Here is a 72,089-nt window from a genome sequence, read left to right as displayed (position 1 = left end):
TCTGCTGGTCACTACACCCACTGCTAGCCAAGCACCACTCCATGCAATCTGTCAGCTGGTGTGGTTGCTGTGTCAGGAATGTGGGCGTGTGAAAGGAATGGGCCCTTGAATGGCGCTTTCTGCTGGTGTGAGTGTTGTAATGTGATGGAGTCGAGGCTGGCACTGTGAATGGTCTTGTATGTGTCACATGTATGAAAGGTGTATGAACGGCCTGTAAAGAGGTTGGTGCCTTGTCGTGGCTTTACAGCTCACGAGCTGTGAGTCAATAGTTCCAATTCTCGTCCTTTCAATTATTAACAGTGCATTTAAATTTTGTGAAGTCTCTTGTTAATACAATTGTATACTGAACCATCACTCACCCTCGTGCCAAATCCAACCGGTATATATGTGGGCTTGAGGAATAGGTTGTTGTGCAGAAATATTTTTATTTTCTGTCTTTCTCAAGCAGGGTGTACCTTGTCCCTTTTTATGAATGTTGTAATGTGTTGGTTTTGTGCCAGGTGGTGTGACTGGCCTTGTGTGTATCACGTATGAAAGGTTAGTGAATGGCCTGAAAAGAGGTTGGGTCCTTCACGCAGTTTTACATCTCACGAGTTGTGAGTCACTTGTTCAGTTTTTTGTCCTTTCCATTATTGACAGTGCATTTAATTTTTGTGAAATCTCTTGTTAATAACATTTTATATACTGAACCATCACTCACCCTCGTGCCAAATCCAAACACTATGGGGCCGATTAGGATGGCGTTTTTTCCGCATCCTCCGGGCCAGCGGAAGTGTGCGCCAGCCAGGAGGATGCGGAAAAACTGCAGCGGAGCCTTCAAAGACCCCGCGCCAGATTAGGATGGCTGGGGGGTCAGGAAGACCGCCCACAGCTTTTCCGCCGCGGTCACCTTCCGACCGCGGCGGAAAAGCTCTAACATGGCTGGCGGTGTCTATCAGACACCGCCAGGCATATTAGGATGTAGGTAAAAACATGCTTTTCCCCGGCGGCTTTTCCGCCGTGGAAAAGCATACGGACTTTCACTTCGGGGGCCCGTTGCGGGCCCCCTGGGTGAAGGGGGGGGTGGGGGGTGCACATGGGAGTACCTATGGTACCCCCCTGCATTTGCGTGCAGACAGCAGCAGGCACTGCGCGGTGCCTGCCGCTTTGTGCATGCAGATGCGATGCATGCATTTTTAACCTTGCAATGTCAAAGATAGAGGCTGTGACCGCCACCCTGGCGGTCACATCCTAATCTGCTCGGGGGGAACGCCGCAGCCCCTGCGGACGTTCCCTCCTCCTCAGGGGTTGCGGACCGTCTCAAGTTCGTCCGCGATCCTAATCGGCCCTTATGTGTAGGTGCTTGAGGAATAGATGGCTGTGCAGTAATATTTGTCTTTTTTGTCTCTCTGACAAGGTGTACATTTCATCTAAGAAAAACCTACCAACAGTAGATATTGTCGTAAACTAAACACCCATGGGAGTACATGGTATGTTTTTCTCTTGTGGATCCCAACAAATTATCTTACCCACAATGTCCTGCAAACCTTAAAATGTGACTGGCACATTTTCCTTGCATTATTGTGCCAAAATGTTCACGCTCCAGAAAGAAACAACAAATATCCTACCACCCAGCATTTCTCCATGTAGCCCAATAGAAATGGAACCTCACTTGTGTGGATGGGCCAAGTAACCGTGGCAGGGAAGGGCCCAAAGCGAATTGTGGAGACATCAAAATTACCTATTTTGAAAGGACCTGGTTTTGCAAGGGGGAGTCACCTGAGTTTTTGGCCCCATGCTCTGCCGCCACCTTGGTAAACCAACCAAACCCACACATTTCTAAAAACTAGAGACCCTAGGAGACCAATGAGGTATGGCATGTATGGATCCCCCAACATTTCCCTACCCAGAACCCACAGCAAACTTCAAATTATGCTGGAAAAAATCAATTTTTTCCACATTTCTGTGTGGGAAAGTTGTAGGATCACTGGGCTGACACAAATTTCCTCCACCCCAGCGTTTCCCCAGGTCTCTTGATAAAAATGGTACCTCACGTGCGTGGGTGGGTCAAGTCCCCCCAACAGGCAAGGGCCCACATCCCATTGAGGCAAGGTGAGAGCCAGTCAAGTCACCTCATACTGGAATCCTCTTGGTGTCTAGTTTTCGAAAATGATGATGTCGCCTCAATAGGTTTTGGACCCTTACCTGCTGTGGTTACTTGACCCACACACGTGAGTACCACCTAGCGTTCCCCCAGGGAGACCTGGGGGAACGCTAGGTGGTAGGACATTTGTGGGTCCACGCAGATTACAGAACTTTACCACAAAGAAATTTGAGAAAAAAGTGATTATTCCAGCTAACTTTGAGGTTTGCAGGGGATTCTGGGTGGGAATATGTTGAGGGACCCACGCAAGCCATACCTTGCTGGGCTCCCCCGGGTGTCTAGTTTTTAGAAATGTGTGGGTTAGGTTGTTTGCCCTTCATGGTTGCCGAGCCTGGGGCCAAAAACTCATGGGACCCCCTTACAAAACCAGGTTGTTTTGTGATAGGTAATTTTGATGTTGCCTCAATAGGTCTGGGCCCTTGTCTGTCGAGGGCACTTGACCCACCCACATGAGTGAGGTACCATTTTTCTCGGAGGACTTTGGGGAATGTGTGGTGAGTGGAATTTTGTGGATCCAAACAGATGCAAGAACTTTTCACCACAGAAATGTCATGAAAATGTGTTTTTTGGGCCAATTTTGAGGTTTCCAAGGGATTTTGGGTAACAGAACCTGGTGAGTGCCAGACAAGTCACCCCATCCTGGATTCCTCTAGGTGTATAGTTTCAAAAAATGTACAGGTTTGCTAGGTTTACCTGGATGATGGCAGCGCTAGGGTTCAAAATCTACAGCTAGGCGCTTTGCAAAAAAAGGGTCCGTTTTCACTGCGAAAAAGTGGTATATTCGCGTTGCGTTTTGGGCCGTTTCCTGTCATGGGCACTAGGCTTACTGACACAAGTGAGGTGCCATTTTTCTCGGAAGACTTGGAAGAATGCGGGGTGTGTGGAATTTTGTGGATTCACACAGATTCCAGAACTTTCCACCACAGAAATGTGAGGAAAACGTGTTTTTTTCTAAATTTCTTAGGTCTGCAAGGGATTCTGGGTAACAGAACCTGGTGAGAGCCAGTCAAGTCACCTCATCCTTAATTTCCCTGGGTATCTAGTTTTCAAAAATGAATAGGTTTGCTAGGTTTCCCTAGGTGACGGCAGAGTTAGGGTTCAAAATCTACAGCTAGGCACTTTGCTATAAAAGGGTCTGTTTTCACAGTGAAAATGTGGTGTGTTCACGTTGCGTTTTGGGCCCTTTCCTGTTGCGGGCACTAAGCCTACCCCCACAAGTGAGGAACCATTTTTCTTGTAAGAATTTGGGGAATGCGGGTGGGAGGAATTTTGTGGATACACACCAATTCCAGAACTTTCCACCCCAGAAATGTGAGGAAAATATGTTTTTTTTACACATTTTTAGGTTTGCAAGGATTCTTGGTTACAAGCTGGTGAGAGCCAGTTAAGTCACCCCATCCTGGATTTCCCTGCATGTCTAGTTTATAAAAATATATAGGTTTGCTAGTTTTCCCGAGGTGCCGGCAGAGCTAGGGTTCAAAACCTACAGCTAGGCACTTTGCTTAAAAAGGTTCCGTTGTCACTGTGAAAATGTGGTATGACCATGTTGAATTTTGGGCCATGTCCTATCCTGGGCACTAGCCTTGCCCACACAAGTGAGGTACTATTTTTCTCAGAAGACCTGGGGGAACACTGGGTGGTAGGAAATTCGTGGATCCACGCAGATTCCACGACTTTTCCACACAGAAATTTGAGAAAAAAGTGATTTTTTTCGGCTAAATTTGAGGTTTGCAGGGGATTCTGGGTAGGAAAATGTTGGTGGAGCCACACAAGCCATACCTCGCTACACTCCCCCTAGTGTCTAGTTTCCAGAAATGTGTAGGGTTGGTAGGTTTCCCTAGATGGCCGCCGTGCCTGGGGGCAAAAACTCATGGGACCCCCTTGCAAAACCAGGTTGTTTTGTGATAGGTAATTTTGATGTCGCCTCAATGGGTTTTGGGAGTTTCCTGTCACAAGTACTTGACCCACCCACACAAGTGAGGTACCATTTTTCTCAGATGACTTTGGGGGATGTGGGGTGGGTGGAATTTTGTTGATCCACGCAGATTCCAGAACTTTTCACTACAGCAATGTGAGGAAAATGTACTTTTGTGGACAAATTTTGAGGTTTGCAAGAGATAATGGGAAACAGAACCTGGTGCAAGCCAGTCAAGTCACCCCATCCTGGATTCCCTTGCGTGTCTAGTTAAAAAAAATCTATAGGTTTGCTAGGTTTCCCTAGGTGCCAGCAGAGCTAGGGTTCAAAATCTTCAGCTAGGCACTTTTGCTAAAAAGGTTCAGTTTTCACTCTGAAATGTGGTGTGTCCATGTTGCTTTTTTGGCCGTTTCCTTCCACGGGCACTAAGCCTACCCACACAAGTGAGGTACAATTTTTCTCTGAAAATGTTGGGGAATGCGTGGTGGGTGGAGTTTTGTGGATCCACGCAAATTCCAGAAATTAGCACCACAGAAATGTGAGGGAAATATGGTTTTATTTTTAAAAATGTTGAGGTTTGCAAGGGATTCTGGATAACAGAACCTGGTGAGAGTCCAGTCAAGTCACCCCATCCGGGATTTCCTTTGGTGTCTAGTTAAAAAAAATATATAGGTTTGCTAGGTTTCCCTAGGTACCGGCAGAGCTAGGGTTCAAAATCTACAGCTAGGTACTTTGCTAAAAAATGGTATGTTTTCATTGTGAAAATCTGGTGTGTCCACGTTGCGTTGTGGGCCTTTTCCTGTCGCAGGCACTAGGCCTACCCCACAAGTGAGGTACCAGTCTTAGAAGACTTTGGGGAATGCCAGGTGGGTGGAATTTTGTGGATCCACGTGGGATCCAGAACTTTCCACCACATAAATGTAAGGAAAATATGTTATTTTTTTACAAATTTTGAGGTTTGCCAGGGATTCTCGGTAACAGACGCTAGTGAGGGCCAGATAAGTCACCCCATCCTAGATTTCCCTGGGTATCTAGTTTTTAAAAATATATAGGCTTGCTATGTTTCCCAAAGTGCAGGCAGAGCTAGGGTTCAAAATCTACAGCTAGGCACTTGGAAAAAAGGGGTCCGTTTTCAGTGTGAAAAAGGGGTGTGTCCACGTTGCGTTATGGGCTGTTTCCTGTTGCGGGCACTAGGCCTACCCACACAAGTGAGGTATAATTTTTCTCTGAAGACTTTGGGGAAAGCGGTGTTGGTAGAATTTTGTGGATTCACTCAGATTCCAGAACTTTCCACCACAGAAATGTGAGGAAAATGTGCTTTTTGACAACGTTTGAGGTTTGCAAGGGAATTAGGTTAACAGAACCTGGTGAGAGCCAGACAAGTCCCCCCATCCTGGATTCCCCGGGGTGTCTAGTTTTAAAAAATGTATAGGTTTGCTAGGTTTCCCTAGGTGCCGGCAGAGCTAGGGTTAAAAATCTACAGCTAGGCACTTTGCAAAAAATGGGTCAGTTTTCAATGAAAAATAAAGTGTGTCCACGTTGCCCTTTGAGCCGTTTCTAGTCGCGGGACCTAGGCCTACCCATGTAAGTGAGGTACCATTGTTATTGGGAGACTTAGGGTAACACAGAATTGTAGAGCAACTGTTATTACCTATTGTCTTTCCATGCATTTCTGTCTTCCAAATGAAAGACAATGTGTTAAAAAGAAGTCACTTTGATAAATGACCTATAATTCTCATGATATTATGGCTATTTACAATTTCGGAAATGTGCAAATATCTACTGTTTCTAAACTCTATATTTTGTTCCTATTTCGGAAATACATAGGTGTCTTTCATATCGATTTTTCCATGTATATATTTCCCAAATGAATTGCTATATACCCGGTACATAATAAAAAGCCATTGCAAGATGATGCTCAGTTATTGGCTCTGGGTTCACCAGGTTCATGTTGAACCTACAAGTCCTACATATCCTCACAACCAGAAATTTCCGGCAGATGTAAATTTATATTGTTTTCAAACAGTTGTCACAATTAGAAGAAGTTACAGGTAAAAACGTTGGCACAAATGGCTGTTTTTTTCAACTAATTTTCAATTTTTCCTATATTCAACTGTTATTTATATAAAGAAAACTTGAAGGATTTACACAGATGACCCCCTGCGGAATTAGGAGTTTTCTCTATATTTCCAAAATCTATAGCTTTTCAGGATCCAATATTGCTTTCATACCCATTTCTACCATTAACTGGAAGATGGTTGAAAGCACAAAAAATAGCAAAAAAAGGCTATGTCCCAGTAAAATGCCAAAACTGAGTGCCAGGACGGCATAGCATTTCAGCAGGATAGGTGACAGAGCACCGGCGAGGTGGACACTTTTTCTTGCCTTCCACCGATCGGATGCCGATGGAGCCCTGTCATCTTAACTAAGGGGTTGGGGATGTGCACCTAGATTATAGGTAGCGATCAGCGCGAAGACGCTCAACACCTTGAGGAATATCACAGGATATCACAGGATATCACAGGTTCACGGACACTAGGCCTGGCACCTGTTACTTTTCTAACATTTGTTTCACACACTGTTATTCACGATTATTTTTGGTCCTGACAAAACGCCTATGGATCCGTTAGGGATTAAAAGAGAGTGTGCAACATGTTGACCTAATTTATTTTACACCTCTTTCACTATAGCACCCGTCCTGTGAGCAGCGGCTAGTTATACAACCTCCCCTTTTATTTGCTTTGACAGGGACTCTCCAGGACGTGCACCCTTTTAATTGATCATTTGGACCCTTGATTAAAAACAAGTTCTGGGCACCGTTTGGTCATTTTAAATTCACCCAACTTCCCTAGGCCCTCACTCCCACAAGCACAACTGCGGCACCTCCTAAAAAAGATCTACGGTAAAGAACCCCCTGCGGGGCCCGTGAGGGACAGCAGCGCTGCCCACACGAGGAGCAACGCCCCATGATGATACATAACACTTGCAAGGGTGTCTGAGGGCACTTTAGATAAAAGGAGGATTTCCCTCTCTGCACCTGACACCAACCAACCATGAGAGCGACATACAAGCACTGTTTCTATCTCTAGAACTTCTTTATCTTTGTGACCAAATCTGGTTGATCCTTCTTTCTATTCCAGAGACTTTTTGTTTTTCAACCCTTCTCTCTTTTCTACTTTGTCTCTGTATAGGAAGAATGACAAGCTGCAGCATCTCTGGAGGTATACCCCAGGCAGCATCAAACCACTCCTCTGTTGGTTCCTCTTCTTCTTTAGAGTCCCTGTATCTTTCTCCTTCTTCTTCCTCTCCAGGAATCTATGCGTCAATGTTACTTTTGCTCCCTCTCTTCCCCTTTGCATTTTAGACTCAGTGTTTTTCTCTCCTCCCCCTTCCTGCTTTGTTGACGTCCTGTTTCTCCTCCTCTGGTCCAATCGGCCAGTCTTGTGAGTGTAAGGCTATCCACCCCAGCCCTCAGTCCCTGCTGGGATAATTTGTTGTTAGTTTCACTGTGTCATTGGTTTTGGCCCTCCCCTCTTGTACTAATGGTCCTTCTTTCTATTCTAGGTCTTGCTGCCTTCTCCACCGGCCATGATGAGAAGATAAAAGTCAAGTCCACAAAGTGGAGATGGGTTGTGTGGGGGTTCCGTCACAAATATATAGTCCAATGATGATTTATTTTTAGTTTGTTACCCATAACGCTTTTTTAGTTGGCCGAGCCCAACTCAAATTCACTAATGCAAGCTTTTACTATTTTGCGGGAATGATCCCTGAAACATTTTCCTTCCTGGTTGACACATATCTTTTCTTTGAAAATCACCGACCACTATGCACTCATGTCCTGGATGATGATAGAAAAGAGTTTTTATCAGGTCGGTGATGTTCCTGGCATTCGCAATATTCCCGTCCCTGTGTGGATTAACGTACAGGTTAACCACCATATTGGGAGTGGATATACCATCAATTACCAGGCCCTTGGTTTTGAGGGCCTGCATGTGGCAGGAGGAGTTGATCCATTCCTTTACTTTCACCTGCAAATCCAATTTCACTTAGACGAAGAATCCACCCATTGGTTTCCCAACCATCATTTTCTTTTGAGCTATTGTGTGGATTGGTTGGTACCCTGGATTGGAGATAGGCATGGTCAATCACACTTCTCGCAGGCATAAGATGTCATCAGTGTGCGAATATTCCATGGCATTTTATTACTCGCCACTCATGTGAGACACTGCTTTTAAACTAAGCTTTACCATTGTTTAATATATGTTTAACTTGGTGACTCTGCACCGATTTACTTTATTTTTAATTCTTGGGGCCTCATTTATGAAAAGTGATGCATCGCTGCGTGAAAACAGCGATGCGTCACTTTTCATTGCGCACTCCTTACGACACCAATGATGCGTCATATTTAAAGTATGACGCATCATGTCGCAAGGAGTTACAGATGCATCAGTATTTCTGACGTATCTATAGGCGCAAAAGTGACGCATTGCTGGAGTGTATCACAAAAGTGACGCAACTCCAGCAATGTGTCCTTTCACATGGGGCAAGCCCCATTTGAAAGGCCCTGCGTCAGTCTTACGCCTGATGTGAGGCAAGCGTAAGATTTTGACGCATTTGAGTCCTAGAAGTGGTGCAGTGAAATCTTATAGATTTCACTGCGTCACTTTCATGACCCTTTCTTGTGTCAAAACGCCCCCCTTGCATACATTATAACTGGCGCAGGTATAATGTGGCGCAGGGGTTTACAAAGTGACGCATCTACCTAGATGCGTCATTTTGTAAATATGGCGCAACAAGGCACATTTTTTACGCCACTGGTGCGTCACAAAAAGTAACGCACCGGCGGCGTAAAAGTGACGCACGGCCTCATAAATGAGGCCCCCTGTCTTTTACAGCTGTAAAGCATTTTTAAGCATTTTAAAGCATGCTTTATTTTCATAACTTGCTTGTTTACACTCTCTGGTTCGCCGCGGTGCTCCGTTGAAGTGGAGAGAGCGTTTCATTTTGCCTTGAGGGTCAGCTGGTGACTGTCGCCATCTTGGTGGTTGGCAGTCCAGCCTTGATCGTTACTTACGGGTGGGGGGGGAGTATAAATGTCATATGGAAAATCGGGGCTCAGCGGACGCCACTCTTGTGAGAAGTTGCTTTAAGTTAAGTTTTACTTTTGTTTAATATATGTTTAACTTGGTGACTCTGCACTGTTATTGTACTAGAATCTATGCTGCTAGAATCCGATTTACTTTATTTTTTAATTCTTGTCCTTTTACTGTTTTCAAGCATTTTAAACATTTCAAAGCATCTTTTGTTTTCATACCTTGCTTGATTACATTCTCCGGTCCGCCGCAGTTCTCTGTTTGAGCGGAGAGAGTGTTTCATTTTGACTCGAGGATCAGCTGGTGACAGTCGCCATCTTGGTGATGGTGGTTGGCGGTCCAGCTTTGATCACTACTTCCGGGTGGGGGAGTATAAACACCATATGGGAAACTGTGCGCACACGGGCGTGCCTAAGGAAAGCCTGTCTGCGCCAAGACCGCGCCAGGCACAAGGGATGCTGCTGAGTACGCCGGGGGAACTTTATCTTTGTACCCAACCTGCAATCTGTACTTATAAATGCCCTCTCTGTGGCTTCATGCTCCAGCCTAATTCAGTGCTAGAGGTATCACTCGCCTACATTTTATGGCAAGACCGGAGGCTCCTATTATGCTTGCTTATCTTGCGTTATTTCAACAGCAGCCAAGATAAGTCCAAAACTACAGTTCCCAGGGGCCCAGGTAGACAAACTGGCCAATGGGAACAAAGAAAAAAAGACATTAGATAACCCATCACAGTAACATAGTATAAAACGTCATATCTGACTGTACAGCTTCCTCTTTTCTTGCTGCTCGCAGTCAGATAAGTGTCTTATCCTTTGCTCCCATCTTGTTCTAATTGCTATTTTTTACTTATATGATGCATGTTTATTTGATATTTGAGCTTTGTATTGCTTTGCTATACTCTGCGCGCTCCTTTTAGCTGCTTTTCCCTGCGTTGTGCGAGCTCAATCAGTCTCGCTGTTGTCCGCGTCTATTTTATTTATTTATTGATAATTAAATTTATACAGCGCAACAGCTACCCGAAGGTTTCCCGGCGCTAAGAACGCAAAAAATGAGAAGACAGATGGATCAGTCTGGAAGATGAGTCTACTGATTAAAAAGTTTTTTAATTTTTGCGAAATTTGTGATAATGTGGTTCCGTGCGTAGATGATAAGGCAGAGAGTTCCAGAGTGCTGGAGCCAAGTGGGAAAAGGAACGTCCACCCATTCTGACTCGTTTAATCCTTGGAATTTGGAATTTATGCTGATTAGAGGATCGGAGAAGGCGATCAGGGCAGTATTGATGTACTAAGGCCTTTAGATAATGGGGTGCTACCCCAGAATTGATCCTATGCATGTAACACAGAGCTTTAAATTTGACACGGTTCTCAATCCTGAGCCAGTGAAGATCACGTAATGAGGCTGAGATGGATGTTCTATTTGGAAGATTGCAGAGCAGTCTTGCGGCAGAGTTTTGTACCACCTGTAACCTGTGCAACACTTCTTTACCTACTCCCAAGTACAGTACATTTCCATAATCCAGTCTAGATGTAACGAGAGCTTGGATTACAGTTCTTTGGGTAGGTGGCGGAAGCATCCACAGGATTTTTTTCAGCCACTTCAAAATGACAAAACAGGTAGAAGCTACCTTACCAGCTTCTTGCCTCATGGTTAGTTGGTCATCGACCATGAAGCCAAGATTCAGGGCGGATTGCACAGGAGACGGAGGAGGTCCCATCTGTGTAGGCCAATGTTGAGGGCCCCAGAGGGTTTTGTTTTTACCGAAGAGAAGAAGCTCGGGTTTTTCCACCGTTGAGTTTTAATTTGTTGGTGTGCATCCAATCTGCGATGTTTGTCAATCCGGATCTGAGCAGAGAAGTGTTATTATTGGATTTAGTGGAAAGTGAAAAGATAAGCTGGGTGTCATCGACATAAGAGTTATTATTGGATTTAGTGGAAAGTGAAAAGATAAGCTGGGTGTCATCGACATAAGAGTATACCGTGAGCCCGGCTTGTTCGGCAATAGCAGCTAAAGGGCTAACATAAATATTAAAGAGCAGAGGGCTCAATATGGAACCCTGAGAAACTCCATATTGAGACAGATGAACTTCAGATTTTTAAGTGGAAGAAAAGACCTGAAAGTTCCTGTTCATCAGAAAGCTGGATAGCCACTCAAGTGCCGAACCCGTGATACCACATGATTGAAGGGTGTTCAAGAGAATAGTGTGAGAGACAGTATCGAACGCGGCACTTAAATCAAGAAGAATAAGTGCCACGGTTTCACCTTTATCCACTTGAAGGCGGATGTTATCAGTGATGGCCAGTAATGTGGGCTCCGTAGAGAAGCTTGCTCGAAAGCCAGACTGGGAAGTGTGAAGAAGATTATGTGTCTCAATGAAGTTAGCAAGCTGGACATTTATATGCTTCTCCAAGATTTTCGAACAAATTGGGAGAAGGGAGATGGGAAGGAAATTGGATGGTATTTCCGGGTCCGAATTTGCTTTCTTCAAGAGGGGCACAATCATGGCATGTTTCCAAGCTGCAAGAACTTTAGCTTCCACTAGGGAGGTATTTAATAATTCCATGATTAAATTGAGTGTGGAAAAATTCAAGGTTTGGAGGACTGAGGGAGGAAACGGATCATTGGGGTAACCAGATTTGATACTACTCAGGATATTACGGAAAGAGGTAATATCCAATTGAGCCATTTATCTAGAGCAATACCATTGTTAGGAAAAATAGTTTCCCTGAGGGAGGATTGATTCGAGAGAAAGGGGACTGCCGATGGCTGTTTCTCGAAGTCAGCATAGATGGTAGTGATTTTTGTGACAAAGAAATCAGCTAAATCATTGCATTGTTTGGAATCAAGGCAGGGGGGCTTAGGCTGACAGGAAGCCCCTGAGAGCTCTTTAACAAAGTGTTTTGGGACTATTTTGTGCTTCTAGAATCGTATGATTAGCGTGCTCTGCCCGCGCATTGTGACATAAAATGATAGTTACTGAGAGCTGACTTATACAATAGTTTGATTTTAGGATCATAGTATTTACGCCACTGTCTCTCCAAATTTTTACATTTCGTTTTTTCCTGTTTTAGGGCCTCAGAGTACCGTGGGGCGGGAGGGTAGTGGTTATTATATTTATTTTTTGAAAGGGGAAGGTAGGAATCAATGGATGAGCTGAGCCAGTGATGGATGACCGTTTCTTCCTCCAAGGTGGTGATTGAGGCTACCGGTCTGGTGTTCTCAAGAAGAAGATTGAATTGGTTAGCATCCAGGTTTTTCCACTTTCTGCCTTACTGTCGTACTCCGTGCTCCCCCCCCGCGAGTGAGGATTCATTGGTTTCTCCCGCTGTTCTCGGCTCGCACTGCTGAGTTCTCGCACCGCGTTTGTCTGTGGAGTCTTTTGGTGGCGCGAGTATTTCCCTGCCTTTTTCCTTGCTCCCCCAGGCCCTGTCTAGACTCCGGCTCTGACAGCTTACCGAGACACGCTCCAGGAAGCTTTTTTGTTCCGCGTCTTCTGACCATAAGCTCCGTCTGTTCTCCAGAGCATTCTTTTGCTGCGACACGCCCCTGGGAGTGGTTTTGGCCTCCAGGTTCCTCCCTCACAGTTTTGTTTACCCCCGGTTACCTTATTATTCTCCAGTGTGCAGCAATATGGAATTGGACAGTTCCCCTGAATCGGTGCACGCTAATGAAGAAGGTGAAACCTTCAAGAACGATTTAAATACATTTATAAATTCCTCTGTGGAAAATGCTGTCGAAATATCCATGAGATGCATGTCCAAGAGCATGGAGAATTCAATGTTAAGCCTAATGTCCAAGGCTCTGGCCCAGTCTGCGGGGGAAAGCAGAAAAAGAAAGGTGGTTTCCTCTGCTTCAGTACGTGCTTCAAAAACTGCGTCTTTATTGACTAGCTAGGTTGCCTCGCATTTGATTGAGGACCAAGTGCCTCCCAGGCCTCCTGTGTTGGATGGGTAAAACGCAAACGCAAACAAAAAGTGAAGCATGCAGAGTTGCTAAAGAAGAAATTGGTTATTTCCACCATCTTGGACACGGATGATGATATGGCTGACGCAGATGATCTATTTAATGTGTTTGATATTTCTGACCCCCTTACAAAAAAGCCAAATCAGATTCTTTCACATTTGAACCTGTCTTCGATTCTGAAGGGCTCCCTATGTTTGACCATTCCTCTATTCGCCATCCTAACTCCACAGAATGGCTGCCTGCATCCCATGTAGGAGAGTACATATCGGCCAGGCTTGGGCTTCCGCTTGAGACTGTGGTTAGGTCAAGATTGAAGTCTGAGTGCCCCAAACCTTCACTTCCTGACAAAATGACTCTAGTCCCTTCTATTGATCAACTTCTACTCACCTTCTTTTCTAAGTTCGGCAAGGACCCTCGCAGAGGGGTGGACAAAGCCTGGTCTACGTGCCAGGATAAGTTGCTCGATGTGGTGGGGACGCTAGCGCGCATCTTTAACATGGCAGAGTCAGTCTGACTGGATGGTTCAGAGCTCTCAGCTGAGGATGTCTCTATGTGGGCCCCATGTGCCTTTTGTCTATTAGGGAACGCCAACGCTGCTATTACGCACGAATGGCGTAAGGGCGTTCTCATCAAGCTGGATCCCAAACTAGCCAATCTGGCTCCTTTGGACCCAGGCTCCAAGGCTAATGGCCTCCTTTTTGGAGACAACCTAGTCCGTGATCTCAGCAGATTCGTCTCCACGTTCGTGTCATTAGACAAGGCGCAACAATCCATTAAAAAAGTTTTTGCTCCACAGGTTTTTGGACGGGCCGACATAGGCAGGAGTCGCTCTTCCGGCCGTCCCTACAACAATCAAGCCTCCAGAGGCTCCTACAACAGCTCTCAAGACTACACACCCCAATACTACCCTCAGCGGGGTAGAGGCTTCCGGGGTAGAGGACAGAAGAATTATCGTGGCAACAACTCCAACCAACAAGGTAGGTCTATCTCCTCCTCCTCCTGTAGGGGGACGGTTAAAACTGTTTCTTTCAAAATGGCAAACCATCAGCTCAGATCCATGGGTTCTAAACACAGTCCAAGGCTATCTTATAGAGCTCTATTCGCCGCCTTTCCAGACTACGTTTCCCCCTCCTCTAGTTTTTTCGTCAGACATGGCCCTTCTAATAACAAACGACATCCAGTCCCTTCTCCTAAAACAAGCCATTCAGTTTTCCCCCTTCGACTCCTCCGGTTTTCTAAGCTCCATTTTTCTGGTCAAGAAAAGAACAAAAAGCTTTGCCCTGTAATAAACTTGAAATGGTTCAATCAATTCGTGGTGTATCGACACTTCAAAATGGAGACTATTCTCCACCTAAGAGACACTCTGCATCCAAACGATTGGATGGTCCGTCTGGACTTGAAAGATGTTTACCTTACTGTACCCATTCATCCCTCCCACTCCAAGTTCCTACAATTCCAATGGTCGGGAGTGACATACAGATTCACCTCGCTTCCTTTCGGTCTTTGTGCTTTACAAAACTCCTGAAGCCTGTTGTTGCCTTTCTTCGTTCTCTCGGAATTGGACTCATCATCTATTTGGACGACATTCTAATTATGAACTCAGACAAACAGGTTCTCCTGTCCGAGCTTCACACCACCCAGACTCTTCTGTTAGACCTGGGGTTTCTCATCAATTTAGAGAAGTCGACTCTAATTCCGTCCCAGAACACGGAATTCTTGGGTTTTCTTGTAGATTCCGTAGGTGCCTCTCTCCGCCTTCCTCAAGCGAAGGTTTCCACGATCAAAGCAGAGATTGCGACAGTACTTCGAACTTCTCTTCTATCCCTGCGATCATCAGCAAGAATAGTCGGCCTTCTTTCTTCTTCAATTTAGGCCATCTTTCCTGGTCCTCTACATTATCCGGCTCTGCAAAGTTTAAAGATCAGGCATCTGCGCCAAGGCCTGGCTTACGCCAATCTTATCGCTTTGGATCAAGAGTAACGCAACAGACTTATATGGTGGACAGACCATTTAGATGCGTGGAACGGCCACACTATCTTCGCTGCGGCCCCCGATCTTGTGTTAGAATCAGATGCCAGCCTGTCGGGTTGGGGCGCCCGTTGTGGTACAATATCGACTGGAGGTACATGGTCTCACGAGGAGTCCAAATTACACATCAATTGTTTAGAGATGCTTGCAGGTTCCTTTGCAATCCAAAGCCTCTCAAAGAACATGGTCCGTTGTTCCATACTGCTTCGCATGGACAATGTTTCTGCGGTCCGCTACATCCACCACCTCAGCGGTACCAAATCCAAGCCTCTGGCAGAGCTGGCGAAAAGTCTTTTGGAATTTTGCCTGTCGAACCAACTTTTCTTGACAGCAGAATACCTTCCAGGAGATCTCAACTCAGTGGCGGATTGGCATTCTCGGTATCTCTGAGATTCCAGTGATTGAAAGTTGCTTCCGTCCGTCTTCCTTTCTCTTTCTCAAAAATTGGGTCCTTTTTCCATAGATCTCTTTGCATCCCGTCTCAACTCTCAATTGCCCCTTTTCTTCAGCTGGCGGCCGGATGCTTCCGCCTTAGCAACGGACGCTTTCCTTCAGGACTGGTCGGTCCACCTCAACTATGCCTTTCCTCCCTTTCTCATGATCAGCAGAGTGCTTTCCCAGGTTCGTCGACAGTCAACTTCCTTGGTTCTAGTAGCCCCCTTTTGGCAACCCCAGATTTGCTTTCCTTCTCTGTTGGAAATGGTCGTAGATTTTCCAGTCCTTCTTCCGTCATGCGATGATCTACTCCTGAGTTCCCAGGGCTTTCGACACAACCTCATTCTGGACAACTCCCTGATTCTTTCGGCCTGGAAAATTTCCGGCCTATCCCTCCTGACGTCCTCATTTCACAAGAGGCTGCTCTCTTTATCAGTAAAGCCTGGGCTCCTGGGACTTCCAAAGCTTACAAATCTGCCTGGTCTCTAGGGGCAAGCTGGTGTCTGGAACGGAATATCGATCCCCTTTCAGCCCCTCTAAACTTTGTGGTCAACTTTTTGGCATCTGAGGCCAGCGCAGGTAAGTCGTACAGAACAATCAACCTTTACCGTTCCGCAATTTCTCTCAACCATGCTCCCATTGATGGCAAACCAGCAGGCACCCATCCCTTGATCTGTCGCCTGCTTAAAGGAGTTTGTTGTTCCAAACCGCTGTTGGCTAAGTATTCTTCTCTATGGGATGTTTCTGTTGTTCTAAAGTTGTTTTCTGATTGGCCAGATAATGCTGCACTTTCATTGAAAATGTTATCTGCTAAACTCACAATGCTGTTATGCTTGGTTTCCATTAAACGTGTATCTGATGTTAGAGCTCTAGATATTTATTCTCGTCAGTTTTCCCCTACAGGTGTGTTGTTCCAGATTCACAGAGGAACTAAAACTCATTTAGATTCTGTGTTCTATCCTTATTTTCCTTCGCACCCCAAATTATGTGTTGTTCAATGTTTAAAAGTGTATGAACAAAATACTTCTGATCTCAGAGCACCCTCACATTCTCAACTCCTTATCTCCTTCCGTAAACCCCATCTTCCTGTTTCCTCTCCTACCCTTGCTCATTGGGTTTGGTGGGTTATGTCTCTTGCAGGCATTGATGTCTCCGTTTTCGGAGCCTATTCCACCAGAGGAGCCATGGCCTCTAAGGCCTTTTGGGCAGGCTCCCGTCTTGAGGACATTCTGAGATCAGCAGACTGGACTAATGACAGTGTTTTTCATATGTTCTATAGCAAACCAATTAATACTGTGGCTTCTGTGGTAGTTGATATGCTTTAAACAAGCATAATAGGAGCCTCCGGTCTTGCCATGAAATGTAGATTTTCCTAGTTGTTATGACGGAAAGTCTTAATTTTATTAAAGACACGGACGCGAGAATTATCCCACCGCTACACTTCTAACTTGTGTTCTCCCTCCCTCTTCACCTCAACGGATCGTCCCTTCTACCCACCTGGATCTACCTCCTAGGAATCCCGTTGGTCGTTTCTCCTGGATCCCCCTGGTTCAAGAGGTTTACTCATAGACTTTGGCCTTCTCTATTGTTTTTGCGATTGTTCCTTTATTTAATGACTTTATCTAATCTGCTCGTCCGCGAAAAGAGGAAGCTTTGCAGTCAGATAGGACGTTTTATACTATGTTACTGTGATTGGTTATCTGATGTCGTTTTTTCTTTGTTCCCATTGGCCAGTTTGTCTACCTGGGCCCCTGGGAACTGTAGTTTTGCACTTATCTTGGTTGCTGTTGAAATAAAGCAAGATATGTAAGCATAATACTCGCCTCTGTGTCTTTAATAAAATTAAGACTTTCCGTCATAACAACTAGGAAAATCTACATTGCTCTGGTAACATCAAATGACTTCGGCACTACTCGCTGTGCTTTAGTCAACGTCCGGTCCTTGCCAAAGCATGGGTTAGAGATTGCTGATTTGATAGAGGCTGGACAGCTTGACATACATTTCATCACTGAAACCTGGGGTAACAAAACAGCAGGACCACTTTTCTGCTTTGCGGTCCCGCTAGGCTTCACGATATTTAGGTTAGACAGAACTGTGAAAAAAGGAAGAGGATTGTAATAATCTATCGGGACAATTTAAGAGCTAGTTGCGAGCCTATACCTAGTCCTGATTGCAAAGCTTGCTCCTTCAATGTGAAAATTGACAACCGTTTCACTTTTAAAGGGATATTACTCTACCGACCCCCAGGAAGTAAAGTAAGCTTTCTTAGCACAGTCAAACCACTGCTTGAGGCGTGTATGGTTGAGAAATCGACACATATTTAGGTGATTTTAACTTTCATTTGGAAGGTAGCTTAGATTCCAATACTGAACCTTTAACTGAGCTTATGACAGTGATAGGTCTCAGACAAATAGTCTTCGGCCCCACACACCAAGCAGGGCACACGCTTGATGGTATTTTTACCAATAATTACTATATTTCACTCAAGGAGATGCTGCCTTTGATCTGGACAGATCACCCAGCTATCATTTTTGATATCCACAACCCCCCTACCCATGAACGAAATCGTTCGAAACAGCTAACCCCAACCTACTATAACTGGAAACAGGTTGATGGCAATACGCTTAGTGGCTAATTATCTAAAAACCAACTTGAGCTTTCAGACGAGGCAGAAACTGCCTCTTCACTATTTATTAACTGGCTCTTACATGTGGCAGACAAGTTAGCCCCTCAGAAAAAATCGAATAACTGAAGAAAATCATCTACTACCCCTTGGTTCTCAGAATCTCTTAGGGCAAAAAACCAAGAATGTAGGCGACAGGAAAGGCGCTGGCGAAAGGATTACAATGCCCGGGATATGGCCCTTTATAAAACAATTTTGACTGAATATAAAAACCTAATTGATTCAGAAAAATGTGCTTGTTTTACCAAACAAATTAATTCGGCAAAGAACACCTCTAAAGAACTTTTTCAAGTGGTTTCAAAACTATCAGGTCCTTTTGAAACAAATGCTATTGAACCATCACAAACATTCTGTGACTCTCTAGAACAACACTTTTTAGAGAAAGTAAAGCAAATGTATGACTTATTTGGTACCAACACTTGCCTAGACAGTCCCACTCTCACTAGTGTTGGCTCGTGTAATGCAGTCAGATTTTCAAATTTTGAATTAGTCACAAATGAAAATATTATTACGCTTATTCAACAGGCCAAATCAGGCTGCCCCCATGACCTCCTTCCGACCAATATTTTTAAGCAAGCTCCCGAGGTGTTGGCTCCATGCCTTACCATCATTTTTAATGTCATGTTCTCATATGGGGTATTCCCCACTTTTTGGAAAAAGGCATCAATGGTGCCTTTATTAAAAAAACAACCTTGACCCTACACACCTGTTATGTTAAAAAGCTTATGTTATGTTAAAAAGCTTATACCGCGCACGTACACCGAAACGGTTTCTTGGCGCTCATAACAGACATAGCAAACTTGGGCAGAGGGAATTACTTAAAGGCAGCTTTAAAGAGATGAGTTTTTAATGTTTTACGGAATAGTTCATATGAAGGGCAGTGACGGAAAGAAGAGGGGAGAGAGTTCCAAAAGGAAGGCCCCAAAAAAGAGAGGCGCAGGCCGCCATGTTTCTTACGGCGGTTAGTTGGAATGCACAGAAGGTTGTCAGCAGAGGAGCGAAGGTTGCGGGTAGGGAGATACCGCTTCAATTTAGAGGAGATAAACACCGGTGCACAATTGTGAAGAGATTTGAAAATGGTACACCCAAGTTTGAAGGAGCACCGTTTAACCACTGGTAGCCAGTGGAGGCTCTTTAGGAGAGGAGAAACATGCTGGTGTTTTGGTTGGTGGAACACCAAGCGGGCGGCCTGGTTCTGGATGAGCTGAAGTCTTTGGAGCTGGTAGGCGGGAATTCCCACATATAGGATATTTGCAAAGTCAACCCTGGAGATGACCAAAGCCAGGATGACTAGTATGAGTGCCTCTCTAGTGAGAAATCGACAGATCTTACGGATCCTGCGCAGTTGGAAAAAGCAGGAAGATGTTACAGCCGAGATTTGCGATTTCATAGATAGGTCCTCATAAATGACCACTCCAAGACTTTTCACCGAGCTAGCCGGACGAGGGGGAGTGCCAAGAGAGGGGGGCCAGTAATTGTTATCCCAGGGGTTGGTCAGGCCGCCCACCAGAACAAGTTCCGTCTTAGATGGATTCAACTTGAGCTGGCTGTGAGCCATCCAATCAGAGATGTATAACAATGTGGTTTGGAAATTAGTGCGGGAGGAAGGTGAAGAATCCAAAGGGAAAATTAATTGCAGGTCGTCCGCATAATTAAAAATGGTGGCCGGGGAGTGACGGAGAGAAACCATGAGTGGTTTCATGTATAAATTAAAAAGAAGAGGAGATAACGCCGAACCCTGGGGGACACCACAGGAAAGGGGGGAGAGAGGGGCAGAGAAAGTGGAGAGGTGAACTGCCTGAGAACGACCTTGGAGAAAAGATCGGACCCAATCAAGGGCAACGCCCCGGATACCGGCGTTGGTGACACGGTCGATCAGGATGACATGATCGACCGTGTCAAAAGCCGCCGACAGGTCAAGCATAACAAGGGCTTGAGGAGTGTTATTGTCAGCCCCCGTTCTTAGAGTATCCATGACGGCAGCTATCACCGCCTCAGTGGAATGGAGGGGGCGAAAGCCGGCCTGTTGCGGGTCCAAGAAAGATGAAGTCTCCACGAAAGTGCTCAGACACCGCGTTACATAGGTCTCTAAGATCTTACCTAAGAAAGGGAGAAGGGAAATGGGTCTATAATTGCTCAACACTAATGCATCTGCATTGGGCTTTTTCAAAATGGGTAAGACCACAGCCTGCTTGAAGAAGTCTGGAACAATTCCTGTAGCTAAAGAGGTTTTGAGAAGAGCCAACGCAGGGTCAGGGCAGGTCAGGAACATTTCTTTAAGAATATGAGGGGGGCAGCAGTCTGCAGGGGAGCCAGAACTAACTTTATGAAGAAGGCTGTGAAAATCGGTGATTGAAATGGGAGGGAAAATGTTAAATTGCTGGGGGTTTTCGGAGGGAAGGGAAAATGATTGAAGAGGGGAGGGAGGGGTGATATTGTTTTTAATTGTGGAGATTTTGTCCTGAAAAAAGGAATTGAGCTCGTCACATAGGGCCTGGGTGGGCATAGGGGGGAGAGTAATACGGTCAGGAAGGGAGAGCTCGTTGACAATCAAAAAGATGTCTTTGGCTTTGGAGGCTGACTCCAAGATTTTACGGGAGAAGTAAGATGTTTTTGCATCTAAAATGGAAGATTTGTATGTGTTCAGTAAGGTCGTGAATTTTATTTTAAGTAAGGGATCATACTTATGGCGCCAACGGCGTTCGGCTTGGCGGAGGGCCAGTTTGTCGAGTTTAAGCTGATCGGTAAACCAACGCTGGGCGTCGTGGGGACGCGAGGCTTTTAATGTTTTTAGAGGGGCTACAGCGTCGGCAGCTACCATCAGCCAGTGCTCCAGAGTGGCAGCTTGGTCGGAGGCTGGCCCAAGAGTTAGGGGAACTGAGACTGCCAGGAGGGAATGCAGTTCAGACATATTGACATTCTTCCAGTTACGAGCTGTGGTATGAGTAGGGGGCGGAGGGCGATGGGAGCTAGATAGGTCAACTGAAAAGGAGATGAAATAGTGGTCAGACCATGAGCAGGGGGTGATCAGAGGAGGCGAAGTGTCTAAATTAGCCGTCCAGACCTGATCAAGTATGTGGCCCTTACAGTGGGTAGGCGTAAAGATCAATTGCTGGCAGTTCATGCTAGTAAGAGTTTCTGAGAACTGCTCAGACAATCGGCTTTCTTGGGGGTCAGTAGGCCAGTAGTTGAAGTCACCCAAGATGATGACTTTGGCGTGATTAATGAGAAGCTGGGAGACAAAGTCCCCAACTAATTGCGAAAAGGAGGGCATATAAATGGGAGGTCTATACATAAGAACACCTAATAATTTTAATCCAATTTCCCGTCTTCCTCTACCCGCCAAGTTCATGAAAAAAGTCATGAACTAACACCTGACAGACTATTTGCTAAAATATCATTTTTTTAGACGAAACACACTTCGGTTTTAGAGCAGAACACAGCACAGAATCAGCACTAATTAAAGCTAATGATGAGATTAAAGAAATTCTGGATAGAGGGGGAGGAGCTGCCCTGATCTTGCTCTACTTGTTGGCAGCATTTAATACTGTTGACCATGATCTCCTGCTAAGTCGTCTAAGTTACATTGATGTTGCAGACAACACACTTGCATTGTTTTCATCTTTTTTGTAAGGCAGAACACAATCAGTAGCCTTGGGAAGCTACAAGTCCCCACCTTTAAACCTTCCATGTGGAGGTTCTCAGGGATCATCCTTGAGTCCTACATTATTTAATATTTATGTATCAGGACTGCATGCACTCATAAGATCCTTCGGTCTAGTGTTAACATCCTACGCAGAAGAGACACAAATTGTATTATCTCTATCAAGAAATTCCACATCATCTATGCAAAATTCCAAGGACTGTATGTTGGCAGTCAGTTCCTGGATGAATTCCCATTGTCTGAGACTAAACTCAGACAAAACAGAGGTAATTACCTTTGGTAATTTCTACCCAACTAGTCTCAGAGTTGGTGGCTGGACAAACTGGGATCTGCACCCATTCCAGTCACCAAGGCTAAGAACCTTGAGAGATCTTCTAACAGGCACACGGTAGATGTGAAAAGGTGTATGCTAGTGCAGGAGTCTGCTACTGGTGAGTGTTGATGTTACCTATACGTGTAACAGAGGGACGGGGAACCTCTCGGTGCGTGGTCAGAGAAGCACAGTTTATATTACATACTCTGCTTATCTCTGTTGCTTTCCAGATGGTATCCGAAACACATGAATTACAGAACCACCGTGGCTCAGTAGCAGACTCCTGCACTAGCATACACCTTTTCACATCTACCGTGTGCCTGTTAGAAGATCTCTTAACAGTACATAAATGTAAGTGGACGGCTAGATACCATTGATATGTCAATGGTTTAATTGAAACGAGGTGAACCCAATATTTATTGGCCATTATATGGCCCTTTTTTTATTCTTTGTTTTTAGTTGAATTGCATATTTACTTCGGTGCCCAGCAGTTGTATCGCCGAGACTGATCTGGCTCACCCCATCATATGGTGTCATCTAGTATTCAGCAAGGTGGGTTTGCTACTTGATACATCTTGTGCAGTAGTGTAGTTTTGTGCAGAAGTGTAGTTTTTAACTTGACTTTGGCAGATGAGCATACACACTCTGATTCTGATGTCTCTATATAGATTGCAGTTCCTGAGAAGTTTTTTAACTCGCTGGACGAGAGATGGTTTTTTAGCATAAGAGGTACCTACCCTATGCGGTTACGCTTTGATAGAAACCTCTGAGGTATGTGAGCATGTATTCTTTCACAATATAGTGTCATTTTCATGATGGTTTTTGTTGCTCCCCTCACTGATTCCCTTTCCAGGATGTACATGATCAATTGCTATGCTCTCTGGGGAGTTGGGGGAATACTGATACCTGTCCAACATATAAGCAATGATATTAGCGGAAATGGCACTTTATTCATTTTTTTCCTGCTTAGTAACACTTATTGCAAAGAAAGTGTGGTTTGGAGTTTGGAACAAATTATCCTATAGCCCTCATTGAAAACTATATCTAGATAGGTTTATTGGAAATTATATCCGAATGGTTTAGTGTCACGGAATGCATGTTAAATGTAACCATTGTTGATGTTGTGTTTTTGTAATTATGTCTCTAAGATGTTTTCTAATTATGTCGTTGTAATAATGTTGCTGTAATTATGTCTTTAGATGTTTTGTAATCATGTCACTGTAATACTGTTAAATACGAATTGAGGCAATGTAATAGGGTCATTATGAGATGGTCTGTACAATATATTTTTATTGATAAAAGAATGATGTTATTTTGAAAGGTTCGAAGTACATGAATGCTTGTTTTTAAAGGTAATTTTTTCTTAATTTCAGAATTGTTGGGAAGACATTTCATGTAACCCTGATGAAGGTGGTTTAATCCTATGATCCACCGAAACGCGTCGCATTAACAAAAAGGAGGATTGTGTTTCAAATATTGAGAAAACAATTCTGACACTTTTGTTGAATTTAATTTTCTGTATCTACCTCCTTTTTTACTAATAGGAATGTATTGTTTCCTTACTTTTAATGTCATTCCTACCTTTTAATTATTGTTGAATTATTGTTTTGTGTTTTAAACATTGCATTGTGTAATACATTGTCCAGATCTATTTATAGAGCAGATAGAAAAATAAAACGGGGAGGAGGTTTAGCTATTTTAGCGAAGGAGGGATTACAGATTAAAAGCTCAGACAAAGGAAGTAACCCAGATTGTGAAACATTATCCTTTCAAATAAAAATTACTAATAACTACACCTTTAGTGGTCTACTAATCTACAGACCGCCAAATGCTAAAACACCTCTAATAGAACTAATAAGCCCATTTCTAGAATCTAGCTTGACGTACAGTGACTATACAATTCTAGGAGATTTCAATATACACCTAGAAAAAACATCAGACCCTAAGGTGAAGTCATTTAAAGATGAAATGGCAAATTTTGACCTAGAGCAGAAAGTATATACAGATACGCATTGCGCCGGCCACACTCTGGATGGTATTTTTACTTCATGTCAGAAGTTAGCTATAACTGACACACTCTCGATCCCGTGGTCAGACCATAAGATGGTCTCTTTTCAAATAGAAAATACGCAAGAGATGGGAAGACCGGTCCAAACCAAAAAAAACACATATCGTGAATGGTCCAAAATCCAGCCCCAAAGACTCATAGATACTTTATGCTCCTCATATCCAACTTTGGATGCAGACAGCAATAAAGCCTGTAAACAAATTAATACATGGCTAGAGAACGCAATACAACTAACTGCTCCAATGAAGCAAACTACTATTAAAAGAAAAACTCCTTCACAGCCACGGTTCTCAGAAGCTTTGAAGGAAAAAAAACAAGAATGTAGAAGAGCAGAAAAGAAATGGAGAGCTAACTATGAGGTACAGAAAAGACTAGAATACAAAACAGTCCTTGTAAACTACAAAAAATTAATAACATCTGAGAAAAGTAGGTATTTTGTCCAAAAAATTCATGAATCAAAAAATTCCAGCAAAACGCTTTTTTCCACTGTCAAAAAACTTTCAAAAATAGAAAATAACATACCAGAAGAAATATCACCTGATTTTTGTAATATCCTGGGTAATTTCTTTGTAAGTAAAGTCTCATCAATTTACGACTATTTCAAAAAATACAAACCAAATAACATCAATCAAACGGATAAAGCTATGACTCAAATAATAAATGTAGAGGAACAATCAGTCCAACCTACAAGGTTCAAATTCACTATTCCAACAAAAGACCAAATTCAGAAGGAATTACTTAACATTAATTCAGGCAGCCCAACAGACCCATGTCTGCCCAAAATAATGCACATTTGTTCAGAACAATTGAGCATTGCACTAGCAAGACTATTTGGCCAAATAATCAATACTAACACCTTTCCAGACGACTGGAAAAAGATTTCCATTAGACCACTACTAAAAAAGCCCAATCTGGACAGAGACGAACCAAGCAGCTACAGACCTATAGCCAGAATTCCTTTTGCTGCCAAAATACTGGAAAAACTCCTGAATAAACAACTATCCCGCTATCTGATAGATGGCAACTGGCTGGATGACTCTCAGTATGGATTCCGTGAAGCACACGGAACAGAAACTGCTCTAATTACAGGAGTAGAAGAACTCCGAAAAGTGATGGACAATGGAGCGAAGGCCGCCTTGATATTACTCGATCTATCGGCGGCCTTCGACACGGTCAGTCATGAAACTCTTTTACAACGATAAAAAACAGCAGAAATACATGACTCAACGTGTACTCTCATTGAATCCTATCTTGCTAATAGAACGTTTATAGTAGAAGTAGAAAGATCAAAATCTAAAGCCTTCTCCTTACCATGCGGAGTTCCGCAGGGTTCATCATTGAGTCCTACCCTTTTTAACCTTTATGTTGCCCCACTTGCAGAGATAATAAGAAACTGTGGTTTTACCCCAGTATCATACGCCGATGACACTCAAATTGTAGTGACCATCAACAAAGATACAGAAGAAACAGCAGAAAAATTTCAACATTGTATGATGTAGGTTAGCCAATGGATGGAAATGAATTGCCTAAAGCTCAATGGAGACAAAAGTGAAGTGATGATAATAGGGGGTGAAACAAACATCTGGTCCTCTGCCTGGTGGCCCAAGGACATGGGCAGATGTCCTGGGTCATCAGAAAAAGTAAAGAATCTGGGCTTCACACTTGATATGAATTTATCATTTGAAGCTCAAACAAACAAGCTGTCATCATCACTTTGGTACATCTTAAAAATGATAAAAAAACTATTTCCATACCTACCACAAGATTCCCGCAAAACGGTAGTGGACTATATGCCGGAGCCAGGAAAAAGATCATAGACAAATTACAACGTCTACAAAATACAACAGCAAGACTGGTTCTAGACATACCCAGGTTTGAGCCAATTAGACATAGACTGAAAAATCTACACTGGCTACCAATTGAAAAGAGGGTGAAATTCAAATCCCTCTGCCTAACCTATAAAGCACTTCAGGAAAAAGGTTCAAAATTTTTGAAGGACCATTTGAAACTGTATGAACCCATGAGACAATTGAGATCGGGCCAAATTAAACTAATTGCTGTTCCCAGATTTAAAAGAGCTAACTGGGGAGGGAGAAGTTTCCTAACATATGCAGCACGTACATGGAACCAACTACCTCTGAACATAAAAACCTGTACATCTTTAGAAACCTTTAGAAAGGAAGTAAAAACATGGCTTTTCTCCAAATAAACATCAGACACGGCCATATAGCTGGAAAGGATTTATCTTAGCGCCAAGACGCCCATGGGCAATCGTTGCGCTTTACAAATCTATAAATCAAATCAAATCAATCTTTTCATAATTGCATTTGTGTTTTGCCTCATAAGTATAGTATTTCCTTAGTCTATGTGTGTTTGGTTTTAATTATGTATTGAATGTTTGTCACTTGAATAGGGTGTCCCAAAGGGAATTTTTGCCCGACTAAATAGTCTTCCTGGTACCTCATCCCTTTGGCTGTGGGGTCCCTCTCTCTTTTATTAGAGGGAAGCAGAAATAGGACAGCCGGCAACAGACGCTGGTGGAGGTTGTTGGGACTCAGTAACTAGCATGTCAAGCGTGTGGGATTGCTGGCCCCTCAGCAGGGCTCAAGCCACACTGGTCTACTGTTGGTCACCTCCGCAACTCTGTTGAATTGCCTGTAGCCAAGTGCATAATAACTCGCTGTCCCACAGGCCCCCAAGGCTGATGTTTGCTCACCAATAGCTGGTAGCCGATCTGTGCTTCCTTCTACTCTGCAACCGCTAATCTCTAACCTTCTCGCTGCCTCTGCAAAAACAGGCCAGAGCTGAGCAGAGGGGTGCACAGCTGTACAGAGGAGTGAGCAAGTGGGGTCAGGGGCAAGAGAGACTGCGGGTCCGGTCCCTCAGCAGCCCACCGGGAGAGCCAACAACACTACTGCTAACACCTCATAAACTGTGCTCCTGTAGCCAAACCCCCATGCTGCTCTAGGCTCTGCGCACAACACTCCTTGATCCTCTCCCCTTCTTGTTATGCTATGTGGTGCTTTGTAGAATTCTGAAGCTTGGCACACAGCGACAATTAAGTCTATCTCTGGCTTACTTTTCTGGATCACAATGGTCATGTACCTCCACAAGCTTCTCCCCACCCCCAGTGCTCCTCTGGGACATTTTGTACCCTCAGAACTCCCTCATATGCTGAGAACCATTTACGAATATCTTTTCCCCAACCCCATAACTGGGCACCAGTTCCTTGTGTATGCGGACCCTCACTTCTCCGGTGGGCACTGCTAGTACGCTGCCACCAATATTACTGGGTACCACTTGCTTGACTTTTATGTCCAGCTACTTGAGACTGAGCTCATGGGTCAGCCTCTTTCCTTAGCTTGGCCAGCTCCAATTTGAGTTTCCTCTCCTCTCTTCTGTCTGCAGCTCCTCTAAGGTGAGGCTCCTGGCAGACACACTGTTCTCTTCTCCATCATGGGTATCCTGGTCATCTGCTGGGGATGGGTTGGGCTCTCCTGACAGCTTAATGCCCTGCGCTTGGTCCCCTTCCTCCTCACCCTCAGTTTGCGCTTCCTCCTCCTCATTGCCACCACTATCCTCCTCTCTTGAGGCGGACTGCTGAGTCTGCAACCTCAAAAGCCCTGAGAGCTACCTGGAAATACAGTTTGGTAGCCATCTTGTCTGCTTTAAGCCCCCTCTGCATTGAAGAGTTTTAGAAGTTCAGCCTCGCTGAAGTATCAAAGATGCGCAACTCCATCTCCATGGTGCCAAAATTGAAGACAAGGCACGTACATTTAGAAAAGGGAGAAAATAGCCAATATATAAAAAAGGAAAACATTTAAGAAGGGGTCAACCTGATGTAACATTATTTGAATGGGATTTTTGTGCAACACAAACCACTGTATGGTACTGCACAAACACAAGTCCTGATCCAAACTGCTGAACACGGATGTGAGAAATCAGGTTATTTGTTGACTGGGGTGTGAGCTCTGGTCAAGCATCATCCACAATCCCTTGCAAGGTAAAGCACAGAAAGTCACCAAATTACCCTATGCTTAACCCTGGGTATCTTGGCACAAAAGCAGCCTATATTAACTTAGATGCACTGTGTAAAGTATTTATGCAGTACACAAACAGTAAGAAAGTGAAACCACATCACAAGAAAAATCCCAAACCAATTTAGTAAAATGGAGCACATTTTAATAAAGCAACAAAAAAACAAAAATCCAATCAGTCAAACCGGAGTTATGGAATTTTAATGTTTTCAGTGAAAACTAGCACCTAAAAGGTCAACCACGGACATCTAGTCGCGCAAGACTGTGTTAAAGTTGAAATTATGATCAACAGCAATAGAGCATGGCTTGGACGAAAGAAGTGGATTGGACCTGGTCAGCGCTTACCTCGGGACTTTAAAGAAATTCTGAGAAAAAATGTCTGAGAAGGTAAAGTTCAATGTGGCAGGCTGCAGGAGGTTTCCGAGGAGGAAGCATAGTTGAATGGCCGTGGTTTGAAGCCTTAGTGAACATTTCTATGTTTGGACTTAGGACCTGATTTAGAGCTTAGCAGATTAGTTGCTCTGTCACAACGGTGATAGATATCCCATTCGCCAAAATGTAAATCTCATCATATCCTGTGGGATTTATATTTCCGGGGACGGGATATCAATCGCCTTTGTGATGGAGTAACCTGTCTGTCAAGATCTAAATCAGGCCCTTAGTCATCAAAATGAAAGTCAAAATTCTCCAGCGGGACAAGGCAGATGGTTGTAGACAAAGACAGATTTACAAGGTCAGATACCCCTTTGGTGAAGGAGCACTGCAAAGGATTTTATGCTGCGGAGAAGAACATAGCAGGAGAAGCCGCAATGTCAATCCAACTGCCAATGAACCTTGGGTGGGTAGATGAGTACGCTGGTCAATGTCTCCTCCAGGATCTTAGAGTTGCTTACTGCAACATTTTAAAGTCATCAGTTTTGGTATTTTGCCAACTGGGCACCTTTAGCACCACAAACTAAGGTCCAGGACTGGTGGGACATCGCTTGGGGGTTCAGGACTCACCCAGGCTGGGAAGAGGTGTGGGTTCAAAATGGTGAGAGCCTTTTGTATCCCTGTGGCTCTAAACAGGAGCCCAGGAAACTAGTCCTTGGAGTCACTCAGGTAGTCGTGGATACAGGTGAAGATTTAGGGCTCAACAGCAGCAGCAGTCTGGCAGAGTGCACAGCAGGGCACAGCAGCAGGCAGTCTTGTGAGAGTCCTTCCATAGATTCAATAGTGAACTGAATAGTAGGTCTGAAGGTCCTGTTTCTATACCCTGCTACTCTTCTTCTGGAAGGTGAGAGAAGCTTCTGTAAAGGTTCTTTGAAGTGCGTGGAATATCCTGATTCCCCTGCTCTGGCTCCAAGCTGGCTGCAGTGGCAATGCAGGGTCGTTAGGCTCTTTGTGTGAAGGCAGAACACAGGCTATTCAGGAGCAAGTGGGGCTTTGCTCAGCTCCACCCTATCCTTCCTGCAGGTGGACAATTGACACACACCTTATCCATCTATTCTTTGACTGTCTGGGAGGAATTCACAAAGTCAAAAAGTCAGCTACACACAATCATGTGACCTAAGACACAAAGGCACAAAGGAATATGGGAAGGAAAATGCCAAGTTTATAAATGTGGAATTTTCAAAATTGCAATGACAAAATCCCAATTTACCATTAAAGAGGGTTTATCATTACAAGTTCATTGATATCAATCATGACATAGCCCACTCCCAATTGGAATTTACAGCTTATTAGCGGTAATATGGAATCCACAATATTATCCTATGGGAGGGTTAGGCCTCACTGTAGTGAAAAATGAATTCAGGATTTTTTCACTACCAGGACATGTAAAACTTAAAAGTACAGGTCAACCTGTTTTTACACAGCACCCTGCCCTATGGGCTACATGGGAACTACATTAGGGGCGACATATGTATCATATGTAATCATCACCAGCAGACAAAGTAGTGTCCATTGGGATGGTAGAGGACATCCCCGCCTCCATCACAAGGCTACTTTCCATAGCATATTTAGAAATGATTGCTGTTTGTCATCCCTGTACATTGAAAGGAACCGCCATAACAGTAAAAGCTTGGTGAACAGTGACCATTCGTTTTGATAATCATACACCAAACTATTGAAATGTTTTTGTTTTTCAAAAGTAAACTCCTAAACTGAGAGTACACTTTTTATTAAAAAAAAAAAACTAATTACTGTCACGCCCTCTAAGGGGCACATGCATCAAAAATCACTTCTGCAATTCCTTAATAGCGGTTATTAGGAAAACGCTATTATGGAATTTGTTAGAAAGGCGGTCCCTGGGGAGGCAGAAGATGTCTGACTGACCACCCTGAGGCCCACCTCTCCTTATGGAATTGGCCGAGCACCGTCGAGAGGCCTCCTGGGTGAAAGTCCTCTCCTAGAATCGTCACAGTAGAGTAATCACGCCACTACAAAGGGACACCACACAAGAGAGTACTTCTTAGAATCTTTATCAACACTAACGATTGGTTCTTTCGGTAATATGTACAAATGGATCGAGGGATCCCTAGAGTCTCGGTAACTGGGGGGAAAAGGGTAGCGGGAAAGTCTTAGTACCAGTCTGGCACAGGGATACCCTACGCTCAGCTCTCAATCCTCGAGCTGGAGGGTTCCGCGAGGTTTGGGCCGCAGCAGCGCCAGCAGGATCCGAAGATGGTCTCAGCGAGGTTGGGCCGCGGCAGCGCCAGCAGGACTCCAAAGATGGTTTCTGCGAGGTCGGGCCGCGGCAGCGCCAGCAGGCTCCGAAGATGGTTTCAACGAGGTTGGGCCGCGGCAGCGCCAGCAGGACTCCAAAGATGGTTTCTGCGAGGTCGGGCCGCGGCAGCGCCAGCAGGCTCCGAAGATGGTTTCAGCGAGGTCGGGCCGCGGCTGCGCCAGCAGGCTCCAAAGATGGTTTCAGCGAGGTTGGTCCGCGGCAGAGCCAGCAGGACTCCAGAGGTTCAGGGTTCAAAGTAGCGAGTTCTTCTCGGGGTCAGCCGCGACAGCGTCAGCAAGGCTCTCGACTCCAGGATACAACTCCTGACTCATCCCAGAGCTGCCCCAGATATAGGTCTGGAGTCCTTTGATGTCCGGACCCTCGCGCCTGGGGGTCAGAGGGGCCGGGATGAGAGTGTCCAGACACCCAGCTGGGGGGGTGGAGCCAGCGCCCAGGGAGGCCGGAGGGCGATCGAAACCAGGCGTCCGGGGACGGCTGGAGGCCCATCGAAACTCCCCTCCTCCTGGATCCGTCAAGTGGCCGCTTTACCACCTAGTTGGATCTTGGTGCCTCGATGTCGGGGCTTCCCTGGGGCTGTGGCCAAGGTCGGGCCGAGGCCACATGGTCCGGACGTGGAGGGTCCAATATGGAGTCGGGGCCTGAAATGGTGGGCCGGAATTGGGGTCGGATCCGCAGGGTGGGGCAAGTAGGGGTCGCCGGGCTCCCGAGGGGGAGAGCTGGGGGTCGCCAGGGGTGGCGGCTCTCGTGAAGGTTGGAGGGGATAGCTTTAGGCCGGGGGATAGGGGTCTATGCTGTCCAGGGCCCGCCATGCGGGAGAAGTGGGACCACGCCACGAGGCCGGGTCTAACACACGTCCCCCCCAGCTGAAGGCGGGGAGAGTCACCCATCTTCTTGGCGGTTCTCCTCGTCGAGGCGGAAGAAGCGGGACAGGCCGTCGGCGTTGGCGTGGTCGTTGCCAGGGTGATGTTCCACAGTGAAGTCCATCCCTTGGAGGGAGATGGACCATCGCAGCAACTTTGGGTTTTCCCCTCACATTTGCATCAACCACCGCAAGGGCTGGTGGTCCGTTTGCACCCGGAAGTGGGTGCCGAAGAGATAGGGTCGGAGTTTCTTGAGGGCCCACACCACGGCGATGGCCTCTCGTTCAATGGTGCTTCAGCGTTCCTCTCGGGCCAGCAGACGTTGGCTGATGAAGGCCACCGGTTGATCAACTCCTTCGGCGTTGAGTTGGGAAAGGACCGCCCCGACACCATGCTCCGAGGCATCTGTTTGGACCACGAATTCCCGGCTGTAATCGGGAGCTTGGAGCACCGGGGCGGTACACATCGCTGTCTTCAGGGTCTCAAAGGCGGCCTGACACTCGGGGGTCCAGTGCACCTTCTGTGGCTGCTTCTTGGAAGTGAGTTCGGTGAGGGGGCAACAATGCTCCCATAGTCCTTCACGAAGTGCCGGTAATACCCAGTGAGCCCCAGGAAGGCTCCGACTGCTGTCTGGGTGACCGGGGGCTCCCAGGCCATGATGACGTCGATCTTGGGTTAGAGGGGAGCCACATGGCCGCTCCCCACTTGGTGTCCCAGATAGGTCACGGAACCTTGGCCTATCTGGCACTAGCTGGCTTTGATTGTCAGTCCGGCCCGTCGGAGGGCCGTCAGGACCTCCCAGAGGTGCTTGAGGTGCTCGGCCCAGTGGAGGCTGTACACTGCAATATCGTCCAGGTTTGCGGCGCTGAACCCTTCCAGCCCTGCCAATACCTTATTCACCAGCCTCTGGAAGGTTGCAGGGGCGTTCTTCATCCCGAAGGGCATCACCCTGAAGTGGTAGTGGCCATCGGGGGTCGAGAAAGCGGAGCGCTCTTGGGCGCCCGGAGTGAGTCCGATCTGCCAGTAGCCGGAGGTGAGATCGAAGGTGCTCAGGTAGCGGGCCGCCCCCAGGCGGTCGATCAGTTCATCGGCCCGGGGAATGGGGTGTGCATCGGTCCGGGTGACGGCGTTCAATCCCCGGTAGTCGACACAAAATCGCAGTTCGGGAGTGGCGCCAGGGGCGGTGGCTTTTGGGACCAGGACGACTGGACTGGCCCACGGACTGTCGGAGGGTTCGACTACCCCCAGGGCCAGCATCTTGGAGACCTCCGACTGGATGCAGGTCCGAACTCGGTCGGGAACTCTGTAGGCCCGGTGTCGCACAGGCGGGCTGTCCCCGGTGTCGACATCGTGGACGCACCACTGGGTGACTCCGGGGGTGAGGGAAAACAAGTCTGCGAATTGACCCAACAATTTCCGGCAATCCTGGCGCTGTTCCGGGGTCAGGGCGGAGGAGAGGGTGACCCCCCCGATGGAGTCGTCTTTCTCGGAGGTGCTCAGAAGGTCTGGTAGGGGCTCAGAGTCGTCTTTGGTCCCGCCATCGGTAGCCATCAGCAGGCTAAGCTCCGTTCGGACAAAGTGCGGTTTGAGCCGGTTGAAGTGGAGGACCCGGAGGGGGTTCCTGGGGGACTCCATGTCCACCAGGTAAGTGACAGGGCTCTTGCGCTCCACCACCTTGAAGGGCCCCGTCCACTTGTCCTGGAGGGCACAGGGTTCGACCGGGGACATGACCCAAACTTGTTGGCCCGGCTCGAACTCAATGGAAGAGGCGCTTTGGTCGTACCAGCGTTTCATCTCCTCCTGGCTGGCCTCGAGGTTGGCTTCTGCAAGTTCCCGGAACTTCCGAGTCTGATTTCGGAGGGTCAGGAGGTACCGGTAGACGTCGGGGGAAGCATATTGGACTGCGACCTCCCAGCCTTCTTTGACTAGGCTGAGGGGACACCGGACGGGGTGTCCGTACAATAGTTCGAAGGGGCTGAATCCCAGGGACTTCTGAGGGACCTCCCGATAGGCGTAGAGGAGGCAGGGCAGCAGCACGTCCCATTGGCGATGCAAGGGCTCCTCCAGGCCCATGATCATCCCTTTGAGAGTTCTGTTGAAACGTTCCACCAACCCATTCCCTTGGGGGTGGTAGGGGGTCGTAAACTTATACGTGACCCCGCACTGGTGCCACAGGGATTTCATGTATCGAGAAATGAAGTTCGTACCCCGGTCACTGACGACTTCTCGGGGGAAGCCCACCCGGGAGAAGATCCCCATCAGCGCCCGGCCCACCACGGGGGCCGTCACAGTCCGGAGAGGGATGGCTTCGGGATAGCGGGTGGCATGGTCCACCAGGACGAGAATAAACCGGTGTCCTTGGGAGGTGCGGGGCTCCAGAGGCCCCACAATGTCTATTCCCACTCGCTCGAAGGGGGTGCTGACGACTGGAAAGGGTTGGAGGGGGGCCTTGTACTTCCCTCCACTCTTCCCGCTGGCTTGGCAGGTGGGGCAAGTCCGGCAGTGATTGTTCACATCATTTTTCATTTTTGGCCAGTAGAAATGAGTCACCAGGCGGCTGTATGTTTTGTCCTGCCCCAGGTGCCCAGCGAGGGGCACGTCGTGTGCCAGGTTCAGGAGGAAGTCTCTGAATCGGAGGGGGGCCACCAGCACCCGGCCGGCCCCCAGTTCGGCAATCTTTTGTTCACTGTAGAGGAGATTGTGGTCCCAATAGACCCAGTGGGACCCCGAGGGGTCTCCGGCGGCTTGAGTGGCGGCTTGCTGTCGGATTCCCTCGAGGGAGGGACAGGTTTTCTGTTCTTCTTACCGGAACTGTTCTCGTGTGGGGCCACCATCTTGGCACCACTGGGCTAGTTCCGGGAGGTTGCCAAGCTCAGCAATTTCTTCACTGTTGGGCCCCAGTGGGTCGGGCTCTGGGTCGTTGTCTTCGGATACGGCGGGCGGCGGAGGTGCGGGCCACTCTGGGTCTTCAGTCGGGGCGACTTCCGTCGGGGTGGTGACCCGGGCGGCCATGGATCGGGTGGTCGCGCAGGCCCACTCTGGAAGGCCTAGCATCCCCATATGCTCTCTCCGTTCCACGCCGGCCCAGGGGGAACTTTCTAGGTCGTTCCCGAGGAGGCAGTCCACGGGGGCATTGTCCTGGACGGTCACTTTCAGCATGCCCGACACCCCCCCCCCACTCGAAGGGGATACGGGCCATCTGGCACAGGCTTTCGGCTTTCGGAATTGTCCGCTCACCGTACGGGGCACAGCACATTGGGCAGGATCTGGTCAGGGGTCACCAAGTGGCAACGGACAGCCGTCACGCTGGCTCCGGTTTCGCGGAGGGCTTCGGCCCAGTGCCCATTAATGGTGACCCACTGGTGGTACTTCTGAGTGTTGCCCGGGATCGGGGCCCGGGGGATCATGTCTTCATGTTTCGCCTAGACATACCAGGGACATAGCGGCGGGCTCCTACTCGGCCTGATCGTGGTCACAGTCCTCTTCCTCGCCCCTTTCTTCTCCCAGGACGGCGGCGGCGATCTGGCGGTTTGGAGGACCGGTGGTGCCGGGCCGTTGGTTTATCGGGCAGAGGGGGTCATTGGCATAGTGGCCGGGACGCTGGCATCTGTGGCAGGTAACGTTCGGGCGGGGCCCCGGCCGTGCTGGGGGGGCCCGTCTTCTGGCCAGGGATGGTGAAGTGGAGGTCGGGGGCGGCCCCGCGGGGGAGTCTCGGCTCCTGTTCTGGCCTCCTCCGCCGCCTCGCGGGCGGTGGTTCCCCGGGGAACCTCGGCCGTAGTCTCCCATCGGGCTCCGGGGGACCCGGGTGCTCACCCATCGATCGGCCTCGACGGCTAGTTGATGTGGCTCGGTCAGTTTGCTGTCGAGGAGATGCTTCCTGAGTTCGATAAAACAGTTGTTGGAGAGGTGCTCCCATACAATGAGGTTGAACATTTGCTCGTAGGTGGTGACCTGGCTGCCTTTGATCCACCCCTCTAGGGCTCTACTATAGAAGTTCACGTACTCCACCCATGTAGTACCGGGGAGTTTTTTACAGTCGCGGAATCGCTGCCGGTACATCTCGGGGGTGAGTCCATAGCGAGTAAGGAGGGCGGCTTTCATGTGTTCATAAGAGGTCATCTCTGCGTCTGGGAGCTCTAGCAGGGGGTCTCTCCCTTCGTTGACGAACTTCCCCCACAAGCCGGCACCCCAGTCTTTCTGGGGTACTCGATGAGAGGCCATGGCTACCTCGTAGGCCTTAAACCATTGCTGGATGTCGTCGTTTTTATAATATTCCTTGACGACATCTTTGGGGATGTGGACCTTCGTGTCGGCAGGAGGAGGTGGGCTCCGGTTCCCGGAGGCGCTGGCCTCCCCAGTTTTGGCCTTGATCTCAAGTTCTTTTAAGCCACGCTTGTGCTCGAACGTGAGCTTCTTCTCCTCCAAGTCTCTCTCCCTTCGTTTCTCCTCTAGGTCTCCTTGCAGCCGTAGTTGCTCAGGGGCTATCTTTTTCTCGGCCAGGTGTAGTTCTCCGTCCAGACGGAGTCGGGCGAGCTCCAATTTGTGGAGCCGGCTCCTTTCTCGCTCTCGGGCATCTTCGTGGGAGAGGCCCGTGTCTATGTTCGTAGGTCTTTCCCCCGCTGGGGTTGCGTCGGTCTCCGCGTGTATGTTCGGAACTGTGTTGTCTTCGCTCTGGGGTGGCGTTGCTCCTGCCTCCACCCATGTTTGTAGGGCCTACTTGAAATCCTCCTTGGTGCTTAGTCCAGTGGTAGCGATGCCCAGGTCCTTGCAGAATTGTTTCAATTCTTTGTGGTTATAATCTTCCAACCATTCTTTCTGGAACCCCGCGGTTGGTCTGGTTTCTTTGGTAGTCATGGTTGCAGTGTGTTTCTGTCAGTAGTGGGTGAGTCACTCTCTGTACGATTTGCGTCGGCTCGGATCGCACCGCCTGCCACCAATGTTAGAAAGGCGGTCCCTGGGGAGGCAGAAGATGTCTGACTGACCACCCCGAGGCCACCTCTCCTTATGGAATTGGCCGAGCGCCGTCGAGAGGCCTCCTGGGTGAGGGTCCTCTCCTAGAATCGTCACAGTAGAGTAATCACGCCACTACAAAGGGACACCACACAAGAGAGTACTTCTTAGAATCTTTATCAACACTAACGATTGGTTCTTTCGGTAATATGTACAAACGGATCGAGGGATCCCTAGAGTCTCGGTAACTGGGGGGAAAAGGGTAACAGGACAGTCTTAGTACCAGTCTGGCACAGGGATACCCTACGCTCAGCTCTCAATCCTCGAGCTGGAGGGTTCCGGGAGGTTTGGGCCGCGGCAGCGCCAGCTGGCTCCGAAGATGGTCTCAGCGAGGTTGGGCCGCGGCCGCGCCAGCAGGACTCCAAAGATGGTTTCTGCGAGGACGGGCCGCGGCAGCGCCAGCAGGCTCCGGAGATGGTTTCAACGAGGTTGGGCCGCGGCAGCGCCAGCAGGACTCCAAAGATGGTTTCTGCGAGGTCGGGCCGCGGCAGCGCCAGCAGGCTCCGAAGATGGTTTCAGCGAGGTCGGGCCGCGGCAGCGCCAGCAGGCTTCAAAGATGGTTTCAGCGAGGTTGGTCCGCGGCAGCGCTAGCAGGACTCCAGAGTTTCAGGGTTCAAAGTAACGAGTTCTTCTCGGGGTCAGCCGCGACAGCGTCAGCAGGGCTCTCAACTCCAGGATACAACTCCTGACTCATCCCAGAGCTGCCCCAGATATAGGTCTGGAGTCCTTTGATGTCCGGACCCTCGCGCCTGGGGGTCAGAGGGGCCGGGATGAGAGTGTCCAGACACCCAGCAGGGAGGTGGAGCCAGCGCCCAGGGAGGCCGGAGGGCGATTGAAACCAGGCGTCCGGGGACGGCTGGAGGCCCATCGAAACTCCCCTCCTCCTTCATCCGTCAAGTGGCCGCTTTACCACCTAGTTGGATCTTGGTGCCTCGATGTCGGGGCTTCGCTGGGGCTGTGGCCGAGGTCGGGCCGAGGCCACGTGGTCCGGACGTGGAGGGTCCAAGATGGAGTCGGGGCCTGAAATGGTGGGCCGGAATTGGGGTCGGATCCGCAGGGTGGGGCGAGTAGGGGTCGCCGGGCTCCCGAGGGGGAGAGCCGGGGGTCACCAGGGGTGGCGGCTCTCATGAAGGTTGGAGGGGATAGCTTTAGGCCGGGGAATAGGGGTCGATTCTGTCCAGGGCCCGCCATGCGGGAGAAGTGGGACCACGCCACGAGGCCGGGTCTAACAGAATTCAAAACCGAAAGCATCAAAAACATCGCTATATTTTAGCGATTCAGTAAAAATCGCTAAATCAAATAGCGATCTCGCTTTTACCGAATCGGATAAAAGCGGATCCGCTAATACTGAATCGCTAATAGCGGTTTACCCATATTGCTGCATTGGGATGACATTACAACCAGGAAGTGAATCAGGGAATACACACAACTGCTCACAGAGATTGTCAGAGGAGGAGGCAGACTGTTGGAACTGAGCAGGAACAAGCTGTTTTTGAAGCTGAATCTGTTTGAAAACAACAGCATGGACACAGAAACAGGGGACAAGAAAGGTGAAGGAAGGAAAAGGAAGCTGAAATTCATCAACAAAGTACTGGACATCCTCATTGAGGAAGTGGTGTTGAGCCACGATAAGTTATTTGGCAAACTGTCCCTGCAGGCTGCAGACAGTTAAAAGAAAAATTTGGCTTGCTATCCAAGCAAAGATAAATGCTGTGGGGGTCACACAGCGCTCAATCCAAGACCTGTGCAGGCGCTGGTATGACCTGTGCAGCCGAGCAAAAGAGTGGGTGGCTGCAAGGCTTGCAGAGGCAAAAGAAACGGAGGGGGACCATCTGCGGAACCTGCCAACACACCCCTGGAGGACATGGTAGAATCCACACTGCAGCCAGAGGCAGTTGTCTGCACTGCTAAATATCCTTTAATGTTAAATGTATCTAAAGTAGCTGCTAATGCAGATCCTGCACAGTGTAAATGTAAATCTGTATTTGTAAAGCGCAAACTACTCACCCTTACGGGTCTCAAGGTGCTGGGGGTTGTCGTGGAAATTAAGTGAGCTATTACCCAGAATCACATGGTGCTGAGTTGAACTGCCACCAGAGCCAGGGATCGAACCATGAATCCTGTGCTCCGAAGTCAGCTGCCCTGGCCGCTGCACCACACCTCTCCACCCCTTAGTCCCGTCAACTTTTTACTTGCGACAACCAAATGCATTATGGTAGTAGTATACAGACAAATGTAAGGGCAAGGCAATGAGGGACCAAAACTGCTTTAGTGCAGCAGAGTACAGCACGGAAGTGACCCAAGTAGACTTTGTCCATAACAAAAATTAATTTGTTAGACATTGGCATGCGCTATGTCACAAACAAGTGCACAAAAATAATTAGTGAAATTGCACTGTTTAAAATCACAGATGCAGATGCAGATGCATCTGACTCGTGATTGATGTCCACGAGTCACAGGAACCAGATGCACAGTCTACGGAGGAACCATAAGTGCCAGCACTCTCACCCATACCTGCTACCACTCGACACAGGCAAAAAGTCCCACCACTGCCTGATATAGAGAGTGAGGAAGACAGCCAAACAGAAATTCCCACACAGCAGGCTTCCCATACACCCACACCAACAACAGAGGTACCAATGAGGTGCAGGTCCATCCATTTCCGCAGGCGACGGGCCAGGGCAATCCTGACAGCTGCAGAAGACAATGGGCTGGTTCCTATAGTAGGCTGGAGGGCAAGATGCTCAGGGTTCAGCGCAGTCAATGCAAAAACATGAAAATTAAGCAGGGCCAACTTGGGACAGTGGCAACACGCATAGGAAACATTCGTAACTGACTGAGAGAGCTCACCACTGCTGTTGTAGAAGGGCAAAGGGAAAACTGTTACAACTGCTATGCATGACTTGCACAGGGCCATCCAGGATGACCATGCCTCTTATGGTAGGAGGCATCACAATTTGATGGGGCTCCTGGACGGTTACATCAGGGCCATCAATAGGTTGAGCACAACAACAGCTCAGCTTTCCAGTTGTGCTGTCAGCATGCACATGGAGATGAGCCATTGCTGAGGGATGTGGCCAGGGCCTTCATCTAGGTCACTAATGCAGTGGAACAAGTCCGGACTGCTGCAGCTGGTGGCAACAACGTTCTTGGAGGGGGGATAGTGAGGAGGCCTCCAATCTCAGTACCCTACTGGCACCGGTAACAAATCCCAGGAGGTACAGTACTAGGAGCACCACTGGCACAGAAGGCTCAACAAGGGATGTGGCTGAGCCTACTGAGAGGCCCCCCGGAGTGCGTGGCCGGAAAAAGTGATAACATGGACACGTACTATTCTGGTGAAGTAACCAGCAGCATGTACATTGCTCCCACTGACGTTTAAGTGCCAATGCAATGTCATACAATTTACTTTATTCACACTACACTTGCCTGCACCTGGTATGTGTGCATTAACACTACCACAATATTGTTACATTAAACCTTTGAGCACCTACTGTGTTGTCTCGTGATTACCCACCTTAAAAGTAATGTTGAGTAATTTCTGCACGTCTCTGTTTCCCCTATGCTGCACTTGGACTGAATGCCGCTTGTGGTGGTTGTCTTGGCTGGATGTCCACCTCAGGCTCGCTGTCAGAGTGCTCCAGGGGAATGCCCCTATGAGTGGCTATGTTGTGCAATATGGCACATGTTGCGACAATTTTGCAGCAGATGTATGGCCTACACTGCAACGCACCACCAGTTTTGTGGAGGCAGCGGAACCTAGATTTGAGTAAACCAAATGTCTGCTCAACTACTTTGTGTTTGGAGATATGTGCAGCATTATATCGCTGCTCACTTGGGGTACTTGGATTCAGGTATGGCGTCATTATAAAGGCGTGCACAGCATATGCACTATCACCTACAGGGAAATAAACAATAACAGTACACACTGCTATGTGTCACTATGGTGGACGAGTTTGGAAGACAGTATAACATCTGTTTACCAAGCAAATATCCTTCTCCAAATTCACCCGCAAGGAGACGTCTGTGTATGCCACCGTTTCTGAAGATGTAGGAGTCATGAGCCCTGCTAGTGTAACTTTCCACTATGTCTCTGATGATGTGTTTGGAAATGCAGATGAATTGTATGTTCAATGAATGGTATGACTTTCGGGTTCCTGTAAATGCACTCATTCACTGAGCAGGGACAAATGGCAACGTGGGTCCCATCAATGCAACAAATTACGTGGGGAAAGTGGGCTTTTTGATAGTATTCAAGTTTAGTTTGTTGCAATTCCTGTGGTGTTGTAGGGAACTTAATGTGTTGGTGTATCCTCTGCAACATGGCATTAAGGAATGCGCTAAAAAGCACGATGGTGCACTTTGAGAGACACCTTCCCCTGTGGCAATTACTCCATGGAAGCTACCTGATGCTCGGAGGTGCCGGGAACATAGGACCTGTACATGAGTGGGGATGGAATGTGTCCTGTGAGTCTGATGCTGCAGTAGTGGATCTAATTCAGCTATGAGTTCAGTGATTGTGTCTGCATTCAGCCTATTTTTATCATAGATCTCCTCCTCTGTCTGCCCTAGCAAAGTAACGCCCACTCTGAAAATGCGCTCCTGTATCCTGCTTCTTCTCTGTGCTGCTGGTCGTAGCCTCATCCTCCTCGCCATGACATAGAGCACTGCCATTGTGGAACATTCTGATGCATTCTGGGCCTGTTTAAGAAGTTTGCTGATGATTGCCACATGATTTGTTCAATATATAATGGTTACCACATGGTTTCATTTGTTCTTATTTAAGAAATGCTAACCGCTATTTTTTGTAGACTTGCATATAGCGACTCTTTCATGCATTGCTTTAGCGATTCCCAATTAGTGATTACCTATTACAGAATCACTATTTCAGATTTGCTATTTAGGTATTCGCAAAAATTTAGCGAATTTGTTGCAGATTCTGAGAATTTGTTTCATGCATTGTATTTGGCTATTTTGTGAATGCTAATGGCCTTTTTTGCCATTTGCAAGGTTTGCGATTGCAAAATAGCTTGATGCATGTGCCCCATAGTTTTCTGCCGTGTTGTAGGGGTCATTGTTGTTTTTTCCTGTCCCTTACAGACAGAAAAAAATACGTTACATCATGAACCCCAACAGAGGCAGGTGGTGTAATGCTGTTGCTCTGACAGACCTTACTCTTGAGGGCTCCTGGTAGAAGTATTCCTTGAATGGACTCAATGGGGGCCCTGCTGATGGAATATAGAAAGTCTGTCCATCCATAAATGAGGTGGGCATACCGAGGGTTTAGGGGTAAGGTATTCAATAGTAGTGGCCAAACTCTACTTTTCATTAGTCTTAAAACCCTGTGCCTTTTGCCAGACTTCACTCTACTTGGCTTCTTCTCTGAGTTATATGATGCTGCTTTAGAACCTTTGGACGTCAGTGCTCTATAAGTTTGGTTCAACCAATCAATCCAGCCAAGAACTGGAGAATTTTCTTGTATTTAGTTTCATACAATTTGCATGATTAGTTCATAGACTGTGGTAACGTAGAAGCTGGCATGGCAATGAGTCTTGTATTTGGATATTCTGTAAAAGGAATCCTGGCAATATCTGTAACCTGAGGTATAACTATGCCCCCAAAGGAATCAGGCATGTAACAGGACACAGGACATTCTGTAACCATTACTAGATCTGGTGCCCTGATCTGTCTTTGACACAATAAGCAACTGACTAAGTAGAACAAAACATGATGGATAGCATGCTTAATTCATCTCAGACACTAAGCAATCCAGAAATATGTGATAAAGAATCACAAACACAAGAAGTAGCTTAACAAGCAGCCTTGGTATATTTGGGCAGCACCATTAAGGTTGGTGGCACTTTGAACATCATGTTATTAGGAGCAACTCAGAGTGTTTCATCATTAGCCTGGAATACTTAAACAAGACACTATATAAATGTAATTAGTAACTATAGAAGCATTTATGTGACCTAGTGCCTGTGAAACCTATTATGCACGGGTAGCAACTTAAAATGATATCAGGGCATCTAGGTAGCATGTAGCATGTGATAAGAGAAATCATGTGGTGACACCCTGAAGAGCTCTGCATAATTGTGATGCCACTCTCACAAAATTGGCAGAGTTCCATGAAATTTCAGAACACCCTTTTAAATCTAGTGTTTTTCCCTTTGACCATAAACACATTACTGAAACCCCTGATAATTTTGTCGTTGGAGGTGATCGAGGTGAGGTGTTTCTACAGAGCGAGTGGCAAGTGCCAGGGTGGGGGTTTGGTAGGAGGTCCCTTCACCAGCCCATGCAGGGAGAGCCCCTGTTTTAGTTTGTCCTCATACATGTGGATGTGCTGACCACATTTGATGTTGATAAGAGTAGAGGGAAATTAAGTTTAATTGAATATGACAGGGTGTGAGATTAGGTGAAATGAATAATTGAACTTGCACATTCTATGTCTTCTGCGGTTTTGTGATGCAGCCACATATACTTCCGTCTAACTTTACTTGGTTCAGGGAATTTAGTTGTTTTTAAAGAGGTACATCTCATTTCGAAATGTGAGGTGTTGCATTTTGAGGGGTGGATTGCTTAAACGCCCCCACCTGGCGACTGTAGTGGGGGGAAAGCTTGTTGGCCCTCTGCCAATGCACTGGTTTCGTGCTGGGAGGATCTTCCTCAATACCCCCTGCCATGTCCAGGATATGGTATGCTTCTTAGCCATGCCCCTCTCTGTGCTGTCCATGTGCAGGGAAGTGGTGCTTTGTTTAGCTCCCAACTTGCTAAAGGACTGGGCGTGACATTTAGGGGAATTACTTTGAAAACTCTTAGGTCAGTCAAAGGTAAGGGTTTACAAGTTGCCAACACCCCAGATGTATAGTAGTCAGCTGTCCTGGCCCTTCTTCAGCCTAATTGCTATGAATGCTGAGGGGGCTTGTGAAAGCTCATAGCTGTCTCACTTATGAGTTTGCAAAAAGGAGCAGGACAACAGGGCAGATTTTAATTGCTCAGAGATCCTTAAATTTAGATCACTTTCAACATGGGGTGTGCCAGAGGGACAGTGGAACACCACCCACCTTTGGGCAAGAATGATGGGGTTGGAGGGCAAAAATACAATCCAACCCTGGGCGCAATGGCGGTGTTGAACATTATTGCAACTTACTTAGCAATGAAGGGGGCAATAGATAAACAAACACCTTGTTTGCGGGCAGGGTAGGATGTTTTTGAGAAATCTGTGCATTTAGGAAATGTTGTGGCACATGGTAAAATGTGTTCCGTCCTTGGGTGAGGTGTAGGGGATTCCATTCAGCCCCCTCGCACTTGGGCATAGTAGAATGCAAAAGTTTACTCTATGCCCTTCCTTTGACAAGGCATGGGTTGTTGGATATTATTCCCATGCACCTGGAAATGTACGGAGAGTAGGTAAGTGTACAAGAACCTTCTGCCTTGGTAATGACAAAGGCTGCTATGGCAATTCACAGTGATATCTGCACTTGGACACATTTGGGGAATAAGAATCACCCCTGGCCGTTGGACAAATTGGGTGGTGTTCAACTAATTCACTTCTGCAATATAGAGAACATATCACTGTGGCGTAGCTGTCCTGATGTCCAATCTTCCATTTCCATCTTTTTCTATGTTCATGTGAAGGAGAGTGGGAATTAAACCCTTTCCAGCACTTAGCCATGGCCATTGATGTCAGTGAAAGTAAAGCTCCCACCTTTGGGCAATGCAAGTGCGTTTATTTCAAAAGGCAGGGTTAGCCAAATAGTGATTCCTGTTTGCTGACAAGGCTTAGCAGGAAGGCTGGGGGGAATTGTTGCCTCATTGGACCCGGCCAGGCAGCGGATAGGGGAGAAGGCCTTCTTTTTGTTTTGTATCTTTCCCTAGGGTGTATGACAGACCAGGGAGAGATGTACATAATAAGGTGGGACTCCTCACCAGCCTAAGCATCAGGCCTCATCAGCTCTTACACTGTATATTTTAGTTTTCCTCCCAATGTTCAAGAATGTTGGGTGGGTGAGGATCATGAGTGTTCATAGCACATTTTGCATATTTTCTGGTGTACACAGATAATTATCCTTTTGTTTTTGGTGATAGAAAACATTTATAGGTTTAAATATACCTGGAGTGAGCTCATTGGACATTTACATGCAGCTGGGAAAATGTTCACCATCCCAAAATAAAGCACAAACAACAGGAAAGATATGACATTTAATGTGTTGAAAATTTGACCACACAACATTTTCATTTCATCTGGACTATCTTTTAGTTATGATGACCAAGCAGGAGCCATGACCTTCTCAGAAGAGGTCATTATTCTATGTAGGACTGATTAATCAGGCAGTAAAATTACCCTCTGGTAGTTACATAACTGCACCTTGTGGTTTACTTGTGGGTGATTTCACTGAGTTTTCCAGCTTTGAATTGGGAAAAATTGTGGAATCCAAATGCCTATATGACATCCAAACACAATGGGAGAACTACATCCCCAACATCATTTTTAACTAAACAGTTATAATAAGCCAAGCCTTGCAGACACTATTGATCCAACCAACAGCTCAAAGTCAATGAACATAGCAGAAGCAGGATGAACTCCTCTGCCACAATGCCCAGTCAATAAACTGCAGCATTCCTCTTCGAACTGAGTCAATAGGGAATTCCTAAGCAACTGAATCTTCAAATTACTTCAACGTAAGATTTGTTCCTGAAAGTGCCAATGTTACATTTCAATATGCATGTTGACGACACACTTGTTATGGTTTGTCATTCATTCTAGTTCCATTGGAATCTTTCTTTGGAATTTCAGGTGTCTGTTCTGCAGTTTCACTGAATCTCCCTGTAGATATGTTCGCTCTATGTTGCTGTGCTGCAATTCAACATTAAATCATTTAAATTTCATTTGGATTACTGGATTCGTTCAATGGCAATGAGGGTAGGAACACTTCTCGCAACAAGGAGCAGCAGCACAGAGGAGTGGTGTTCCTGACCCCAAGAAAAGGATTTGTGGAGTTTTCAGCCTCAACTATTTAAAAGGAGTTAAATCTTTCACCAACTACAGAAGGATTTTAGTAGAAGAAATTCGATCTACATATTTTATGTGTCTGTTTCAAAAGGAAAAGAAACGAGAAATAGCATCTGCTCATCACAAGAATTGCATCTGGCTTACAAATTCCTGAGGTAACAAAAAGGAATAAAATAATTGATTGTACAAGAAGAAAACAGGATAAAATTTGGAAAAGCGGCGCAGACATGGTGAGTTTTTCAAAGATTTGAGTTAGAAATCCTCATTCAGCACTCTGCGACTTTTAAAATCTTAACGTAATTACCTGGTATGCTTGCGCCTTCTGCATCTTTCAAAGTGAATGCGCAGAATCTTCACAAGCCGCCGGCGCTGAAGAGAGAGACTTTCTTTCTTCTGTTGTCTCCGTTCATGATGAGCATTTAATTCTGGGAAGCGCATAGAATTCTGGGAAGAATTACAGCACACGTACGACACAGACAACGTGGGGGCCATTTTGTTGTTCCTAACTACAAGCATAGCAACCATTACAAAGTATATTAACCAAGGGTTTATGATCTGTCCTCAAAGTAAAATTGCTTCCCAAAATATAGCTCCTATAATGCTCTATTGCCCAGACACAAGCAAGCAACTCCTTTTCTATAACAGCATAACGCCTTTGAGTTTCACTTCAGGTTCTCAAAGCAAAACAGACATTCCATTCTTCATTTCCAACTTTTTGTGACTTTTTGCTAATAGAGTTAAGACTCTACTCGCTCAAGAATGTTACCTGTAAAATTATTAGATTTTGTTAGATAGATTCATTTTTCCTTTGTTTCGTTTTTTTTTTAATTTGTCTTCCTTCTTTTTCATATAAGTGAGATATGTTACATTTCAATATGCATGTTAAAGACACACTTGTTATGGTTTGTCATTCATTCTAGTTCCATTGGAATCTTTCTTTGGAATGTCAGGTGTCTATTCTGCAGATGCACTGAATCTCCCTGTAGATATGTTTGCTCTATGTTGCTGTGCTGCAATTCAACATTTTAAATCATTTAAATTTCATTTGGATCACCAGATTCTTTCAGACAACCTCTTATGTTTTTACCTGGTCCAAAGGTAAACTTAATGTTAGTCATAAAAGACATATATTCAATGTACAAGGTTAAGACAAAAGCAATGTGATCATTATGAATATACAGAGAAATTAAGAGTAATGGAAGGAATTGCACAATGAAAACGAAAGATGTGACCTAGTGTGATAACTAGGTGGCAGCAGAAGAAAGTGGAAAGTACTCATAAGAAATGGTAGCATCATCATAGACCGTGGACACAGCCTCCTTCCTGACAGGGTTCCTTTGGCATACAAAAGAGCTGCACAGAAGTATTCAAAGCTGAAAACTATACTTAATGCCCCTCCCCATGCAGTGGGTTCCATGTTTTAATGATATACTTACTGGAAAATGCCCTATGGTCCCAATACTTTATTAATTGCCTTTCAAGCTTGCTAGAATCTTTCCCTTTTCTTCCATTTATTGTCTATGTCCAAAGTGCTTTTGCCAATTCCTTTCCTAAATCTATTAGAAACATTTCTCCATATAATGTGGCTTTTGCTTTCCACTCCTAACATATCAATTAGAATTTTCTTTGTTTTTTAATTGCTTATTCCATTATAATGTAATTTATTTTCTATCCAAGTGCAGCAATATTTCTGTGCAATCTGTATATATCACAGAAGGCAAGCTGGTCAAAGTGTATTTAGCAAAGACTTGGAACCCATAGACCTTTGTCATGTCTGGCATCTCTTCTATGCCTGCCTAGTTATCTTATAGAATGTTATCATTCATGTGATGTCATGGAATGCTAGGACTGGACTCTAGGAGTCAGTTGATAACTGGGCTGAGCAAGTAACATACTGCTCCTGGTGGGGTTTCCTTCCTCCTTAACTTATACCTGTAACTTAACTTGGAATAAATACCTTAACCTTCCACTTCGTCTGATTCCTGCTTCCTACACCAACACAACAATTTTGGCTACGTTTCTGGTGAACTTCTACTTACTACTCCAAGAACTTCTAAGATTAAAGAAACTTCAAGGTATTGAACTTCCTTTTCTTCAATCTACTTATTCTTAAGCATATTGGCACCCTGCGAGCCCCACCAGTGACCACTCTAACAGTCGCCCACATGCTTTAAGTGCCAGTCTCCGCTTAAGTTCTGCTTCAGTTTGCACTTTATTTCTGGTTCAATCTTTATACTGTAACCTTCCTGCGAGTTTTGAGAATACCACTCTACCACCTTCTACTGTAATTCTGCTCGTGTTTGAACCGGATCTGTGTGAAATCTGAAGCCTCAAATGTTACTGAAAACGACAGAAAGATGTTAGAGCGGCAGTGAGATGTGCCTCATACCAACTGCCACACTGAGTCTGCCTGCTTCTTATGCTGTTACCGTCATGATGCGAAACCTCTTTCTTTAATTATTCCTGCTGAGCTGATTCCACTAAAGTTGCTGGCACAGCGTTCTTGAGCTAGATTTCAACCCTATGTTACCTAATTTCAATTGCCGTCCGCTATACGTATCTACAAAGGAGTTGGTTGGATCTATTCACTATGTGTGGGAAAAAGTGTCATATTCGTGTGATCCCTTTAGCGACCTTCAGCCATGATTTGACTGTTAACTTTTCTCTTCTAATTTTTCTTCGGCGGACCTTCTTTATCTGTGTTGTGCTACTGGGGAATGAGGTCATGGTCACACGCATGCCTTTATTGCTTTAGATCAAAGTTTTACAGTGTTCCGAACGTCAGCTGTAAGTACTTGGTTATTTATTTTATAAAAAAGTTATGCCGTGTTTCCTATGTGCCCTCCCTTGACAGTTGATCTGAACTGACTCCACCATATTTCAAATGTTACACGAGCGCATACAGAGGCGCGCCTTACCTTCTTTAGCCTCACGCTCCTCCAATACTTCGGTTGTGACGTTGCTGAGTGACAAGGTATTGCTGAATCAATGTTTTACTGCTTTGGCGTGCAGTGAACCACCCGGCACAACGTCGAACGACGTGCCGCCATTTTGTCGACACTTTTCATCATCATTTCTTCTCACGTCCAGTCTCCAACATCTCATCATCTTTTGCAGTCTCCTGCATTTTCAGCGATAGGCACGCTCTTGCATAAATTTGCCTATCGCATTTCAGCATTTTTTAACGGCGATAGGCACGCTATGAAATAAATATGGTTTCTGCTTTTAAGTATTTACAACAGCGATAGGCACACTTTGTTTTGTCTTTACAAAATACCTTTTAGCATTTTCATCAGAGTGATAGGCACAGAGAACTATCTTTCTTAACGATCTTCATGAGAAGGTACTGTAGCTGCTGTCTTATTCCATGACTACGGTGACTACTTTATTTATTTTAATTTATTGTTTTCATGAGACTTGATTTTAACTCTGCTTGTCATTCCTTGCTCAAGTTTTATTATTTTTAAGTTAATTAATTATACGCTATTTTCCTTTCACAATGCCATTTATCAGCTTAAAAAATTTCTGTGTGTTTTTGAGTTATTTATACTATTGATAATTCTTAACCAAAACACAAGGTAGGCAGGGGTTATTTCTAATGGTATTTTACTTGTTTTCGTTGGCAGGTTAGACTGTTCAAATACTTGATGTAATTTCCATTTCTCTTTTATGTGAGTGGATGTTCATGAGTATCATTTGCAGGTTATGTACTGCTTAAAGGTACTGCTTAAACTTTGTGATGTAATTCCATTTCTCTTTTATGTGAGTGGATGTTCTTGAGTAACTTTTAGACTGTTCAAATACTTGATGTAATTTCCATTTCTCTTTTATGTGAGTGGATGTTCATGAGTATCATTTGCAGGTTAGGTACTGCTTAAAGGTACTGCTTAAACTTTGTGATGTAATTCCATTTCTCTTTTATGTGAGTGGATGTTCTTGAGTAACTTTTGCAGTTTAGGTAATGTTTAAATTATACTGCTTAAGCTTCATGATGTGTTTTCCATATCTCTTTTAGGTGAGTGGATGTTCTTTAGTAACTTTTGCAGTTTTAGTAATGTTTAAAAATTACTGCGTATTCTTCATGATGTAACAGTTGGTAGTTGAGTACTGCTTATATGAGTATCACTTTTCATGTTTCATACTTTATGTTACTGACATCAGTATGTACATGTAGCTTCTCCTTGTTATTCTTTTCTAAAGTCCTGTATAAATTTTCTTCAACAGTTCTGAATATTTTTTTTTAAATGTTCTGCCAGTTTCTATTTTACCTTGCGCAAGGGTTTCTTTCTAGAAATGTCTGTCTAGAATTATACTGGCAATTGTTTTTTTTTCTCTCTTCTATTTGTTCTTACTCCTGTTCGATGTAATTTTTCACCTTTCTTTATGTATTCTTTCCGGGAGATTCTTGTATTTTCTCCTGTTTTAAGTACTTTTCTTATAATCCTTTTTGTGTTTTTCTCCATTGTCTTCCGTTTGCCGGTTCATGTCTTCATACCAGTCTGGCCAATTGGTGTGTTTTACTGTAACCTTGAACGTTTTGAGTACTTCTCTTTTGTCCTTGAAAGAGAAGATGTGTCTCTTTTTACTTCTTTTACCTTTTCTATTCTTTCCATTTTATTATAAATACTTTTGACCTTTTCTATTCTTTCCATTAAATTCTACACACTTTTAATTATCTTCTCTTCTTATTCTTGATGTTCCTTCTTTATAGTTTTCACCATTTTCTTTTTCTAATCTATGTTTAATTGTTATGATTATTCTATGCAATTTCTATCCATTATAAAGGGGAAGATGTGTAGTGTCTTCTTCCATTTATGTCTTCTTCCATTTATGTCTTCTTCCTATTATAACCTTCCTTTTAGTTTCTTACCTTATTCTTTCTTCATCATCCTTTATACCTTCCTTTTAGTATCTTACCTTATTCTTTCTTCATCATTCCTTATACCCTTCCTTTTAGTTCCTTACCATATTCTTTCTTCATCGCCCAATCTAAGTTTAAATTGTTGTGGTTATACTTTGCATTTTCGATTTCATTATAAAGGGGAAGATGTGTCATGTCTGGCATCTCTTCTATGCCTGCCTAGTTATCTTATAGAATGTTATCATTCATGTGATGTCATGGAATGCTAGGACTGGACTCTAGGAGTCAGTTGATAACTGGGCTGAGCAAGTAACATACTGCTCCTGGTGGGGTTTCCTTCCTCCTTAACTTATACCTGTAACTTAACTTGGAATAAATACCTTAACCTTCCACTTCGTCTGATTCCTGCTTCCTACACCAACACAACAACCTTATTTAGGATCTGGCTGATATGACACTCCATCCATATTGCAAGTGCATTATGGCCCATGGAACTTGTATTTTAGTGGACGGGATATCCTCCAGGGTTTGGAGGAGTCCTTTCCATCAAACTCTAATTGAGGCCCTTAGACTCATTCTTTTCAAAATCAATTTCCTCAGAGATCACTTTCTGGCATTTCAGTCAGGACACATTTCTAAAGTCCCTGCTTGGATCATCTGTTCACCAGCACTCTAGTTCACCTACTTATCCCTTCGCTCAAATCATGATTCGATTATTATCTATGCTTTGCTACCTTTTCACACTACTGCTAACAGCAGATGTTATTATAATCAAAATTTTTGGCGGTCAGCTTTTCCAACGTGAGTATTTTGAAATGCTGAGGCAGTCAGTTCTGTCACAAATTGAGTGAGTGGCTCGTTGCACAGAGATTGCAACAGTAAATACTTAGACCACTTAACTGTCTACTGACTGCAGCACAAGAGGTAAATAGCAATAACAAGAATAATGTTAAATTGGCTCGTCTTCTTCGGCTCCTCTACAGTCTCTACAGCCACACACTTTTTTACCCTCTGAAGAAAGACTGCTTTAGCACTTCTGCTTTAATGGTTACCATAACCAACCCAACCCACCCACTCCTTCGTCTTTTACCATTATCTCTTAGTGTTTGTAGAAATTAAAATGTTATTTTATCAATATCAACTGTTGTTTCCATATTGCCTTTTTCACCGTAGTGGTAGATAAGGTTCAAGAGTAGCCCATTTGTGCTTTCTTCAGTTTCTATTATGTTTTAACTTCAATATATAATTTCTCACCCCGCCTCCTCCCTTACATTCACCCAGCCCAAAAGCTCCACTTCTCTCCATTCCCTGCTCGTGCATCTCCTCCCTTTCTAGATTCGTCTGTTTCTCGTATTCCTGCCCTTCCCTTATTTCTCAAAATACCAAAACCTTCCCCTGAAATTACCTTATTACTGCCTTTAATAGCCGGGCCTGTGTATATTGTTGTAACATGCAAAACTTTCCGTTTACTTCACTGTACTAAAGCTGGCGCCATGACTCAAAGATACCGATCAATGTAAACAAACAAATCCTCACACACTGTTGACCCACTGTCACTGTGCAGAAATTTACAGTCGAGCCTCTGGATGGCTTTGACGCATGATTTTTATGGTTAGGAAAGCATTGTAAATAATACCATTGTCCCGACTGGCACTTCCGTACTTTACAAATCACTCATAGAGCATTGTGCACAGTGAGTAAGAACTAATATTTGGTATTGGTCAAAACAAGTTGGCTCGGATTAACACAATACAAGCTGACTTTTACTTTGTTTTGCATCATTAGTCAGTGATTTGTATAGCAAGCTGTCTTGAGGTATTATGTTGGTACATTTTTTAACCAACAGCAGGCACCAAACTGCAGGACAGGAAAACACAGAGAGATGGCTTTACATTTCTGGGGGATCGCTGAACAGCGTTAAAAAGGAGCCAGTTATCAGTAGTTCCTAACAAGTTTTACATATCTATGTTTTTGAAATGCTAGTGTAGTGTTCTGTCCAGATGGATCTCCCTCTGCCTAAGTTCCTTCATTTCTTTTGCCCATTCCCCTGAAATAATTAGAAAAGTATGTAGTATATGGTCCACACCTTTTGAGAGTGCATGCAAGACAGCTAATAAACAGTCAGTGGATTCCCAATTAATGTGACTGCTGTGAACTCCTGACAAGTGTGTAGTCTCTTGCTATTCAGTGGTCTGAGTATGGGTGACCAGACACGTAACCTAGCACTACCAAGTCGAAATCAGGTTCTCGGTCCCATGTGTGCTACATCTGTCACTGCACCTGGTACAAGGCCCTATTTACTGTCCCTATCATGGTCAGTGCAGCCTCCACCCCACCACTGTACTATACCCCTTATCCACACCATGATGTGTCTCTCCTACATTATGTGATGCGTGACCAGCGTGGACTTCCTCAGACTCAACTAGGCTCATAAGTCAGAAGAAACTGATAAATATGGCCTGCATTACCTTATTGAGTGGTATAAGATCAAACTGTAACTGTGAATAGGAGGCTCTATTTAACACTAAATAGTGTGGCTTGTGTTTTAATTCACATTCCTTTTAAGAAGTGGCATTTTGGGCTAAAGTATCTTGATGTAGTGTGAAAAGTGCAAGTTACATTCAGGAGGTGGTCTTGTGCGCGGTATGACTAGGAATTTAGTGCCTGCCTCCCGGACAATGCAGATGGCATTTGAGGGCAGCTGGACAGTGAGATGTTTCCTCAAATGATGATGCCAGAACAACCTGACCCATTGACTTAGCTGGTGAGCGGCTGGGCAGTTATCTACAAGCCCTTTTAACGGCATCCCTCCCAGGCACGGGCATGGGGGGCAGGAAAGGTATAGGCAGAGAGTGTGCTGGTCATACAGCATGACACACTGCTTATGTGAGTACTGTAATGTAAAGACATGAATTCTCAAAGTGCAGTAAGAAGTACATGCTCACTCAGTGTGGAGCTCAGGGAGGTGGGTTTGGGCAGCCGGGTGGCCATGGGGGTCAGTGGACAGGTTCCTGTGAGCGCAGTTGAGGCAGAGGGAGGCAGAACCCCATGAGAAATTGTGCGTACACTAGATACGGTGACGTGGTTGCGCCACTAGGTCAGTGTGTTTGGAATGGAAGAGGAAAAAGAGTTGTTGTAGCCAGATTTTCAGTTTGGGTTTTCTTTGTGCTATTGTGGTCCCAGGGTGCGGCAAAGGGATGAAAAGGACTTTCCATGACTGGCCGCTGGAGAACTTGAGGATTTCCTCGAATGGGTGGTCCCTAAGAAGGAGCCTGGGGAGTTCTGTCTGATTCATAATCTGTGATGGCCGGAAGGCCAACAATTTCATTCCTGAGGTGTGTAGCGGGGTGTATTATGCATCCGGGTACATGGCTGTTGGTGAATAAATTTGGCCTGGGCGCTTTGATGGCAAACTGTTATGTGAAAACGGCCTTTCGTTTGTTTCCAGTTCACCCTGAGGATTATGAGTTGGTCAGCATGTATTTTGGAGGAAAGCCTTTTGTGATCAAGACGTTGCCAATGGGGTGTTCAATTTCATGTTCATTGGTTGAGGTGTTCAGTTCCTTTTTTGCAAATGGTTTTCACACTTGGCAGGAAAAGAGGTCATGACACACTATTTGGATGATTATTTCTTGGTGGGTGACCTGCAGTCCTGGGATTGCTGTTGTTTCAGGATTTTATGAAAAATGTGGGTGTCCCATTGGTGCCGGAAAAGACAGTGGGGCCAGTGCAAATGCTTACTTTAATGGACATTGATTTGGTGTTGGAAAGTGGATTATTAGTAATGATAAGTAGCGACTTACCACTAGTAGTAAAGCCCCTAACACAATACAAGGTTCATTTAGGGTCTCAATAAATGAATCCCTTGCTCATCTCTTGCTAGCTGGCAATGAGCAGGCAGGTTCAACATAGGAGATAGGTGTGTAAAGCATTTAAAAACACCAATACATTAAAAAAGTAAGACACAACACACAATACAAATCTAACTCAAATTTATAAAAATAGATGATATTTTTTATGAACCAATAGACACCAAAATAACAAAAATCCAATGTAGGGAACTGGATACATGAATTTATAAAGAAGAACAAACTTTCTGGTGCTTAAAAACTTAAGGGTCACTTTGGGACATCAGGTCACAATTGACTGGGACAAAATCAAAGTTTGAGGCCGACTTCAATGTAGCCCTGGTCTGATACACTAAGTGGGAGTCATTATTCAAAATGTTACCGTAACATTTAGTCAATTTTCTGGAGCTTTTTCCCTCGACATCAAGAAAGGCACTTATCAGGCCCGATTCAATGTGGGTTCGCCGGCTTGTCTTTCTGCAAGGTCCAGGCCAATTCTCAGAAATCTGCCGCTCCAGTGCTTTCAGCAGGAAAACTTGAAATCTAGTCTGGGTGTGTTTGAAGATAGCCTGCTTGACTCTCAACATCGGATCGGTCACATTATTGAGCTTTTTCCAAAAGTAGCTCCAAACTTTTGGAAATTCTGAAGTTCTTCTTAAGGGTTCAAAGTGTACGAATTCCAAATCCAAGGGTCTGGGATTTCCTAGATGGTCTATTGGATGTCTGGACTACAATTCCCGCAATGCACCTGGCCAAATCCTTAAAAGTTCACTTGACGCACTCCAGGATGTGGACTTTTGGTGGAAGTGGGAGGTGGGGTCAGTTAACCTGTAGCTTGCAGGGAGCCCACTCCATAATCCTTCTGAAGTAAGGCAACATCCTTAGGGCTGTAGTCTCAGAATGTTCAGTAGGCGCTGTCCTTCAGAGTGAAAACCTTTTGGGTGCAGATCAGGTTTCCAGCAGGGCAGTCCTTCTTCTCCTTGGTATTTCATGCAACAGATATGAGGAACTATGCAGCTCTTCCATATCGATCCGGTGTTCCTTGCGTCAAGCATGGGACTAGCCCTGACCAATGGGGTGCAGGGTGCCACCCAAGTATATGACCACTTTGTGGTAATTTACTTTGCTAGTGAGCTGCACTCATATGGAACACACTATCTTTAGGAATCTAGAATGTAAAAGGTTTGCTTTGGGTGCCTAGGACTGTGAGTCAGTTGCTGCTGGTTGCCCTGTGACTAGGACATTGCTGTACCTTATACTAAAATAAAGAAGATCTGTTTAGCTGTTATCCTGCTTCTTCATACTTCTTTACACTGGCGACAAAGATGAGAGGATTAGACCCGACCTAACAAGATCATTATTTCTTGATAAGAAACAAGAAGATTGATTACAGCAAGATCTTCGCTTCTAATCATCAAAAGAGCTCCTGTATGACCTGCTCTTCTTCCGTATGCATCCTAACACCTAACACAACTTTGTCACCTTTGAAATAATAAAGTTCTGTACGTGCTGTCCTTTTCTTAATTCAAAAACTGCATTTCCTTGGCATAAGTCTCCTCATCTTTCTCAAATTTCACAAGACTTATTTGCTACTTTAAGCTGGCTCCACTGCGCCCCACGCACTCTTGCTGCAGCTCATTTATTGATTTATGATTAGACTGTGCTTCTTTAAGGAGACATTTCCAAAGACATTTGGCAAGCGTTTCACAAGCATTATTTAAATATGAGCTTGCGCCATACCTGCTCAAGCTGAACGCCTAGCTATCTTCTTGGAATCTTTTCTTCACTCCATGAAGACTGATAGTGACGTATTAATTAGCGTGTGCATCACGCTCCTCAACGCGCCTCAGTGTCTTGGTTGCCAAGCAACCAACTTGTTACTGTGTGACGCTTCACATCCTACGACGCTGTTTAATTTTTTGCCTGACAACTACCTCAACGCTCCTCAGCGTCTTTGTTGTCCAGCAACCAACCTTTTATTGCATGACACCTCCCTGACAAAGCGCTGACACACACAGCTATTTCTGCACTAGGCTGACACGCACAGCAATCTCACATCTTTTAATACTGTCTTATGGTTTATTCTCGGAGCCTCTTGCCTCCCTGACAATGCGCTGACGCACACAGCAATTCCGAGCTTCTTTCACAGAGTTGGGTGGTATTTATTTCCTCTACTTAAATATAGCACTGATGTGCACATGTTATTTAGTAATTTTTGCAGCCACTTAACAGCAACAACAACTTCACACTGACACAAATTCCACTTTGTGGAATTTGTGTGTTAGCTGTGATTTGTGTCTTTCTACGATGATACACACAGCCTAAATTTAATTTCATGGAATACTTACTACTTCCTTATTACGCTGGAAAAGACTAACTTCGTGATACCCTTCCTGAACTAAACACCTGGGACTGGGGATACGAGGTGCAGAGAGCTCATCGGGTTCCATTATCCTTAAAACCTATGGCACCCACAGGTAAATACCCACGCGCAATCCTAGTGTACTTCGGAAACTTCTTGCTTCGACAAGCCATCGCGGAAAAAGTCACTCCTGATAAGCATCGGAATAAGGACTCAATATCTTATTTCGTTCGTCCTGACTTTTGCCACTGGACTGTTGAAAGGAGGTGGCGACTTAGACAACTCATCAAACCATTTCAAGAGAAGAAAGCAGTAGTATATCTGAACAATCCAGCAAAGCTAAAAGTAATATACATGGGTCAAACCAAATTTTTCACTTCCGAGGTCAAAGCTAAGGAATATCTAGAGAGCCTATGAAAGAACATTTGAACACACATGAGAACAGGTTGGGGAGATGACCGGATACAGACTTGAAATAGACTCAGGCTGTTGTTTTTTTTTTTTTTTTTGTTTTTTTTTCATGCAACCCCAAAAAGGGGGAAAAAAAAGAAAGAGGAAGGAGGAGAGAGGGAAAAGGGGGAAAAAAAACAGAAAAAAATATATTTTTTTGAACACCATGGCTTATTTGAAAATAAGAGATAGATTAGATAGATTAGATTACATTTACAATCTTCAAATTACTGATTTCTCCACTTTTCCATACTTCTCTCTATCCTTTTTCTTCTCTATCGCAATCTAATTCATAATCTTCTTCCTTTTCTTCCTTTTCTCTGGCAGCTTCTAGTTTTGTACACTTAAGAATGCATGCTTCACTAGTCCTGATTGGAGCATGCTAAACCATCACTGCAGACTCTGATGGAGTCTCAATGCCTTTTTTGGGTGGTCAAGGGGAGGGGGGGTTGGTGGGGAGAGAGGAGGGAGGGGGGTGGAAACCAGGGTGCACTGGGTGCACGTGGTGTAGGTGGGTGGGGGGGGGAAATATAAAATGAGCAAAATTGATATTATTGATGGAACGTTGACTGATGCATACTGCACCGAAACTAATACAATCAAATGGGTAGGTTGAAGATAGGATGTTGGAATGTGGCAGGTCTAAACGACAGAGGAAAGAGGGCCCAATTTTGCCAAATAATAGCTCATAGTTCGTGGGATATCATTTGTATACAAGAAACCCATATCCCAATAGGAGAGATTAACCACTTAAAAGTACCAGGATACCATATATTAATCACAACAACTCAAACTACAAGAACTAGGGGAGTCACAATCTTAGCAAGAACAAGATTAGGTAGTCCGGTACGCAAAAAAGCTGACTACCATGGACGATGGGCCATTGTTCAATTAGATCTGGGTGTTACTATATGTTCCATCTATGGCCCTAATCTTGACGACCCCACACTATATATTGATTTGGAATCGGAATTAGCCTCATGGCCAAGTACTCTGATTCTCTGTGGCGATTTTAATCTAACATTTAATCAAACCCAGTCCCTCCAGAATCAATATACATACTCCGGGCGGAAGCCCAGAGTGTTCAGAGCTGTTCTAAATCTAATTCAGACCCATAATCTTCAAGATATATGGTTGTTAAAAAATAGTAAAGATCCAGGATACACTTATTTTTCCTACCCACATAGGAAATATGTTCGTATAGATTACATTTTTGCAACCCCAGATATCGCTCTGAATACCCTAACCTTCAAAAACCCAAAGACAATCTCTGATCACAATTCTATACACACTACATTGGAAGTACCTGGATACAATCGGGTCCACACACAATGGACATTCAACAGGAAATTGTTAGTCAGTCAGGAATATATAACATACATAGCCCAATGGACCAAAGACTTTTTTGATGTAAATCAATATAGTGCATCACGCTTCAGCGTATGGGACAGTTTTAAGGCTGCGTTAAGGGGGAAAACTGCTGCATTTGTCGCCACTCGCAAGAAAGAACGAATGAAAACTCATAATCAGTTGATAAACAAATTAGTACACTTAGAATACAAACATGCCAATCAAATACATCATGGTGAAACGGCTGAGGATACCTTAAGAAAGATCCTTGTACTTAAGGCAGAGATAAATAACGAGTTAGCTGTTAATGCCGCCGAAACTGTCCAAGCTTACCGAAATAAGTCATACGAGATAGGGGAAAATGTTGGGAGACATCTTGCCTTAAAAACACGACAGACCCAATCCTTTAACACTATACAAAGTATTGACTATGGCGGACACAAATATACCACCCAGGAAGAAATTGCTAACTGCTTCAAGGAATATTACCAAAATTTGTATCAGAACGAAGATGAACAAACATCTGACGAAACTAAGGAGTTCTTAGTTAGCTGGCTTAGTGAGCTAACATGCTACAAACTGTTGACAACGATACAAGGAAAGAACTGGAGAAAGAAATTACTAGAACAGAGGTTGAGCTGGCAATAGCAGAACTAGCCGCAGGGAAAGCAGCAGGACCCGATAGGATACCACTAGACTTATATAAAATATTAGCTAAGATAATAATTCCATTCCTCCATGATCTATTCTTAGGTATCCAATGGCATGGGAAACCTCCAGAGTCATGGAAACAAACAAACATAGCAGTTTTTAAGAAAAAGGACAAACCCCCTGAATTAACACCATCTTACAGACCGATCTCGCTGATTAATGCAGACTCTAAAACCTATGCAAAAATTTTCGCTAACCGGCTTGGCAAGCATATAGAACAACTAGTGTCTCCCTGGCAACACGGGTTTATACCAGGCAAAAGCACCACTGACCATATTCGTCGAGTAATAACGCTCTTTGATCTAACGAAAATAGAGAAAGGGCAAACGTCCCTGATTTTATTAGATGCCGAAAAGGCTTTTGACCGGGTCTCCTGGCAGTTTCTCTGGGAGCTACTAGCCCTTAATAACATCGGCCCGGGGTTTATAAAGTCAGTAAAAGCCTTATATGTAGAACCTAAAGCCAAAATCTTGACGGGGGTAGCGAGTCCGAAAGTATAAATATTCAGAGAGGCACACGACAAGGATGTCCGTGTTCACCACTTTTATTTGCACTATATATTAACCCCTTAATCATCAAATTATTAACATCACCAGCGATAATACCAATAAAAACTAGCATACACAATACTAAAATCCTTGCCTACGCCGATGACGTAGCGATCCTAACAACCAATCCTACTGAGGCCTTAGATGAAATAGAAGTAGTCACTAAAATATTTGGTCGTTATTCAGGCTATTCACTAAATCAAGACAAAACGATGGTAGTATGTTCCGACAACACATCATATACAAGCCAATATAGAGTGGAAAACGCGAAATATTTAGGAATTAACATCTCACCTAATACTAATGACATCATCACGCTAAATTATGACCCCTTAATTACAAAAATAAAAAAAGATCTGCTCAGAGTTAATAACCTTCAACTATCTATAATTGGCAGAACCAATTACATAAAAATGACAATATTTCCAAAACTATTATACTTATTTCGTGCAATTCCTATTCTAATTGACAATACTTATATGAAGAAGATAGACCAAGCAATAACATCGTTTATTTGGAGCTATGGGAAGACTAGAAGGGCCATAACTAAGTTAGCGTTACCGATAGCCCGAGGGGGACTAGCAGTGCCAAATCTAACCTACTATATGTGGGCTGCTATTCTACAACAAATGTCCTTTTTAATTACACCTAAAGGCCCAGATCAAAATAGATCCCTACATAGTATTCCTTCTATCTACGAACTGACATTAGGAAATACAGCTCGAGGATTATTGTTAAGACAAATTGAGCCTTCATACTACAAAAAGATTAAATTTAAAATAGTTGTAGATGCTTTTAAAATTTGGACTAGGGTCACTAAAATACTATCAATACCAAAATACACAAAATATACACCCCTATGGCATAGTTCGATAATCCCCCAATATCTTAATGATAATATTACTAAACGATGGGAAAACTTAGGCATTATCACTATCTGCGATTTTCTAAAATCAGATGGCAGAATAACCTTCGATGAGCTACGCCTCAAATATCAGATCCACTCCGCAGATTATCTAAAATTCATCCAAATTTCCACAACACTAAGACAATACATTACAGATATCAAGCTACAGTCGATACCACTTCTAGACCTGATGCAAAAATTATCAATCAGAATTAGTGATATATACGGGATCTTCTTAAACAATCACCCGGATGATCTAGAAAAAATAGAAAAAAGTTGGGCTAACAAATTAAACAATTCTAATGTTGATATAGATATGGTGTTACAACTATCTGCTAAAGTCTTACTAGCAAGTAATTTAAAAGCCCAAATCTATAAAACGGTGTGTAATCTATATTATACACCTTTCAAACTATTCTCATGGGGTAAGATTAGTCATGATAATTGCCCTAGATGTGCACTTGGCCCCGCAAATTTAATACACATGTTCTATGACTGCCCCAAACTGGAACAACTAAAGGAAAGCATAGTTAAATACTGGACCAAGATCTTTGGCCGCGAGATCCAAACTTCATCAACATTGTTTTTACTAGGCTTTGATAGCTCCCTAGAACTCAACAACTCAGAAATCTACACAATTTATATATGTACCGCCATATACAGAATTATTTTAGCAGCCCGCTGGAAGGATACAGATGCCCCTACATTTCAGGGATGGATTAATAGACTTTTAGCAACACATAAACAAGAAACAGCTATATATAAAACTAGAGGGAAAAAATCTAGAGCTAAAGGGGATTTGGTTTGGTCTTCAGTGGCTAATTGGTATGAACAGCAAAGGGTCTGAGTATAAAATTATTTAATTAGCTTGAAATAGATGTCACTATTATACATAAGTGTGAAGTGGAAAAATGAGGTTATACTATGTAATGACTGTTCGTTTTGTAGCTATTTCCTTTTTTGGTTATCATCATATTTGTCACATTCTAAAAGGAAATTTGTACCAGCATTCGTATTCAATTTTTATCTTCAACCTACATGTGTTCCTACATAATGAAAAAATGTTTTCTTTCTCTTTGTATTATAACATCTATACTATAACATATGATTAATTTTGTACATTTTGAATTTGCTCAATAAAAATGTTTTAAAAAAAAAGGAAAAGACTAACTAATCATCTGCTTACAGAACATCAAGATTTGATTACATTGAACTTGAATTTAAAATAGGAGCAAAATACCTTGAGTACTTACTCGCTTGTATACTTTATCTTTACTATACTTATGTAAACACTTTACTCCTTAATTACAATTTTACTTATTTTACAATATGCAAAATGTAACTCCTCCTACGTTTTTCCTATCTAACCTTGGGGATCCAAATCTACGTTGGTCAACATGGAAAAAGGTTTTCCTAAATTGTTCTACGTTCTGAATTCAAAAAAGGCTTTTGCGAGAGGTACGGTTGTCTTTCAGGCTACACGCACAAGATTATAATAAAGCCCGATTCTCATCCCATTACATGTCCTCCAAACTTAAGACAAAATCCTAATTTAAGACAAAGTCCCAATTAAAGACAAAATCCTAATTTAAGACAAAATCCTAATTTAAGATAAAATCCTACCTTTATTACTACTAAATGCCTTCTGTGAATATCAAAAGTAGTAAGTTTAGGATTTTGTCTCAGTTTAGTTCTGTGAATCGGCCCCACTATCTTTAGGAATTTAGAATGTAATGAGTGTTTGCTTTGGTTGCCTAAGACCGTGAGTCAGTTGCTGCTGGCTGCCCTGTGGCTAGGACGTTGCTGTAGCTTATACTAAAATAAAGAAGATCTGTTTAGCTGTTATCCTGCTTCTTCGTACTTCTTCACACACTTCCTGCAAAGTGTGGCATATTCTTGCCCCAGAAAGCACCATTCTCTCAAAATCCAACATAGAGAAAGTCTCTTTAGAGGAGCTGGATCTGGCTAACCCAACCCACTGGTGTTGCCAATTTTCCTAAACAATCCCCTTCCAACCCTCTCCCTAATCTAATTACAGGGGCTCCTGTGTGGCTGGGGGTGGCATGATCTGGGGTTGAGCCTGCTCTGAACTAAAGTATCATTTTCCCTTTACCCTCTTCTTGCCATCTACTCAGCAGCCTGTACTTCTCCACCCACAAGAAACCCCTTGTCATCAGTGACAAGACCCTTCACACCTCATCAAGAAGCTCTGGCTCCTCGTGGGAAAGGCTGGCCAATCAGGAACGGGCAATGGAAAGCTAGATTTTGGCTCACAGAAAATAAAGTTTAATAACTTATTTTCTGTAATAGTTATTATAAATCAAACAGTGGCAAGTTGTTGGATTTATCTCAACTATTAATTTGATACCTTGAAGTATATTTTTAAATGCCACTATAAATATTTATATTTAAAAAAAACATTACAATGTTAACCTATGGAGCCATTCTTTACAAGGGTGAAAACGGAATTGCCAGTTTTTCCCTCACCAGGGCAATAACACATATTTTATAATGTCACTGCTTATAGTTACAAGGCACCCTACCCCTGGGGCAACTAGCAGAGACTGTAGGGGTGACTTATATGTTAAAATAAGGTAGAATATATTGGAAGAACCCTTAATTCCAAAGTTGAATTTGCAAATAATTTAATTTTAAAGTCAGTCGGCATAGTAAATCGACTGGTCCTCTAAATATCTGTGCCCTATTATATACTTAGAACTTATAGGTAGTTTGAACCACCTTACATTATTATCTACTAGGGACAGTCATTGTCAAATGTAACAATACCAAATTACCATTTACTTTTAACAGGGAGCACAGACCCTGGGTGTGGTTAGCAGTGTCCAGGGCACAGCCAGAGTCAGAAAACCTGCATCTGGTGGTCAAAATGGGGGCAAAAACTGGGGGGGACACTGCAAAAAAGTCTGATTTCTCACAGTTGGATTGCCACAGGATGGAGATCAGATTGCCAGAAGAGAAGTCTAGAGATTCTGGAGGATTTTGGACAAGGCCAAGATGCAGCTGAAGGACAACAGGTCCTGCTAGGTCATTTGAATTTTACGTGCGGGCAGTAGGGGGATGCAGGATGTTCTCTAGGAGGTTAAGTTGGGCTTCGGCAGGGACATCAATCCCACACCACAGTGTGCACCTCAAGACGGGATGAGGAAGGATTTGCAGCTATGGCGAGTTTTTCTGAGCAAATGCTTTGGTATTCCCATGGCGGGAGTATGGGGGATAGTGGAGTATTCTGTCAAGATATTTACAATGCAGTGTGTTGCCATGGTTTCAAACTCTTTTACCAGGGTCAGTGGTGTGCCAATGAGTGGCCTGAGGTGTGGAAGCAGAGGGATGGAGCACTGCCTTCCTCGAGTTCGTTCCATCGTTGGTGGTGATTTGTCTGTGGGGTGTCAATTTGCTAACAGAACGGTCTTGTTCAACGTGGACAACATGTCAGTGGTGTGAATTGACAATCAACAATCGACTTGGGAACCGAAAGTTTGACAATTGTAAAGAGTTTTTGTGTTGGACTCTTTGCGCACGAATGCCACTTACAAATCACTTCATATTGCTGGCATAAACAATTAAATTGCTGATGCTCCTTCTAGTTTCCAGTGGAAGGGGTTCCGTGGACTTGCACCATGGGCGACGAGTTGAAGTTTGCAATGCTGGCTCATTTTTTGTCCATGGGTGAGAACACGTGCTGCAGCTTATCCTCAGCTCGTTGTCAGAGTCTGCCCGCAAGGTGTACACATTTTCATGGGATGAGTTTGTGCAGTCAGGTACTGTGCAACATAGCAGTGAGATGAAAGTTAAACCTGCTGTGATAATGTGGTACATTTCATTATGTCTCTGATTTTCAAGGGTTTGTCGGTTGGCACTAGAGCTGCTAAGTTGGCAAGTATGGCGTGCTACGGGAAACTGTTGTGGGAGTATGAGCTGTCGACAGATGAAATGGGGATGTATATTCTGGAAGGCTGGTCTAGAGAGAGGGGCACTGGGGTGAGAGTGGAGCTCCCTATCATGCTGGTCATACAAAAGAAGGTGATTGGCATGCTGCTGAGCGTTTGCAGGGGTGACTGGGAGGTGCTTCAGTTTTCTGTGATTATGGTTATATCTAGGCTATCTTACATATATATCACCAAGATACCTATCTCGCATGGACAGAGTTCTCCAAATCACATCACCTATTTCTTTATTATGGACTGAGAGGCTGAGAGAGGGGTCTAGTGATGATGAAATGGGCAGAAGAAGTTAGTTTTGACCTTTAGAGAATGGCCCAGCTGCAAGCAGTGATCTGTGACTTCCGAGATGTGGAAGATTTAAATGCGGTCCCTAAACTGGTAGCCTTTTTCAAAGGGCCGGGTGGAAGCACAGATCAAAGGATTTTTCATGAACACTTGAGCGGGATTTTTTAAGAAAATCATTTTAAGGGGAGAGAGTTAATAGTCTCTTACAATATGATTTGATTTCGAACCCCAGTGTAGTGAACACAGAAAGGAGGAAGGGAACGCAAGAGGTGTATGGGATATTAAGAGAGATTGAAATTAACCGGCTGGGCATATCAGTGAGAATTGCATGAATGATGTTGTTTTTGAAAGTATATTTGTATCAATATGTTTTCAGGTTAAAGGTCCTGAACCCTAAACAGATGAGGACTGGGGAAGATAGGCACAAAAGGAATTGGGGAAAAGAATGTTGGATGTGAAATAAGACCTACACACAATAGTAGGTGAGTAATACATATGTCTTGAGCACATTTGTGTGTTAGTGATCAATCAAGGAAAAGGATGTGTATAGGAATAGATCCCCAGATTAGTTCTGGAGTATAAAGAAAAGCATGACCAAGGAAGAATAGTGACACTTAAATAGAATAGGAATAGAAATGAGATGAAGAAAGATATATAGTAACAATCTAATGTAATTGGTATTCATAAGAATTGTTTCTTAAATAAAGTGATGTACTGTTCAATATGTTTTCATAGTACCAAAGAAATCAAAATGAATTATTGATTTTGTGATGTTATTTGTGGGAGAGAATAGTGTTAAAATGTTGTATATATTGTAAATACATCAAAAACAATAATCAGATCAACAAAGTCAAAATAAGTTTTAGTTATCCTAATGAAGGCTTGAAAAATGTGAATCGAAACTCTGGACCCCTAGTCGATAAAGTCTGAAAGAAGTATTGGCTGGAGGAGAAGAGCTTGATAGCATTGTTCACAACCCTTTCTGAAATGTTATTATTTCCAATATATGTTCCCTGCCACGGATGGAACCCATGTTCCATTGGTACCACCTCATGACTGGGAGGAGGTATACCGCAATAGGCAGCTTATTAACTCCGTCAATGTGCAGGTGGTTTGCACACCAGGTATCTACTTCAGCTCTGTGTGTGTGTGTGCAAGATTTCCAGGTTCCACCCATTACTTGCTAGTGTTATGCAATAGCTGCATACCACAACTGATGTCAAACCTTGGTCCAAAGAAAGCCTGGTTTGTTGGTAAGTATCATACCTTATGTTAATGGCAATTGTGGTAGGAAAACATATACAAGCGTAGACGGCTTTTAACACCTCTGTGAAATCCAACAACATCCTTTTGTAGAGTTGGGCCTATAAGCTTTATATACAGTGGAGGTGCAGCACTTTTCCTCACACCTCTTACATATGATTTGAGACAGAATAAAAAGTTCTGGGCATAAGGTGGCAACAATTTTGCCCTCACTGACAATATGTTGTTAGAAAAGGTATGTTTTGCCAAAATCAGGGCCACTGGGATTATGCGGCGGGAGAGGGACAAATTATTTAGCAGAATTGATTAAATTATGCAGGAAGAAAACGCTAATTATGTAACATACTGAGGTACATTTTCTGATACTATTACTTCATTACTGTGTCATTTTTAGGTCGGGTTTTTGAGACCTCTTGTACATACTTTAGTATATACTTATATAAATATGGGCTTACAACCCACCCACTGCTTTCATTTGTCTGTTTCAGTTTCCTTTAAAACTACTTGATTGCTTGTGGTCAATCCTTCCTCTTGTCCCTCTTTTTTTTCATTACTCCATAGGAGCAGGGACTTATTACTAACCCTGGGCATAGTTTGCGTAGTAGCGCTACGTATAGCTACGCGAATGCACATCACACTACGCGAGTTACGTGAACTGCATAGTGCACTGTTCAAAATGCTGTTCGCACTGATTGCACAGTGCTGGATTCTTGTCAGCAATGTGCAATTAGTGCAAACCGCATCTTGCACAGTGCAAGCAGTCCTTTTCTGCCGCTCGAGGAGATTTCTACTCGAGCAGCAGATTTCTCAACGCGGACTGGTAGTTTCTCATCGCGAGGGGTCGCGAGCATATACGCGACCACTCGCAATGAGAAACCTGACGTTTCGCCAACTTGATGTTGAGGACAGCGAGCAAGCAAAAAATGACCGCTACGCTACGCATGTTTGCACTGTGCTATGTGCAATTCGCGTAGTGTAAAGTAGCGCAAACTTCGCAAACTACGCAAGTGTAGCTTAGTACTTCATCCAGGGTTATTTATTACTGTATAGTTACACTCATTTGGGGGACTATTTTATTTATTTGTTTCCTCCTCTCCTGTCCCTCACCCCGCCCACCGTTCTCCCACCTCCTCCCATGTGCTACATGCGCACCCCCACCTACCTCTCCCTGCCATTCTGTGTGTTTACTTCAAAGAAATTAATATTTATTTTGCCGTTCTCCTCATCTCCCTGCATCTTTTAACCCGGTCTCAAAAATCAAGTACTGTTCCACTGAATTTAGGGGCATGTCGTTTTTTTTACAAGTTTCAGGCACTACATGTCACATCATGCCAAGCACTTTTTCACCACATGGATGTCACCACCACAGCAGGGGCTGCGCGTTGCTCTCTTATTCTTTCTATGCCTACAATTCCTGTAACGGATTCCGATGAGGTGGGTTCATGCAAGGCAAACCTTCCACAGAGAAACAGCCGTCGCTGCCAACTACCGACAGAGAACAAAATCTTCTTCTCCCCCAAGATTCCAACACTTGACAATGTAAAGGTTAGCGGTCTAGTTATGCACTTCATGCATCCCTACATCCGCAGGCCAGGCCTGGCCTGCGGGGAGTTAATAAATGAAGGACGGCCGCTCGGGGCACGTCACTTCCGACTCAGGATCTGGTGTGGGTTACTAGACGCCGCGCTCCACCTCCCCCATGCTAGCCCAAGTACCAGATTGGGGGTTACAGTCACCCCGGCTGCCCCCACCACATTGGCGATGAGCGGAGGGGGCCCAACCCTCGCTCGTGCATTGAGCTACCCCAGAGTGCGCTCTCCGCCTGTGCGCCGTGGCGCCAACTACTCCGGTCACCCACCTGACGTTGCCGCAGGTCTGCGTTGGTCCCGCGCGGCCCCCTGCACCTGATGCGCTGCAACCTGGGAGGCAGTGAAGAAAGTACAGCCACACCGGAAGACAGGCTGCGACCCCATCGACCTCGCGATCCACGCCCGAGACGTCGCCAGGCCCTGAGGGCCCCTCCTAGTTCCTCCGCATTGGCGTGAATGCCAGAGAAGTAAGTGCCTCGCCCCACGTGCAGGTGCACTGCTACATGGAGAACTTCTGACCCCTGGTCCTCGCAGCGTCGACAGACAGTAGCGCTAGAGAGGCAGTGCATTCAGCCTTCCTGCCTCCCCAATAGTGTGAGGGGGAACACTAGCCACCCTGGGCTGCTGAGAGGACATAATAAAAAGACAAGCATTGGTAAACCCAACTCAAAAAAAAAAGGAGGGGCAAGGACAGGAAAAGAAAGGAAAGGGGGAGTGAAACACCACCACGCCAGATGCTACACTCTGGAGCACAAAGTCAGGAGAACAGGGGAGCCCCACTGAACACAAGAGTGCCCCAAAGAGCAAGAACAGAGATCACCACAACTTTACCTGGGATACCCAGCGCCATTTTGTCGCTGAGGACGGGCATAGTACTTCCAGAACACTCCTTCTCCAGGCAACATGGTTGACGATGACGCCGCTGATGTGCCTATCTGCATCCCATTCCAACACGCAGCGTCAGGGGTGCTACCCCCTTTTAGTGAACTGGAAGACCCAGCGACAGCCTCCCCCAGGTGGAAGACGTGGAGGGAATGCCTAGACAACTATTTCGTCGCAACCTGAGAGACGGACAAGACAGTTAAGAGATGCCTGCTGCTCCACTATGCCGGGGACGAGATATTCAAACTATTCAAGCATCTGCCCAACACAGGGGCAGTGGATGACTACGACGCGGCCGTGAAGGCGCTGGACGGACATTTTGACCCGCAGTTGAACCCGGATTTCGAAGTCTTCAAGCTAGGACAAGCACGCCAAAGAGAGGGAGAATCCATGGACTTATTCTATGCCCACCTCTGAGAACTGGCCAGCACGTGCACAGATGAGGATCAACCAAAAGCAATCAGGAGGCAGCTGATCTAGGGATGCCGGGAAAAAGACGCTCCGCTGCCTCATACTGTGAAAACCGGGGATCACGCTAGAAGACATGTTAATACTAACCAGATCACATGACCTGTCCGCAACAAGAGCAACGGCAATGGACCAAGCGCTTACCAAGTTCCATGGAAAGCTGGAGCCCATCAAAACAGAGCGAGCCGATGCGGTGAAGACAAAGCCGAGAGGAGACCCACTCAGAGGACAGTGAGGAGACACACCCAGGTGAAAATGCGGATACTGTGGACACGAGCCTCATGCCGCTAAAGACTGTCCTGCCCAAGGAAAAACCTGCGCCAACTGCGGAATACCCAACCATTTCGCAGCTGTCTATAGACGACGCAACAATGCCCGAAACTTCTGAGGTCAGAAGCCTCCAACGCGGGCTGTCCGGCAGCTATCGGTGGCAGACGCCGTGCCACCCGACCACACCCAAAAAGGGGCCGCGAAACACCTACCAACTGTGGAAGACTCGTCAGACGATGACAACGAGAAGGCCTACGTTGTATCCTTCGCGAAAGAACTAAAGCAGCGAAGAAGGCCCCAACCCACCTGCATAGTCCAAGTTGCAGGGAACGACGTCAAAGCCGTCATTGACACTGGAGCGACCGTTAATGTCATGGGTCTTCAACAATATCGGAACCTGCGCCCTCGCCCTCCTGTGGTACCGTCCAAAACCCGCATATATGCATACGGAGCCGACACGCCCCTGCCATTAAAAGGAAATATGTTAGTACCCATTAAAGCCGATGGTCTTGAGATAACAGCCACTATCCACGTTATCGACCGCTGAAGACCTCAAGCTGATTGCATTCGCCAGGAGGATCCGTTCGCGCCAGGTAGAAGAACTCCTAGAACAATTCCCATAGCTGTTCAAAGGCCTCGGGTGTATCAAGTGTGAACCCATCAAGCTACATGGGGAGAGGTGTGGCGCCGCGGCCAGGGCGACTGACGCTGGAACCTGGGGATCAGGGTTCGATCCCCGGCTCCGGCGGCAGGTTAGCCCAGCACCATGTGACTCTGGGCAATAGCTTGCTTAATCTTCCCGACGGCCCCCAGCGCCTAGAGACCCTTACGGGTGATTGTGCGCTTTACAAATGTGGATTATTATTATTATTATTATATTACATATTGACAAATCTGTTGCCCCGGTCACCCTGCAGCACAGGCAGATCCCATTTCACCTACGAACCCTCGTAGAGAAAGCGTTGAAGAACCTGGAAGAACAAGGGGTTATCGAGAAAGTATCCGGGCCGACCCCGTGGGTATCTCCGATGGTCATCGCTGAAAAACCCAAACAGCCAGGAGCCATCCGCCTATGCATTGACATGCGGTTGCCCAACAAGACGATTAAGAGGGAGCGCCACATAACGCCAACCATGGATGACATCATTGCCAATGTTAACGGGTCCAAGTGGTTCTCAAACATTGATCTGAACGCAGGATACCACCAACTGCCCCTGGCAGAAGAGAGCCGATTCATAACCACTTGCAGCACCCATCTCGGGCTCAGGAGATATAAAAGGCTAACCTTTGGGATATCCTCAGCGGCAGAAGTGTTTCAAAACACGATAAGAGAACTACTGTCTGGACTACCAGGAGTGTTGAACGTGAGTGACGACATCCTCATCCACTCTGCGACTGCCGCCGATCATCACAAACACCTCCGCGCCACCCTAAAACGCCTAAGTGCCCCTGGAGCCACTCTTCACAAAGAAAAGTGTCAGTTCTTCCAACCTTCCCTCGAGTTCTTTGGCTACATGTTCAGCCAGGAGGGAATACAGGTCGACCCGAGGAAGTCACAGGCCATCAAAGAAACCCCGGCTCCAACGACACCAACGGAAGTAAGGAGCTTCCTGGGCATGGCCACCTACTGTGGGCGGTTCATACCAGGCCTGGCCACCCGAAGTGAACCACTACGTGCGCTCACCAAAGCAGACACAACCTGGCATTGGGGCCAGCATGAAGAAGAAGCGTTCCGAGGGATCAAGGACGCCCTCCTAAGTGAAGCCACCCTGGCGTACTTCGACCCTGTGAAGAGGACAGAAGTGCTGGTAGATGCAAGCCCAGTAGGCCTTGGCGCGGTGCTCGTCCAAGAATGCGAACCAGGCCAGTGGGCCACCCTGGCGTTCGCCAGCAAGGCCCTCACCCCGACGGAAGCCAGATATGCCCAGATTGAGCGTGAGGCACTCGCCATCAAGTGGGCCTGAAACCACTTTCATCTATATCTCCGAGGCCACCCCTTCACCATGGTCACCGACAATCAACCGCTGGTTCCCCTCTTCAAAGGGACTGCGCCTCACCCACCCCCACGCATCGAACGGTAGGCGGTTCAACTGCAATCATATGAGATGGAGGTCGTCTATCATCCTGGGTCCAAGAACCCCGCCAATTTCCTCTCACGACACCCCACTCAGGCAGAAAAGCTCAAAGAACACGAAGGCAGCGAAGAGTTTGCCCACTGGGTAGCCCTCTCATCATGCCCCCAGAGCATGTCGCTGGACGAAGTGAAAGAAGCAGCTACCACTCACGCAGTGTACACCAGGACGCTGAGAGCGGTGCAGGAGGGTTCCTGGACTGACTATCTGCGACAGGCGAACTCGTGGACCTCAGAAGACAGGG

The sequence above is a fragment of the Lissotriton helveticus genome, chromosome 6, assembly GCF_964261635.1.
Source record: "Lissotriton helveticus chromosome 6, aLisHel1.1, whole genome shotgun sequence".
NCBI classification, from domain to species: domain Eukaryota; kingdom Metazoa; phylum Chordata; class Amphibia; order Caudata; family Salamandridae; genus Lissotriton; species Lissotriton helveticus.
This window is presented reverse-complemented; position numbering follows the sequence as displayed.